Source organism: Mizuhopecten yessoensis, unplaced genomic scaffold (assembly GCF_002113885.1).
Source record: "Mizuhopecten yessoensis strain PY_sf001 unplaced genomic scaffold, ASM211388v2 scaffold7473, whole genome shotgun sequence".
Taxonomy (NCBI): domain Eukaryota; kingdom Metazoa; phylum Mollusca; class Bivalvia; order Pectinida; family Pectinidae; genus Mizuhopecten; species Mizuhopecten yessoensis.
The window spans coordinates 1,044,849-1,105,796 of NW_018407065.1; the positions used below are offsets into that span (position 1 = coordinate 1,044,849).

Consider the following 60,948-nt stretch of genomic DNA (forward strand, 5'->3'; position numbering starts at 1 on the left):
AAAGTGTTTTGACAGTTACCTAAGGATACGTATACTTATCTGTCCCGCCACTTGTATGGTAAGGGCAATGTCAATTACAACAATTAGAGCCTATTTAACGATCTATTTATAGACACATAAAACCCACGTACCCGTCTGATTTAAAAACCTGTATTTACCTATTAACTTGTTTATCGTGTAGTGTATCCTACCTTGAAAAACAAAACGAACGGTCAACATTGTGTGACGATTGATCAGAAGTTGTGGCTCATGACGTCACACAGACGACTATTGTCGTCTTGCTTAAGACATGAATGATTACGTTCGTGAACCCGTGACGTTGCTGTTTTGCACGTGGCATTATTGACTTTACGGACGTAAATACGTAAACACATTCACAACATCAACATGTGGTTAGTAAAGTTAGGCATGTTCCAATAATCGACAAGGAGGCCAGGGAATTCATGTAAAGCGGTAAATCAAGGTCATATATATATGCTGATAGACAATTATAGTTTAGTAAAAAGATTATAACCTAGCCTTACAAAAACTCACACCCAAAACCATCACAAAATCCATTGACTTTAGGGTATGATTGATTGACATATTGAGGGTGTTACTTACATTGGTATATTATGTACCCTTTAGCATTGTTTACTTTCAATACACAGGTATTACTAACCCATTTATACTACGTATCCGCTGCATCATTTACACTTAATACACATCTAAACGAAGTTATCTTTTATTCTGTTTACACTGAAATACCCTGGTACTCGCAACACTAGTATTACTTAGTGTAACAAACGGACAGGTTGTATCACTTTGACATCTGATAACCTGGACCTATCCACTTTTACGGTCCACCGTTTTATTTATATCTGGTTGAGAACACGTAGTTAAGTGGTTAAGAGAAAATGCTCTACTAAAATAAAATAAATCGTCGGTTGAAGTTTGTTTTAATTAAAACGTGGAAATAATATCAGCACCTGTCGGAGATTGATATTGTACAGTATGTTATTAGAGTATTTTGCGGTATATTTGTTAACTGAAAAAAAATATAAATTTGCAAATCTATTGAGAAATGGCATAAAAATAAATAGCACATCGAAGTAAATATACGAAAAATTCATCGACATAGACCAAACACTTCAGCCTCTCAAAACGTAACATTCTGGCGTCTCAATTTAACGTTGTATAAGATGGTTGTTTAAAAGAATTTTAGTGATATACCGTTTTAGACGGTATATAGAATGTTTTCAACAAACCTACTTATGAAATGTTGAAGTTAAACATTAGAATGTTACGTTTTTAGAGACTGAAGTGGTTGGTCTAGTCACGATGCTGACCATTGCTGAATAGACCAGGTATTCAGTGTCAATATGACTGTTAATGTTGTGATCAGATCCTTACAACAGGCGTTGGTATTACCCATACAAGTTTATCCGCAAGTTAAATGCATGTCATAGGAAGCCGGAATACCCGAAGAATATCGGTATGGTCGGGCAAACGACACCATTCCTATCAACGTCTGATCGGGGAATCAAATCCCGTTCGTCTGAATTAAGGGAAGTGCTAGCCACTGTATCATCAAGCATGCAATAGTTTAATGAAAAAAAATGAAAAATATAAACAAAGGAAAAATTTACACGCGGGCTCTTGGAAATGTACAATAACAATAATAAGATCTTGACCCAAGTGTTCCGGACGGGAATGTGTCTACTGGTTCTTAATCAAGTAATGGCATGTCCTCAAAGCGAGAGTCGGGGCAGTGATAACGAAATAACAAGGCACTAAATATCAACACACACAAGGATATAGCTTATTTCCCAATGGGATCGTGATGGCGACCATAAAGCTTGCCCGTAAATCACTGGTCAGGAGACGTTCTTGGTCATTTTTTATAATATGTTCAACTCACAAACTATGACCGATGCGAGCCTCATAGAGTGTTGCACTAAAAGCCGACAAGTAATATACTACAGGAAAAATAGCGAAAATCCCTCTTGACGTTGAAGTGTTTACAAATCCGATTTAGAATTTCAGCTTTTATTTGCTACTATTAAAGAGCTACATGTTTATAGATTGATGGCATTCAGAATGCGCTGACGTGCATCAATATTTACCTTGAAGATAAGAAGACCGCTAGGTGGTGCTGGAGTACGGGGATGTTATCTCTTTGTATGCATCTATTTTAATGTTTACCTGGAACGTGTAGGAAGCGAGAAACAAAAGGCAACAGTTCGTCTCCTTTATATGGTAAGGATACAACGGATACCAGCTCTGCTAAAAAGATTTAATGGCGTCATACACCCCCGCCATAACAATCACGCGGGGGAGGGGGCGATTAGTACGCATGTTGAGAAGGATCAAAAAATCGTTTTCTATCAAACATCATAGACAAAAGGATATTAAAATTGTTAGCGAAAACTGAGTGAAAAAGCGGCATTACACGTAAATACGATAACGGAGGAAGTTATCCAACGTTAATGAATGAGGGTAAAGAACTTGGAAACGAGGCCAAATATAGCCGTCTGAACAGAGGATGGTACGTGTCTCTGCGTAAGCCGTGTCACTTTTGCCGAATTCCACACGCTATAGATCATTCCAAGTTACGGATATGACACTAGTATGCTAAATATAAGAACTTTAAAAATAAGATTAAATTATAAGATTTTAGAAAGTTTAACCACATATTCATTTAGTGCGGACTTAACCTGTTTTTTAACATCTTGGTTTTATCGACTCCCGGATCCTTTCAGCTACATTGTTATACCATAGAAACGGTCGACATTCCAAGCCCAATTATCCTCTTGGTTATCTCAAATTGCAGCCGCATTTTGAAGGTTTGTTGTAGCCAACTTTATTTCTCAATGCTTCAGTTGTTAAAGTTTAAAACATTTCTCCTTTGGCTGTATACCTTTATTTCCATTGATTTGTCTCAACACCGTTCGTAACTTAAGTATGTGTCCCAGCCGGTCCGTGTTCCCAATAGGTTCCGTACTACCGTATATATATAGCGGACACATCATGTCACGTTCTCGGCTAACACTCAAATATAAGAAATAATGTACTTGTGTACAATAACATCAAAGTTTACTTTTTTCGTCTGAGAGTTATTTAGATATTGCAACACAAAAGATCGCTTTTCATGATCCTTTGTTCATTATGCATCCCCATGAAAAGAAACCGAACAACCGACACGGAAATGGACAAGAATCAACCAAAATAAAGGTTGTCGCGTCTCCATTACATATTGCTCAAGATATTCCTCCTTTGTTATGCGTATATAAATTTTCGTACTTTTCTGTTAAATTGTGAAATTATTAAATTAATCCTAAATGAAATACAACTGTTCATTTGGCGCAGGAAATGAAGATCATAAAGGTTATTTTTTCTTTAATTACAAAAGGAAATCTGTAGTTTTGTTGTATAGCAAATCTGTCTATTCATTACGTTGGGTAGTGAGCGGTTGGTCAACCACTCAAACCTAATAACGGCCGATCAAACGTTCGTAACAAAAACGTCATCAGTACATTTAAATGATCAAAGCATGACTTGACAGGGCTTTTCGTTCTCTTTAAACTTTCTAGCGTGACACTTTGACGCACAGAGTTATAATTAACAAATAGCCTGTTCTGGTGATACTCTCAAGTCAGCAAACCTTTTTGTACTTGTAGAAGTCACTGAGGTGTAGTGTACTAATAGATTTGAAGGACTGCATAATAGAGTTGAAAAATCACCAAAACAGACGATATGATCAGTAATACAGACGATTTAAAGTCAGTAGTATTGGAGTTATATGGTCAGTATAAATGCAGTGGTACAGTCAGTAATACAGACGATATATAGTCAGTAGTATTGGAGTTGTATGGTCAGTATAACTGCATTGGTACAGTCAGTAATACAGACGATATATAGTCAGTAGTATTGGAGTTATATGGTCAGTATAACTGCAGTGGTACAGTCAGTAATACAGACGATATATATAGTCAGTAGTATTGGAGTTGTATGGTCAGTATAACTGCAGTGGTACAGTCAGTAATACAGACTATCTATAGTCAGTAGTATTGGAGTTGTATGCTAGTCACGACTTTATCATTGTAGGACTACATACGATATGTTCTATTATAAATATTTGATAAGGTTAAATAAATACGTCCAGTCTTATTGTATATACGTCACAGAAGCCGATTGAAGCCTATATAGAAAACAATGTATATTAAAGCAACCCTGATGGTTCCGATTATCCATTACCAAGAAAACTTATTTGAAAATACTAGCAGATTTTTTAACCAATAAACATGTGCCTAACCTTGTTTTGTTTTAGGAAAGTCGAAAACAAAGGGCAGTTTAATACAACCAAAACAACTAATGAGGGAGGTTTGTGGGGTGGAGGAGGATAAAACAAAGCTACAAACAACACGGTACTGTGTTTATCATAACGGATGGGATGTTAAACATGGCCGCACCATCAAGTTTCTCCCACAGTGAGTGGGCCGGCCGCCATTGTACCCGCTCGTGTCAGACCCGGCCATAAAGTCAGCATTCTTCACGATCACATGATTTTATGTCTATCTGGCATGAAAGTCGATGTTTGTGGTTCAAACGCAAAAATAATAAATCGAATTAATTTGCATTGATGAGTAAACTGTAGAGTGACTCAACGTTACGGTAGCCGAGTCGAGCGGGCGAGGCTCGTGTTGGTTAGTTATACTGGCGCTTCGTCCAGATGCTAAAGAGTACATTGAATTTAAAAATAAAATTAAAAAGGTAAGCTTTTCAGACATTGAATACGGTCAGAGAACATTATACAGTATGCCATATCATGCAACTTCGTCATGAAGTTAATTTTTGAAATAGGAAATTATTCAAATAAGTGACTTTTTATAATTTATAGTTTAGAAGAAAAGTAGCTATCCAAATAAAGACAAAACTAGATGTTTTCAAGTACGCAGTTTTGTAACCATTTTTCTTCTTCTTATTAACTTGTCAGTGCAAACTTCACAGAGATTGTATGAGAATCTTAACTTTGCAACGTCAGTAATTAAACCAAATCGGGAAACAAACATGGCCGCCAAGCCGTCTAATTGGTTCACGAATCAAGTCTGTCAGTTGAGTTCTATTAGGTGGATTCTAGTAGCATCTTTTGCGACATATCATTTTCGACTGCATGGGTAGTATGTGGTAACATTTATTACGATTGGATAGAATTCTATATGATATTCATCGAAAGTATAATGTCGGAATAAATGATTAGTGTTACGGCGAGACATTTCAGGTAAATTTAACTGACGATTATCATAATGATATATAAATCGATGAATTAATAAATGACTTTTGCTTCTTAAATAACGCTAGAACATCCGGGTCACCAAAATAAGTGTGATGTTTCTATAACCTTCTACAAATAAACCACCACTTTTCCTGGGGGAGCCCCAAACCGCCATAATGGGAAGGGAAACCCCCTTCCCCTCCCCCATAGTCGCGTCACAGCAGGTCGGCAAGTCGGGTATCGGTAAAATTTTACATTGTACTCCTCATATTTCTACTTTATCCTCGCAGCCCCTTTCCAGCCTCAATATAAACAGGCTCGTTGAAACGGAGGTAAAACGCCACGTGACAGCACCCTTACGTGTTTGTCATGTTAACACGTGACCTTTCACGGCAAATTGACCTGCGTGGGCAGTTTGTATTTTATTGACAAACAATGAACATGTGCATGTTCTTACTCATACCGCCTTTCTGGGTCATATCAAAGTTGGCCCGCCGACGTAAACAATGTTGCAGCAGTGTCGAGATTGTGTTTTTTCATGTCGGGTATCGCCCGATTGATTTTGCGTCACATTTATTGATTATTTCATTGATTTATCTGTTGTTTTAAAGGTTACGGAATTCACGAAGAAAAAAACTGTTTACCCGTAAGATGTGACGAAATTATGAAGTCACCTGCCGATAAAATTACTACAAGATAAATAGATTAGGGTTTTTGTTCATTGGTGTGGTGGTGTGTAAATACCAATGTTGATTGATTACCCCGCTCATGTCCGGAGCTAGCATTGCGACAGGAATACGGAATTTCTGAAGCATAATGTACTTTATGAAATATGGACCTTTTATGAGGAAATAAATTCCTCTTTACAGGGTATTAGATGTTTTTGCCCAAGCCTATCTTTTTAAAGCTTCGATTGGTCGTAAACTGGCGATGATCTTGGTGTTTGTTTTGTGTTGTGATTGTTTCTATCTAGTCAACTAATTTATAACCAGCCAGCCACCGATTTTAAGGACGTTCTGTATTGTTTAAGTTAAGGAATCATCGGTATCTTTGTTTAGCTCCAGAAATGGTTTCCAAGGGGGAAACTTAAGTAGATCGCCCCACCACTTAGTATTGTATACAGACGTTGAAACTTCATTTTTCTACACATTTATGTTGCAGAAAAAATATTTACAAACTTACATACTTTGTATGCTGTCCCTGACTATGTAATAGATAGCACTATAAAGTCGGTACCAGATATACACTACACGCATGCATCTTGCACATGGGGGAGACCGTCCTAAAATGACCATAGCTATTGGTAGGAGGTTAAACAATACTAAACCAAACCAAACCAAACCGCGCTATCACAAGGAGTCAAACACACCAAAATACCATGTCTCCGGCACACATACACACATGGAGGCACGTCCTTGAATGACATTGGCTCTTGATATGACGTTAACTCTTTTACAACTAACCAAGCAACCAACCTTGAACGTAGAGGTCAATGTCACTTATTGTCTAGATATTTATAGCACCCTACGCCAGCAAGCTCCAGGCTATATATATAGAACTCTTTGGGTATTGTTTCTTCAAAAAATTCTATTTGAGTGTTGCAAAAGATTTTGCCCCTTTGCCCTTTAATATATGTCATTTATTTTTCTTAACTAATGGGCATTAATCATGACACTAGATCTTTTGATTCTTCAGAAAATAATTGTTTTAGCGATTTGACCCTTTTGACCTTGAATATCAGTCAAGGTCACCTTTTTCACTTTTTGTAACACTCTTAGTAAGTTATATGCCACATATAATCTAGGTATTCCAGAGAAAAGTCGTTCGGGTGTTTTATAAGTCAACGTCATTTCTTTCCCCAAACTTCGTAACATTCCATGCAAGCAAGCTACTTGGCATTTATAATGACTCTAAGCAACTTGGCCAGTCAGAAAAAGACGTCCGTCAGTGTTTTTAAAAATTGTTAAATAATGCAAATTCTGTTGTAAAATGTATCCTAGTTGTCCCGTTTTTAAACAGATTTTGTTTTCCTAAGCAAACTTTGTAGTACATTGACCAAATATGCTACGTAATGAATATCATCCGGCTGATGGTTCTTAACAAGATATTTATAAGATACCCCAAATTCAAAACTTTTTCGCCCCAAAAGAGTCGAGCACCTTCTTCCTTTTAAATACGAATCATCGTCACCGAGCAATTTTTCCTACGAAATCTGGTCGTAAATGGCCTTGTTGCTCTAGAGAAGAAGAAGTTAGCGGAAAGTTCACGGACGGACGACGGACGACAGACGGCAACGAATAGCAATTCTTTAAAACTTGGCCTTTTGGGTCAGGTGAGCTAAAAAGGCGCAAATGCTATTTTTAAACTGGTTCTGAAGCACGTTGCAAATATATGCTGAAATATTCGAATACAACTTTTGTGTTGCCATTCAATGGCAATGGGGTACGTGATTTCGTCACTGTTTTGTTATCTTTGTGGTGGCTAAAGTGTGTGTACCTGGAGGTTTTATCCGGACTTACACACATTCAATACTTCCTATATGAGTCATTGGCCATTTCTTATGTATTAACTAAACAACTTATTGTTATCATTTACTCATCTCTTCATAGTTATCATGTATCAACTTACAACTAAGATACTATTAATAACTTATTTTTTATGTGAATCGTATGAACACAACTCAACAAATAGAAGTAAGTACAACAGAGACAGGACTGATACCTGTATAAGACCTGGAGCACGTGATGATTTCAATGTTTTGTTATCTTTGTGGTGGCTAAGGTTTGTTTACCTGGACGTCTTACCCCGTCTTACACACAGTTTGGTCATACCAACACTTCCTGTGTGCTCCAACGGTCATTTATGCACGTACTCGTTTGTCTTCAGGTCTCGTGCACTAACATCTACAGATATCATGCATTTACTAAATACCTTCACTTATCATACATAAACCGAGTATCTATTAACTACGTATCTGCACGTTTCCTTCATTAACTCAATATCTACAGTTCATGTGCATTTGCTCAATATGTACAGATAACGTGCATTCACATAATATCTACACTTAACGTACAATTAAATATCTACAGTTCGCGTGCATTAAACCTCAATATATTCAGTTTGCATGCATTAACTCTACTTCCTTGGCTCACATCTATTTACTTAAAACCTACAGTTCACGTGCGTAAACACAATACCTACAGTTCACGTGCGCAAACACAACACATACAGTTCACGTGCATAAATACAACACCTACAGTTCACGTGCATAAACACAACACCTACAGTTCACGTGCATAAACACAACACCTACAGGTCTCTTACATAAACACAATACCTACAGTTCACGTGCGTAAACACAATACCTACAGTTCACGTACGTAAACCAATACCTACAGTTCACGTACGTAAACCAATACCTACAGTTCAAGTGCATAAACACAATACCTTCAGTTCACGTGCATAAACACAATACCTACAGTTCACGTGCATGAACACAACACCTACAGTTCACGTGCGTAAACACAATACCTGCAGTTCAAGTGCATAAACACAATACCCACAGTTCGCGTGCGTAAACACAACACCTACAGTTCACGTACATAAACACAACCCCTACAGGTCTCTTGCATAAACACAACACCTACAGTTCACGTACATAAACACAACACCTACAGGTCTCTTGCATAAACACAATACCTACAGTTCATGTGCATAAACACAATACCTACAGTTCGCGTGCATAAACACAATACCTACAGTGCACGTGCATAAACACAATACGTACAGTTCACGTGCATAAACACAACACTTATAGTTCACGTGCGTAAACACAATACCTGCAGTTCAAGTGCATAAACACAATACCTTCAGTTCACGTGCATAAACACAATACCTACAGTTCATGTGCATAAACACAATACCTACAGTTCAGGTGCATAAACACAATACGTACAGTTCCCGTGCATAAACACAACACCTACAGTTCAAGTGCATAAACACAATCCCTTCAGTTCACGTGCATAAACACAACACTTATAGTTCACGTGCGTAAACACAATACCTACAGTTCACGTGCTTAAACACAACACCTACAGTTCACGTGCATAAACACAATACCTACAGTTCACGTACGTAAACCAATACCTACAGTTCACGTGCGTAAACACAATACCTACAGTTCAAGTGCATAAACACAATACCCACAGTTCACGTGCGTAAACACAACACCTACAGTTCACGTGCATAAACACAACACCTACAGTTCACGTGCATAAACACAATACCTACAGTTCACGTGCTTAAACACAACACCTACAGTTCACGTACATAAACACAACACCTACAGGTCTCTTGCATAAACACAACACCTACAGTTCACGTGCATAAACACAACACTTATAGTTCACGTGCATAAACACAATACCTATAGTTCACGTGCATAAACACAACACCTACAGTTCACATGCATAAACACAATACCTACAGTTCACGTGCTTAAACACAACACCTACAGTTCAAGTGCATAAACACAATACCTACAGTTCACGTAACACCTACAGGTCCCACAGGCTTTTTTGCATAAACACAACACATACAGTTCACGTGCATAAACACAATACCTACATGTCACGTGCATAAACACAATACCTACAGTTCACGTGCATAAACACAACACCTACAGGTCTCTTGCATAAACACAATACCTACAGTTCACGTGCATAAACACAACACATACAGGTCTCTTGCATAAACTCATCTAGTTTAAGCTACGTACGATAACTTGACATGGCAGGCATTAGCTTAAGATCTAATGGTCTTATTCATTACCTCATCATCTACACTCTACATTTACAAATGAGTATGCACTTACTCCATAACACTTATCACGCATTTACTCAATAACTACAGTTCACGTGCATTTCATCAATATTTACTGTTCTCAAGCATCGGGTCACGTGCATTAACATCTGCAAGTAACGAGGATTTATTTCATAACTATATTTCACGTGCATTGACTCAAAAATAACTCAATATTTACATTTCACATGCAATACGTACCTATATTTAGCTCACGTGTATTAACTTGAAATATATATTCAGTTATCGTGGATTAACTCAATGTTAATAGTTCACGTGCATAAACAAGGGCTGTCACAATATATCGGAGAACAGGTATATCGCAATACACGGGTATATTGTATCGCACCACAATACAGAAATGAAATATTGCTGTATCGCAATATTTTGTTAAAAGCTAATTTTTATTTATCTCATTCTGCTTCGTAATTTAACCTTGCAAATTACTACAAATTCTAACAGATATGCCAATAAGCATAAAACAGGCTTTTAATAGTGGTGGGAGTTAGTTCAAATTTTGTAATCAATGGTTGGTTTGACAAAAATCTTAAATCCATGTGATCCATATTATATATGATTAAGTTTGATAACATTCTGACAACTTATCATTAAATCGAACACATCTTTCCTATGACAATATATCGGGTTACATCTCGCAATATATTCATTCTGTATTGCAATATATCGTGATACATTCTTGGCGTATTGTGACACCCCTAGCATTAACTCATATTTTTTTTAGATCACTTGCATTTACTCAATATCTACAGGTGTCATACATTCACAAACAGCACGTTGCTCATCAATGATGATAAAAAGAGTCAGACAGGTTCGGTTTGGTTTTATTTTGTTTAACGTCACAATTAACAGCTACGGTCATTGAAGGACGTGCATCCATGTGTGAAATAGAAAGAAATAGAAAGATTTCAAATATTGAAATGGATACAGCAGATTTATTTTGGTCGCTTTTGTGTACCCCGGTGGAGGTTCACTCATTAGTCGCCTCTTACGATATATGCAGTTGGTAACGGCAAGTGTATTCTTTTCTCCATCACCGACCTGCAGGAGTGGAGTGAGAAATACAGCAAAGATCCATTTCTGAAGCGATGCAATGGCGACAGTAGATCATACCAGTGTTCATGAATATTCTTGTGCAGTTACAACTGTAGTACAATGTTTATTGTCTTAAATCTATAAAAGGTTGGACACAATTGTTACAACATTGTCAAGGCCCTCTCCAATCAACCAACCTAAGGTAATGGATAAAAGGAACAATGGATTGAAAACACAACGTTTTAAATTTTCTTAAGATAAAATTGTGTTGCTGGACTTGATGTAAGCATTGTTTACCCACTGTAGATGCCTGTCTCAAGAAAGCAGACGTTCAGTGTCAATATTGCGATTAAAATAGTGCATGTTATTGATATAATACTGTAGTGATATAATAGTTTTCTTTATATATGATTAATTCGACAAATTGTCATTTTCACATACAAGACTGTCCACGTTGTTAACCCAGAAAAGATTAAAATTTCAATAACAGTTAATTTGTCTTCATTTTGTGAGAATATAACCATTATGCATAAAAAGGATTTATTTTATTTTTAGTACGGTGTATTTAGATAAAGAGATAAACATTAGTTCTTTTGAAGTATGTGTCGCTATTCGATTTGTTTTCTGTGTGATTGACCTCCGAGTGCCTCGTTATGTCAACCAAGCCAGGTTCCTACCAAAGGACGCGGGTGTTTTATGTAACTGTGGTATTCGGTTTGTAAACACGGGGAGATGTCTGACTCATCCCCTTTACAAACCACAGCCAACCTTACCACAGGGCATGCTTTGCACTCACATCAAGGTGTCCCGCCATTTTCCCTGCATGCACATTTTTCGGTCCTCCTTACTCGATTGTTGACGCCAAATGTGTGTATGAATGCATTAACAATTAATGACACTAGATAGCGTCTGTTGATTAGAAGAGTACACATTGATATAAGTAACGTTTGACACATTCGTAGCACCAGTTCAAAGTAGTGCCGTCCCCGTTTACACGTCACCTCGTGCATCTCTGATCTGTAGACCGTATCACAACCCAAGGGACTATTTCCTCACGTGGAGGCGACAACGTGACCGAGATTTAATAGCAATTACTAACATCGATATGTGGTTTCGTTCTAAAAATCAAGCATCAAAGGTAAGTCACAACCTTCACCTTTGGAGGTATGGTCGACACATTCACCACCAGGCCATTGACCTGTACTTCAATGGAGAGGCCAAGGCCAGTGTTACAAAGGTCAAAGGTCAAATAATCGCAATGCTGGTTACATATTGTGAAAGTTTTGAACCACCGAACACATCGTGGACACGACGGCACATATTGCATACCACACACAATTATCCTACCAAGGTCAAGGTCACAGCAAGAGGTCAAAGGTCAAAGTAATATTTGTCCAGACTGTAACACTTGTAAAGGTAACCAACAGTTGTTGTATTTTCGTTATTTGAAGTTATTCATATTTGAACTGTCTTGATGCGATGAAGAGAAGTTTGGATTCTCAAAACGGTGAAAGGACTCTTAAAGTTGTCTCCACTGTTGTGTATTTAACTTATGCATAATTTTATCATCTTAAAACAAGTTCAGTCATATAGTATTTTTTGAAAAGGTTAGGTCAGATACACGGAAAATGTTGAAAATTTTAAGAATTCTGTGTTACGCTTTTCCTGTGGATGTTCTTATTGTGGTTTGTCGACTGTGAGGGAACAATTGTTATCCGAAAGCTAATTTAATGAAACAGGAATTCATTATAGGCTTAACATACTAAAAAACACAAGTAACGAAACGAAATATTACCTGTGTGTGTGAACTCTTGGCCATACTTAATGTAATTTAGAGGATATTCAACACTACACGTACCACCAAGTTCTCTCGTTAGGATGTTGTCTCGCCTCTCGTCTTTCATGTTGGAAGCTTCAGTTATTTTTTTCCATTTTTTTCTGACATTTGTTTGATTTAGTGTTGTAATCGGGATTCTCGGAGTATCCGTTAGGATTGCTATTTACAGCGGTATGAAGCGGTATAAAGACGTACGGGACAATGTCTAGAAAATTGATGTTTAAACATAATTAACATCAACGCAACATACAGCTTTCTGCACGCGCTTGCAACTTCCGGTGATGTATTCCCTCAACCGGTTAATCTATAACACGTGCTATGCATCGAAATCTAGATTAGTGTTTTTGCATCATATCGAGATTTATGGGACTACACATGTACCTATACAAACAGTAGATATAGTCAATTGAGCAATAACTGACAAGATCTTGTTTACATGCTTATGAGCCGTAAGTGATACAATTTAATTATTTTCCTTCTAACAGGTGTGTTTCACGTGAACAGACTAAAACTAAAAAACAAACAAGGCATGCTTGTTGGTATATTACAAACCGATCTTGTGTCTTTCTTATTCGTAGCAATTTATTCACGGCCAATTTTTATAAATGATTAAACAAATTAATCTCATTTTGATTATATAAACTGTTTTTCCTCATCAATCCAGTTTGCCACTTCATATTTGTTGAATGTTTTGTTTATGAAAACCAATCAATCTTACTTATTAACAACTACCTATAAATCTACTGCGTAAAATGAAACATGAGGAATTTGTTTCTGACTGACCTACACACAAATCGATTGTTGACCGAAATGTTTTGACTTTTTGACCAAAATTTGGACAACAATAAATTGAGGAGTGAGTATGGTTGGACGTTCGACATTGGGTGATTTGTAATAGCGACAGGTGTCACGGAGTTTAACAGTCTAAGTGTTCGTGACAAACCTCTATATACCCCCAACTCTACGACGGGCGGTGAGAGGAGGGGCCCTTACATCCTGTGTTCCGCTCCAGATTGGTACTATACATGATATAGCAATGTATTTCATGATCAGAGATTTCCAGGCCTATCCCTCGGAGAGAAAAAAACACACCAGGCAACACACCTACGCATCGTGCCTGCCCCCTTCAAACACCCTTTTATGCTTAAAACACCCATTTCACCATTCCGTATTCAGGTCCTTATGTTGGTTCTTTCTGTTATATTTTACCATTACACGATAATACCATAACATACTTCCATAACCAGTGTTGTAACAATCAAGATCGGTGACATCACAAACTCATTGGTGACAACACAAACTCATCGGTTACATCACAAACTCATCGGTGACATCACAAACTCATCACAAACTCGTCGGTGACATCACAAACTCATCGATGACATCAAAAACACAATTGCACCATATGGAGAATGCATGCAGATCAGATGATGATCCCGAGGCCAGGTTCAGCTGACATGTATTTAATCTAATGAATTATATTGCGTAACATTATTATAGTAATGTATACCATTCGTATGCAACGATATATCTTTCATTAAAATTCAATTAATGTAAAAGTCTATCGAAATTCATTCATGAAAAGACAGAAATGAATTATCTTATCATTTATAATGGTGTGACACCCAGCATTTCTTGGATAATATGCGTTTGTAAGCAGGATTCATACCAACGTTAATGTCCAGACTATGTATTTCAGTCCTCATCTTAACGAAACAATAACAACAAAGAACTTTTTTGGACCAAGATTATATGAAAAAAAACAGTTTTAGCAAATATAAGAACAGCCCATGTGTATGTGTACAACGATGTCGTTCTATACGATAAGCGACAATCGGAAAACTGACGGGAATTTCCACCAAAGCTTGCATTTCATGCCACGACATGATTACTCCTAACGATATGATGGAAATATTTAGTTACGGCTTTCACAACAATAATATTAGCCTGGAGACTTTTTTACAGACTGTACAACGGTAACAAAATATGTTCGTTATTAACGGCGTTATCTTATTATTGACGTGTTCACTATCATGACGTCATTTTTATCTGGGTTTAACGTCCTTATATAATGGACGAATGCCAAGAGCAAGGGTTATATATAATGGACGGATGCCCAGAGCAAGGGTTATATATAATGGACGGGTGCCCAGAGCAAGGGTTATATATAATGGACGGATGCCCAGAGCAAGGGTTATATATAATGGACGGATGCCCAGAGCAAGGGTTATATATAATGGACGGATGCCCAGAGCAAGGGTTATATATAATGGACGGATGCCCAGAGCAAGGGTTATATATAATGGACGGATGCCCAGAGCAAGGGTTATATATAATGGACGGATGCCCAGAGCAAGGGTTATATATAATGGACGGATGCCCAGAGCAAGGGTTATATATAATGGACGGATGCCCAGAGCAAGGGTTATATATAATGGACGGATGCCCAGAGCAAGGGTTATATATAATGGACGGATGCCCAGAGCAAGGGTTATATATAATGGACGGATGCCCAGAGCAAGGGTTATATATAATGGACGGATGCCCAGAGCAAGGGTTATATATAATGGACGGATGCCCAGAGCAAGGGTTATATATAATGGACGGGTGCCCAGAGCAAGGGTTATATATAATGGACGGATGCCCAGAGCAAGGGTTATATATAATGGACGGGTGCCCAGAGCAAGGGTTATATATAATGGACGGATGCCCAGAGCAAGGGTTATATATAATGGACGGGTGCCCAGAGCAAGGGTTATATATAATGGACGAATGCCCAGAGCAAGGGTTATATATAATGGACGGATGCCCAGAGCAAGGGTTATATATAATGGACGGGTGCCCAGAGCAAGGGTTATATATAATGGACGGATGCCCAGAGCAAGGGTTATATATAATGGACGGGTGCCCAGAGCAAGGGTTATATGTAATGGACGGATGCCCAGAGCAAGGGTTATATATAATGGACGGATGCCCAGAGCAAGGGTTATATATAATGGACGGATGCCCAGAGCAAGGGTTATATATAATGGACGGATGCCCAGAGCAAGGGTTATATATAATGGACGGATGCCCAGAGCAAGGGTTATATATAATGGACGGATGCCCAGAGCAAGGGTTATATATAATGGACGGATGCCCAGAGCAAGGGTTATATATAATGGACGGATGCCCAGAGCAAGGGTTATATATAATGGACGGATGCCCAGAGCAAGGGTTATATATAATGGACGGATGCCCAGAGCAAGGGTTATATATAATGGACGGATGCCCAGAGCAAGGGTTATATATAATGGACGGATGCCCAGAGCAAGGGTTATATATAATGGACGGATGCCCAGAGCAAGGGTTATATATAATGGACGGATGCCCAGAGCAAGGGTTATATATAATGGACGGATGCCCAGAGCAAGGGTTATATATAATGGACGGATGCCCAGAGCAAGGGTTATATATAATGGACGGATGCCCAGAGCAAGGGTTATATATAATGGACGGATGCCCAGAGCAAGGGTTATATATAATGGACGGATGCCCAGAGCAAGGGTTATATATAATGGACGGATGCCCAGAGCAAGGGTTATATATAATGGACGGATGCCCAGAGCAAGGGTTATATATAATGGACGGATGCCCAGAGCAAGGGTTATATATAATGGACGGATGCCCAGAGCAAGGGTTATATATAATGGACGGATGCCCAGAGCAAGGGTTATATATAATGGACGGATGCCCAGAGCAAGGGTTATATATAATGGACGGATGCCCAGAGCAAGGGTTATATATAATGGACGGATGCCCAGAGCAAGGGTTATATATAATGGACGGATGCCCAGAGCAAGGGTTATATATAATGGACGGATGCCCAGAGCAAGGGTTATATATAATGGACGGATGCCCAGAGCAAGGGTTATATATAATGGACGGATGCCCAGAGCAAGGGTTATATATAATGGACGGATGCCCAGAGCAAGGGTTATATATAATGGACGGATGCCCAGAGCAAGGGTTATATATAATGGACGGATGCCCAGAGCAAGGGTTATATATAATGGACGGATGCCCAGAGCAAGGGTTATATATAATGGACGGATGCCCAGAGCAAGGGTTATATATAATGGACGGATGCCCAGAGCAAGGGTTATATATAATGGACGGATGCCCAGAGCAAGGGTTATATATAATGGACGGATGCCCAGAGCAAGGGTTATATATAATGGACGGATGCCCAGAGCAAGGGTTATATATAATGGACGGATGCCCAGAGCAAGGGTTATATATAATGGACGGATGCCCAGAGCAAGGGTTATATATAATGGACGGATGCCCAGAGCAAGGGTTATATATAATGGACGGATGCCCAGAGCAAGGGTTATATATAATGGACGGATGCCCAGAGCAAGGGTTATATATAATGGACGGATGCCCAGAGCAAGGGCTATATATAATGGACGGATGCCCAGAGCAAGGGTTATATATAATGGACGGATGCCCAGAGCAAGGGTTATATATAACGGACGGGTGCCCAGAGCAAGGGTTATATATAATTGACGGATGCCCAGAGCAAGGACTATATATAATGGACGGGTGCCCAGAGCAAGGGTTATATATAATGGACGGGTGCCCAGAGCAGGGGTGGGTTCCACATTAGTCTCCTTATACGGTATGTGGTAGGATACAGTATATTTATCCTTTCTCTTAACTTACAATTGTTGTTATGACGTCATGATTATAGCGCGTGATACCACTGACCCCTTCCTAGAAGATGTCTGTTATTGAATTGGAAAGAATGTGACCTTTGATAAATGAATTATATTTTCTGACATATAAAGATATCCATGAAGGACTGGGCCTGAACCATTTATGGTGATGTACCAGTAAACGTTTATGGAATTGTAAACAATGTTTGTCAGGTAAGTTTTGTGAATGTATTAAGGCCTATACAGAAATAGAACAGTGTTGGAAGAATCAGTGGAAAAATCGCACATTAATATCTGTCAATACCAAACTGGCACTACTACTACATTACAATGCCATTACCGATCACTAGTCCGGGCCCAGTATGCATTGGGCTGTCCTCAAATGGTATGACAAATTCCACCGAATCACTGAAAACACTTCAATGCTTAAATGAATCAATTAAGTACAGGGAAAATATTAAAATTGACAAAATGCAAGTAAATTATATTAAAAATAATCAAATTCACAAAAGAATACAAGGCATTTTGCACTGAAATTTCACTGTATCAGCTCTTCATTATTGTTCCTTTTCACCGCGAATCAAATATTTGTACTTCAATAGAAATGGTCCAACCCATGTTAACGTTTATGTTGGACAAAGCGAATGTTAAATGATATCGATCAAATACGTAACTTTTTAGGAATCTAAGTTACCAAAATACCAGTTTTTTCCGCGTTCCCCGTCCCGGATTTCAATCTGTCTATACAACGATACACGTAATACAAATGTATATCCACTCCGGTAATGAAACAATTGTTTTGTTAGGTAGTTACTAAATACCTGGGTGTCTCCTAGAACAGATTACACTTCAGTAAAAATATCTACGATCTATGTTCTACCTTGGGTGACAAACATCTCGGTATAAAATAACGGTTACCTACTTTTATCCATAGTTTATCAACATTAACGAGACATCGGGGAATTAGATATAAATTAGACCAAAAATGACCTACAATACTTCGCGAACCTTCGGACCGGTTTCCCGCCATTAGTCTCGTCGTATACCTGGGTAACTAGCCTCACCGTGGGGTCGCCGACAGTCACACAATAGAAATACTTTGTCCTGGAACACGACTCGAACTCCAGACGCCATTTGGAGGAGGATTTTTACGGAGTCGTACTTACAGTGCCTTGATTCCTTGTAATCGTCACTCTAATGATTACTCCAGACGTTTCACATGACAAGTGTTTGATGGTTATTTAATGAGTGAAAGAGAGCAGTCACTCGACAAGAATACTGTCCCTCAGATAATCATGTCAGTGGTCACGTGACGAAAACGTTACTGGTCACGTTGTCACTCAGATAAGCATGTCAGTGGTCACGTGACGAGGGTACTGGTCACGCTGTCCCTCAGATAATCATGTCTGTGGTCACGTGACAAGAACGTGTATTGCCTTGGTGTCCCTCAGATATATATAACAGTTATTAATTTTACAACAACTATGAAATAAATTATTACAACTTATATTAATCACTCTTGTTGGCCCGGATGTTAGTGCGCTGTGGGTCTTAATGTTGGAGGAAACCGGAGTAAGCCCACGTGGTCGGGCAGGTGAACCCATACCTTTTCACGTCCGATCGGGGAATCGAACCCCAGTCGCCTTGGTGAAAGGCGAGTGCATTATCTACTGCGCCACTCGACCTCCCTCGGGTAATCATGTCAGTGGTCACGTGACGAGAACGTTACTAATCACATTGTCCCTCAGAAAATCACACAATTTTTTTTTTATAAAAGCGCGCGCTAATCTTGTCATCTATTTGCTAACTGATTCCATTACAATCATTATCTTTACAGTCATGATTACAGGATGATTACAATATTGTGACAGCATGTCAACACAGGTTAATAAAGGGAAAAAAACACACTTTTTTATTAATAAGATCTAAATATTCCATGGCAATTTGTAACCGTTAGCAATCCTGTCAGCAACATGAATTCGAAACTCAATATGAAAACAAAATTGACAAAGGCCAAACTTTAAACATTATGTTTTTTATAATATTTCACGGTGATACCTAACAATCTGGAGATCTGCTGTGAGACTGTAGAGGCGGGACAGTAAGTCTGGCGTCTCTAGTTGTTACCCTCCTCGTTATGTGTCCGGTAACGACAGCCACGCTACACCTGATCAGGTTTGACTGATCTATCCGTTCATAATTTAATTAAGTCCTCCAAACACTGTCAATAGGGTTCCTGTGACCGACAGGCCACTCAAATATCTCTAGGTCAGGGGTTAATGCAGGAAGCATGCCCCGTTAAATGCGTCGAACAAACATGTCTTCATTATGTTGGTCAAATAATCCATCTTAATTATTATGTTTTTTCAATTTCTGAACCAGTCGTATTAGCCGCTGTCTGGCCGGGCTGTATGGCGGCGTAACGCAGGAGTAACAGGAGAAACCGCCAACTGACACGGCGTTTAAAGAACGAACATTTTTGATTTACGGAGTGTCAGCGTCAGTAGAGGAGTAATTGGTCACGTGATCAGCTGTTTACAGACTTGGTCACATTATTCTCTCTGATACATGGGTACACATCTACCTCCATTTACACCCCTTCCATTCAACATAGACCCTTTCTTTTAACAGTTCATGGCGAGCTCTAGATCTGTCCGCCTTTCAGTTGGTCGCGTAAACAAAAGTCAATATTTTGTATGAGTCCCTGTGTGTCATATAAATTAACTCACATCTTTGATTAACTCTCCGTGCGCTGACAATTTACAAATGTTGGCATTTCTAAAATGACATTGGAAAAAATATTTTTAATAATAATTGAATAAAATTGGATTTTCTGCCCCCTACCCCTACCCCCCTGCCCGGAGTTGTCCTGGTTCGGAACTAGGCTTTATTTACTCAGAACTTAATTTAAAAAATATCGTATTCGGTTCTAGGTAAATGTACATTATAACTAATTCAAAGTGGGAATAAATGTTGATTAGTATCGCCGCTCAAGACCGAAAACAAAACAGCCCCTATGGCTCATAGGGGCCGCGGTGGCCAAGCGGTTAAGGCTATCAGTAGCCCTCCCAACACTGGGTCGCGGGTTCGAGACCTACGCGGGGCAGTCGCCAGGTACTGGCCGTAGGTCGGGGTTTTTTCTCCGGGAACTCTGGCTTTCCTCCACTACCAAAACCCTAATAGGACGTAAAACAAGCAAACAAATCATGGCCTGTTTAATGATAAATGTAGGTTACCGACTTAAAACATATTTTGACTTGATTATGTTCTGGTCAATATAGTTCACTATATTGTGTTGTTAATTCTCTACATTTTATCAACTTTTGTTTTAACTGCGCCATAGGTATTCTATCAGAAAAAAACCCTTTTTTGAAACAGAATCAATATTAAATATTTATTCGGAAAACAAGTCTTCTATTACAACCAGAAAGCTCGGTACGATGTAATGATGAATGTTATTACCACGTGGGATGTTTTGACCTTTATAACTTTAACGTTATCAGCGGAAAATGTTGAAGAGCTCTGAGAGTGAATACATTGGAGTGTGTATGAAAGACTCTATCAGTTTGTCTTTTATTGATAGACTTCGGTTTGAACCCTCTATATTGACCTAATAGCCACATGACCTAACTCGCACGGACCCATACCACGTTCTGTGTTTCAGAACTGTGAGTAATGTTGTACATGTATAATGTATTTACGACAGAGGTACGAAAGCTTGACGCTCTGGGGATAGTCTTATTAAACTTTAACGACATCGTACATCTGACAAACACCACATACGTTGGATGACTAAGCCACTTGACTCAGTATATCCCTATAAGGTAGGGGTGTACACATTGATTGACATCTCCTACCTATATGGATTATCTATACTCTGATTAACGACTTTTTTTTATCAGAGGTTAGTGTGACCTACACAGGTCAGTAAGGCGATGACCTAACGCCGGGGATGAGCAATGGTGGTGACGAGGTACTGCTACAGACGTCGTCCATACTGATGGCCTAACTACTCGTATAGGTCGTAATGGTTACTCATCAAGCATGGATATGTTATTTATATCGATCTATATTCAAATACATTTCCCAAAGATTCTGCAATTCTATACACAGATACATAAACACCTGATGTATAACTTTACATAAACAAATGATGCATATACATGTACATAAACACCTGATGTATACACCTGTAAATAAACACCTGATGTATACGCACAGATACATAAACACCTGATGTATCCACACAGATACATAAACACCTGATGCATACACACAGATACATAAACACCTGTTGTATACACACAGATACATAAACACCTGCTGTATACACCTTTACATAAACACCTGATGTATACACACGGATACATAAACACCTGATGTATACACCCAGATACATAAACACCTGATGTATACACACAGATACATAAACACCTGATGTATACACACAGATACATAAACACATATTGTATACACACGAATACATAAACACATGATGCATATACATGTACATAAACACCTGATGTATACACCTGTACATAATCACCTGATGTATACACCTGTAAATAAACACCTGATGTATACACACAGATACATAAACACCTGATGTATACACACAGATACATAAACACCTGATGTATACACCTGTACAAAAACACCTGATGTATACACCTGTAAATAAACACCTGGTGTATATACCTGTAAATAAACACCTGATGTATATACATCTCCAAAGGTCAAGTGGTCATACCGTTTATAAAGGGTATATCCGAAACCATCCAGAGGATATATCACGGTCATCGCATAGCAACAGTCATGAAGCCCCACAAGACGCTTCGCAATATCCTAGTACACCCTAAGGATAAAACAACTAACTAAAACGTCGCAGAATGCTTATACAAAATCGGATGCAAAAACTGCGACGCGTCGTATATTGGAGAGTCTGGAAGGCGATTTGGGATCTGCCTTGGTGAACAGCGGAAATATTCACCAGATCTGAAAGAAAACAGTCGGAATCCCAGATAAATAAATCTGCAATCACAGACCATGCCACGCATACAAATCATGTGATTGACTGGGATAACTCCAAAGTTTTTGACAGAGAGAGCAATCTGTTCAAGCAGGTAAAGGAAGCCATCTGGATACGCCGCAGTGGGTCAGTTCTAAATCGAGACGAGGGGGCTCAAAGACTCGCACATCTATGACCAAGTGTTAACAAAGCATAGCTGAATTGAGTCATTTCGGTACATATATAACAACTATTTATTGTACATACGTTTCCAGCGTAGCCGAAATCGACGTCGATGTTATGGACAACTCGTACACATTTTACACCTTTTTGTGCATACGCTTCATTGGTCATTTGTCTGATGAAAGTGACAGTGTACATGTCGTACTAGTCATCGAAACGTCACATAGGAAATTGTATTGGTTGTGTAAAAAGAACTCATAATCCATACTTACCAACCTGAAGAAAATATTTAGAAACATAAACACCTGATTTATACACAGAAACATTAACACCTGAGGTATACACCTGTAAATAAACACCTGATTTATACACAGAAACATAAACACCTGATGTATACACCTGTAAATAAACACCTGATGTATACACCTGTTAATAAACACCTTAAGTATACACCTGTACATAAACACCTGCTGAATATAACTGTACATAAACACCTGATGTATATACCTGTATATAAACACCTGATGTATACACCTGTAAATAAACACCTGATGTATATCCCTGTATATAAACACCTGATGAATACACCTGTAAATAACCACCTGATGTATACACGTGTAAATAAACACCTGAGGTATACACACAGATACATAATCACCTGATGTATACCCCTGTAAAAAAACACCTTATGTATACACCTGTACATAGACACCTGCTGAATATAACTGTACATATACACCTGATGTATATCCCTGTATATAAACACCTGATGAATACACCTGTAAATAAACCCCTGATGTATATACCTGTACATAAACCCCTGATGTATACACCTGCAAATAAACACCTGATTTATACACAGAAACATAAACACCTGATGTATACACACAGATACATAAACACCTGATGTATACCTTTACATAAACACCTGATGTATACACCTGTACATAAACACCTGTTGTATACCTTTACATAAACACATGAGTATACACCTGTGCATAAACACCTGATGTATATACCTGTACATAAACACCTGATGTATACACCTGTAAATAAACACCTGATTTATACACAGAAACATACACACCTGATGTAAATACCTTTACATAAACACCTGATGAATACACCTGTAAATAAACACCTGATGTATACACACAGATACATAAACACCTGATGTATACCTGTACATAAACACCTGATGTATACACCTGTACATAAACACCTGTTGTATACCTTTACATGAACACATGAGTATACACCTGTGCATAAACACCTGATGTATATACCTGTACATAAACACCTGATGTATACACCTGTACATAAACACCTGCTGTATACCTTTACATAAACACATGAGTATACACCTGTGCATAAACACCTGATGTATATACCTGTACATAAACACCTGATGTATACACCTGTAAATAAACACCTGATTTATACACAGAAACATACACACCTGATGTAAATACCTTTACATAAACACCTGATGAATACACCTGTAAATAAACACCTGATGTATACACCTGTACATAAACACCTGTTGTATACCTTTACATAAACACATGAGTATACACCTGTGCATAAACACCTGATGTATATACCTGTACATAAACACCTGATGTATACACCTGTAAATAAACACCTGATTTATACACAGAAACATACACACCTGATGTAAATACCTTTACATAAACACCTGATGAATACACCTGTAAATAAACACCTGATGTATACACCTGTAAATAAACACCTGATGTATATACCTGTGCATATACAGGAATATTTGACTGTATTGATACACATGAACAGCTGATTTATTTCATATTAATAAAATTGATTAGAAAAATAAAGCAACGGAAAAATTGCTTAAAACATACAAATGGCTTCCTCTGATTTTTTTAATAAAAACAAAACAAACAAATGCATAGAGCGATATAAACATCCTAGGCCTTCTTTTCCATACCTAGCAAAATCAGAAACAGACTCCGTTTTATACTTTTGAATCGTTGCGGATGACATTTTTAGCTTGAGAACTGTTATACAATTAAGTGTGGAAACATTTCATCAATAAGCAGGAAATTTTATGTTCTTCAATTTCACAAAACTTTTAAAACCTGCAGGAAAATGTCGTTTATGAACTTGTATTACAAAATACTCGTTGAGAATTTAATCAAACCAAAACAAACTTCATCGTCGAACCCTTGAAACTAGTCGAGCATGAAAAAGGTAAGTATTGCGGTTAGATTTGTTTAGTTCCTCAATCCAAATAACAGTAGTAAAACGATTAATTGTGAGGAGCATTTGACATCTGAGATACACCTTTAGACCAGAGACATATACTCCAAACGGAGTTTTGTCCGACTCTTCATATGTATCACTGACAATCGTCCACCCGCTCGAGGTCTCTGGTCGGACAGGCTATCACAGTGGACACAGGCGTGATTTGTTTGCAATATGCGATGAATATGAAGAAAAAAGTAAAAAAATAAAATAAAACTTCAGTTGAAAAAATCCTTCGATTGTGATATCTATGAACACATAAACACCTAACGTTATTACCGTATACAACTCTTTTGACTGACACACATTTGGATTTGTGATTTTGAAATTAAATTAAAAAATATACTTAACATTTGAAGTTTTACATTACGTAAACAAGATAAGTGTATAAAAGTTGATGTTTACATTTCCGTGGCTGTCTGTTTTGTTATCTTATCTAGGTTAATCCCTTATTGATAACATTTAAATAGACTTTTTAAAACCCGTGATTCAATTTGCCAACCTATGGTTTCTACAGTTGTAAATCCTCAGACAGCCTCAACGACAACAACCAGTCCCCACTGCCTGGTATCCCTACCAAGACTTGTTCACGTGTCAAGATTAAACGATTTGTATTGAATTGTGAACTGCAATTGAATCACATTATACGTTTAAATGTGTTTGGCAGGCTTAAAGAGTGCGAAGGTCGTCATTTAAATTCTGAATTTTGTCGATTCTGCAAGACGACAAACGGTCACGATCTGTTTTGAACAAAACACGATATCTAATTCATAGTCCTGCCAAGGACAGACTATAAAGGGGCCTGTTCAGCTTACGTTCACAACACTGCATTACCAATTCATTGGTTTTTACCAGGTTATACATACCAATATATTCTATTTTTTCTTTAATATTGAAACAAGATTATTCTTGACATACAGAAAAATATGGGTGTTTCTACGCGAACTTGCAACAGGACTCCCGAATTCACGTCACATATTATTGATGTTCAAAGTAAACTGAAACTATCTGCATGATCTAGGAGATCGTATAGACAGCACCTATGATCGGTGTTACACGTAATCTACTAACAAGCGTTATTCATTTTCTGAAAGCAAATTTTCATAAAAAGGTTACAGTTTCGATATTAACGTCCAAAACACCTCACTGGCACAAGGACAGTCATCAAAATAATAGTCCTTCACTCTCATAGAGTTCCTCGCTATATACAAAACGTCTGCCACTATCACATGCTATCATATCATCAATTGCAGTAGTCGCCTACCCGCCAAACAACAGCTTTCTGCGGGTACTCTGCGAAAGCGGCTATATTTGCGGGTATTTTGCGCCTGGTTCGAAGTGAAGCGGTTGTTTTTGCGGGTACGCTGTGCCTGGTGCCATTGAAATCGATTTACCTCAAGACACGTAACAACGACAAAACATACATGAAACGACGTCTTCCATGGCGCGTTTTTGCGTGTAGGATACTACAAAGTCACGTGGCTTCCGCACGTTGATCATGGAGTCCCTTATTGTTAAAGAATACATGAATCAAAAAGTACATCATTTAACCCCACTTTTGTTTATTTTGGGATTAAAGAAAGATTTTACGATCTCCAATGTCGACTTTCTGTATGTTTTTCAACAGTCAGAATATCTGACTCAAAGTTCACTTCCTGCATGTTTATTAGTAAATACAATGTATCTATTTTATCTCAGCCTGAAATTATGGAGCCATCTTTTTATTTACACTTGAAGGAAAAAATTAATACGTGAGAGCAGTTCTGCTACACAATGTAAAATAGTTTTCATGTAAGAACATAAATCCCCCCCCACCCCTACCAAGATTATAAATTCCATATCCCTATACATTCGACAGACTCTGTTAATAATATTTTTAAATTACTTTTAAATAAACTGAAGTGAGCCCCACAAGTATAATCTTGTCCACCCTGGTATATAGTAGATTTCTACCAACTGAAAAATACAACAAAAAACAGATGACCACTTCTTGTATCTTTTATTGGCGACGCTGTGTCCCAAGGGAGGTAACTTGTGAATTTCTACACAGCACCTACTAACGTTATCACATTAAATTACTGATAAATTGTTCATCTAAAAATAATTAAAAATCACAAGATGATGTTGAAGATACATATACGATATAAAATGTTTTGCTCAAGCTTTGCATACTGAATACAAGGTTATTTTCTGTGGCTGTATTATTTTGGTGGTACAATGAATCAATAAATTACACATGACTGTCAACATTTTAAGTAAACTTCAGTCTACACTTATGTTTCTGAAAACGGACAATTGTAAACTGTATATTCAACACAGCACAAGCTTACAAAATAACGCTGTATGCAATCAAAGTTGTATACATTGTACACAATAAAAAATGTTTACATTGTATACATCGTAGACATTGTACACAATCAAAATTGTATACATTGTACACAATCAAAGTTGCATACATTGTACACAATCAAAGTTGTATTCATTGTACACAATCAAAGCTGTATACATTGTACACAGTCAAAGTTGTATACATCGTACACAATCAAAGTCGTATACATTGTACACAATCAAAGTTGTATACAATGTACACAATCAAAGTTGTATACATTGCACACAATCAAAGTTGTATACATTGTACTCAATCAAAGTTGTATACATTGTACACAATAAAAAATGTTTACGTTGTATACATCGTAGACATTGTACACAATCAAAATTGTATACATTGTACACAATCAAAGATGTATACATTGTACACAATCAAAGTTGCATACATTGTACACAATCAAAGTTGTATACATTGTACACAATCAAAGTTGTATACATTGTACACATAATCAAAGTTGTAAACATTGTACACAATCAAAGTTGTATACATTGTACACAATCAAAGTTGTATACATTGTACACAATCAAAGTTGTATACATTGTACACAATCAAAGTTGTATACATTGTACACAATCAAAGTTGTATACATTGTACACAATCAAAGTTGTATACATTGTACACAATCAAAGTTGTATACATTGTACACAATCAAAGTTGTATACATTGTACACAATCAAAGTTGTATACATTGTACACAATCAAAGTTGTATACATTGTACACAATCAAAGTTGTATACATTGTACACAATCAAAGTTGTATACATTGTACACAATCAAAGTTGTATACATTGTACACAATCAAAGTTGTATACATTGTACACAATCAAAGTTGTATACATTGTACACAATCAAAGTTGTATACATTGTACACAATCAAAGTTGTATACATTGTACACAATCAAAGTTGTATACATTGTACACAATCAAAGTTGTATACATTGTACACAATCAAAGTTGTATACATTGTACACAATCAAAGTTGTATACATTGTACACAATCAAAGTTGTATACATTGTACACAATCAAAGTTGTATACATTGTACACAATCAAAGTTGTATACATTGTACACAATCAAAGTTGTATACATTGTACACAATCAAAGTTGTATACATTGTACACAATCAAAGTTGTATACATTGTACACAATCAAAGTTGTATACATTGTACACAATCAAAGTTGTATACATTGTACACAATCAAAGTTGTATACATTGTACACAATCAAAGTTGTATACATTGTACACAATCAAAGTTGTATACATTGTACACAATCAAAGTTGTATACATTGTACACAATCAAAGTTGTATACATTGTACACAATCAAAGTTGTATACATTGTACACAATCAAAGTTGTATACATTGTACACAATCAAAGTTGTATACATTGTACACAATCAAAGTTGTATACATTGTACACAATCAAAGTTGTATACATTGTACACAATCAAAGTTGTATACATTGTACACAATCAAAGTTGTATACATTGTACACAATCAAAGTTGTATACATTGTACACAATCAAAGTTGTATACATTGTACACAATCAAAGTTGTATACATTGTACACAATCAAAGTTGTATACATTGTACACAATCAAAGTTGTATACATTGTACACAATCAAAGTTGTATACATTGTACACAATCAAAGTTGTATACATTGTACACAATCAAAGTTGTATACATTGTACACAATCAAAGTTGTATACATTGTACACAATCAAAGTTGTATACATTGTACACAATCAAAGTTGTATACATTGTACACAATCAAAGTTGTATACATTGTACACAATCAAAGTTGTATACATTGTACACAATCAAAGTTGTATACATTGTACACAATCAAAGTTGTATACATTGTACACAATCAAAGTTGTATACATTGTACACAATCAAAGTTGTATACATTGTACACAATCAAAGTTGTATACATTGTACACAATCAAAGTTGTATACATTGTACACAATCAAAGTTGTATACATTGTACACAATCAAAGTTGTATACATTGTACACAATCAAAGTTGTATACATTGTACACAATCAAAGTTGTATACATTGTACACAATCAAAGTTGTATACATTGTACACAATCAAAGTTGTATACATTGTACACAATCAAAGTTGTATACATTGTACACAATCAAAGTTGTATACATTGTACACAATCAAAGTTGTATACATTGTACACAATCAAAGTTGTATACATTGTACACAATCAAAGTTGTATACATTGTACACAATCAAAGTTGTATACATTGTACACAATCAAAGTTGTATACATTGTACACAATCAAAGTTTTATACATTGTACAATAAAAGTTGTATACATTGTACACAATCAAAGTTATATACATTGTACACAATCAAAGTTGTTTACATTGTACACAATCAAAGTTGTATACATTGTACACAATCAAAGTTGTATACATTGTACACAATTAAAGTTGTTTGTATCCATAATATAAATATGATTCTGAAAATTGAGACAGTTATAAGATTTATTTATATTTTTCAAGGGCATCACCAAAGAAAAACATCACCTCTTTAAAATACAGAGGAATGTCATTATATTGGACACTTTACATTTTGACAACCACTAAACATACTGGAATGCATGTAAAATGTTTTATGCAGTTGTACCTCAGCTAGAAATTCGGTTTTACAGGCTGGATTGGAGCAGTAGCAGTGTTTCATTCTATCAGTATTTAGCCTTAGTGGTACAACAATGTACCTCAGTTTTAATTACAGCCAGTTCAAAACGAAGATGTTACATTCTATTACAGTACATATCTGTCTCAACACTATCCTTAATCTACATGGCTATAGATCATACAGTAGATCACTTCCCAGATCATAGCCATCACACAAACTTCATTAGCACCAACATCAAAACCCTGACATATAATAGCTTCAAAAAAATAAAAATGAAAAAATAAGAAACTCATTCAAATTAGAAAATACATTCCTCTGGATTTGTGTCAGGAAAGTAAGCTATCCTAAACAAAAACTCCGGTCCTGTGCCTGTATTGATGAAACCATTCCCATATTCAAGCATGGATTCTACGCTCAAACCAACTTTCTTGTTATTCACTAAAATAATGTGACATTGTCAAAAAGTCAAGTGTTATCAATGTAGATGATACCCAGCTTTTTTTTTTTTTTTTTTTACAAATCCTCAACAAAATAGGATTTTTTAATAATTCTGGCAAGGAATCTGACTGAGCATGAGAATGATGGCCCTAGATCTGTAAGATTCCATCTGTCACTAACAGAGATACAACAAAGGATCTACTGCCTCTAATAACTTTTTGTCAGGCTGACCAAGCCAATAATGATATAGTAATCTCTATTGATTCTGTTTGAACAGACATAAATGTTTCTGATCTTTCATCAGGTTGTTTCCCAAATTACAACCACAAACTTCTCACAGAAAATTGATCAAATTTCACTTTCATATACTGGTACAATGTTTTGAAGGAAATATTTCCTCCAAACACATTATCTTTTTTATGTCTGATAATAATTTTAAATCACACACGAATGATTTACAATACATTTACAACAGCTAATGACATGTTCTGCTATCTAACAGTATGTCTTATATATAAAACAGCATATTTTGTAATTTCAGACACTGAATTAATCTATAATATTCATTCCTGTAATTAAATTCTACTTAAAGTTTGCCCTTTTTTTAAACTAAATACCTGATGACAGTTTGCTTTTGTAATATTTTCAGGGCTCTATTTATTTTGTTTGTTGAGGATTATAAACTCAAGGGGAGATAAATCAAAAAGATTACTTCAACTTCATGAACTCTGTTTACATCAACACATGACCTTTACTAATAATGGAGCCCAGTACAATCACCAACACAATCATATTGTCCAAGGATACAATGTTCTAAATATTCATATGTTATTCTCAGGACATTGAACTAAGGTCAAGCGTCTGCCTTCAGTTGTCGTTCACTCAGCATCACCTTCTCCCCTGGTTTAAACGCTGGCATTCCTAGGTAAGGACAGCTGGCACAACGGAAAGCATCTCCAAGGTAACACTGAAAAGTAAACGGCAAATCAATGTCATTAGATTCTGAAAAATGTATTTAAATTTTAAAGGATGTAAGCTGCCTTTTTGTCTCCTTCCCAAAAAGAGTTCCAAACTTAACCTGGATGATTTTATAAAGGATTACACATTTAACAGTACTCAGGAATGCATGCTTTGATAAAACTATGGTAATCTGAATTATCTTATGAGATAAAATGAATTTTGAGAGAAATAATGTAAATCACAGGTAAAACGTGAAAGGCATCATAAAACCTGAATTTGAACAGGAAACCGCAAGTACAATGTACAAAGTAACTAAAATTTGTGAGAAATATAACAGGAAATCACAGGTAAAATGTGTGAAGTAGTATAAAACCTGTCAGAAATCTAACAGGAAATCACAAGTAAAATGTGTGAAGTACTAAACTAGTATAAAACGTGTCAGAAACCTAACAGGAAATCACAGGTAAAAAGTGTAAAGTATTAAAGTAGTATAAAACGTGTCAGAAACCTAACAGGAAATCACAGGTAAATTGTGTAAGGTAGGATAAAACTTGTCAGAACTCTAACAGAAAATCACAAGTAAATGTGTGAAGTAGTATAAATCCTGTCAGAAATATAACAGGAAATCACAGGTAAAAAGTGTAAAGTATTAAAGTAGTATAAAACCTGTTAGAAATCTAACAGGAAATCACAGGAAAAATGTGTAAAGTACTAAAGAAGAATAAAACGTGTCAGAAATCTAACAGGAAATCATAGGTAAACTGTGTTAAGTACTAAAGTAGTATAAAACCTGTCAGAGATCTAACAGGAAATCACAGGTCAAATGTGTGAAGTACTAAAGTAGTATAAAACCTGTCAGAATTATAACAGGAAATCACAGGTAAATTGTGTAAGGTAGGATAAAACTTGTCAGAACTCTAACAGAAAATCGCAGGTAAATGTGTGAAGTAGTATAAATCCTGTCAGAAATATAACAGGAAATCACGGGTAAAATGTGTAAAGTATTAAAGTAGTATAAAACCTGTTAGAAATCTAACAGGAAATCACAGGAAAAATGTGTAAAGTACTAAAGTAGTATAAAACCTGTCAGAGATCTAACAGGAAATCACAGGTAAATTGTGTAAGGTAGGGTAAAACTTGTCAGAACTCTAACAGAAAATCACAAGTAAATGTGTGAAGTAGTATAAAACGTGTCAAAAATCTAACAGGAAATCACAGGTCACATGTGTGAAGTATTAAAGTAGTATAAAACCTGTCAGAATTATAACAGGAAATCACAGGTAAAAAGTGTAAAGTATTAAAGTAGTATAAAACGTGTCAGAAATCTAACAGAAAATCACAGGTAAATGTGTGAAGTAGTATAAAACGTGTCAAAAATCTAACAGGAAATCACAGGTAAAATGTGTGAAGTAGTATAAAACCTGTCAGAAATATAACAGGAAATCACAGGTAAAATGTGTAAAGTATTAAAGTAGTATAAAACCTGTCAGAAATCTAACAGGAAATCATAGGTAAACTGTGTGAAGTAGTATAAAACCTGTCAGAAATCTAACAGGAAATCACAGGTAAATTGTGTAAGGTAGGATAAAACTTGTCAGAACTCTAACAGGAAATCACAGGTAAAATGTGTAAAGGATTAAAGTAGTATAAAACCTGTCAGAAATCTAACAGGAAATCATAGGTAAACTGTGTTAAGTACTAAAGTAGTATAAAACCTGTCAGAAATCTAACAGGAAATCACAGGTAAATTGTGTAAGGTAGGATAAAACTTGTCAGAACTCTAACAGAAAATCACAGGTAAATGTGTGAAGTAGTATAAAACGTGTCAAAAATCTAACAGGAAATCATAGGTAAACTGTGTGAAGTAGTATAAAACCTGTCAGAAATCTAACAGGAAATCACAGGTAAAATGTGTAAGGTAGGATAAAACTTGTCAGAACTCTAACAGAAAATCACAGGTAAAATGTGTTAGGTAGGATAAAACTTGTCAGAACTCTAACAGGAAATCACAGGTAAAATGTGTAAAGTAGTATAAAACGTGTCAGAAATCTAACAGGAAATCACAGGTAAAATGTGTTAGGTAGGATAAAACTTGTCAGAACTCTAACAGAAAATCACAGGTAAAATGTGTAAGGTAGGATATAACATGAACTCCAACAGGAAATCAAAGATAGAAAATGTAAGGAAGCAGATTTTACTATGAAGGCCATTTTGCCAGGTTTCACAATTTGATTTGGGATCATGCATCATATTAAAATGAATCAATATATATTCACCATAGAGAATAATACATGCCTTTATCCATATCAAACCCAGTCTCAAAAAGACATGTTTTATTCTGTTTATTTCATATTAACTTATATAATACGGATAGATCTACTATCTTATGATCTATTTTAACGAAAAAACCCATAAAAGGGGTGTGATGCGAGTTTTGCGGGCTGATACAGATTTTGGGGTGTGATACGTCGAGGGCTGATACAGATTTTGGGGTGTGATACATCGAGGGCTGATACGGGTTAGAGCAATTGTGTCGTATTGCATTTACAAAAACCACATATTTATTTGTCAGTATGTAATAAAGTGTTTTATCACTATCTTTGTTATAATATTTTGCTTTTTTATGATGTAATTCATTCATGATTTTATACCTTTTCATTATGTACTTGCTGTTTAGGTTTTGTCTTTAGTATTCTGTGACATAGAATACACAAAGTGATATTGGTAGAAAAGTTGGGATGCAAAAGGTTATTACACTTTTCTCAATTCCTCAATATTTCTCAATTTCACCCAGAATTTACTGGAGACAAAATTTCTGATTTCCATCCTTGTTTGAATAAGTATTTACAATCAAATAATTTCTATACCTTGACTAAAATGGTTGGTTCCATTTTAGCTACAACAAGTAATTTATGAACTCACGCTTCCACAGGCGGAGGTGGCTGTTTTAGGTTTCGGTGCCTCGCCCGCCAGTTCCTCTGCCAGACCACAGGAGCAGTTCTTACATGCCTTCTTCTTAGCTTTTCCCCCACAGTCAGCTGGTTAAATGAAATAATGATTTATCAGCAATACATGTACTACAAATCAAATGAAATTCACAAGAGTTAGTTGAGGAGCACCAAAACAAATATACAATGTATTGCAATTACTGAGAGTTTTTAATTATCTTGCTAAATGAATTCTTAGGAGTAACTTTCTTTCTTTTGTGAGGTTTTGAAGTGATAACTAAAGTTGGGGATGAGGTAACTGACTCAAGCTATTTATGAAAACTATCATCCTGCTCAGTTCAGTTAAAATAACATATGGACAATTATCATATATATTTATCCAGATCAATGGATGTAGATTTCATCTTACCTGGTTTAAACACATTGATGTATGCTCAGTTTGACATAAAGTAACAAGACTGGAAATTTCATACTTTTAGGTTAAACCTACCTACCTACACCTACAGTTGTTGACAACATCAAACAAATGTATCTCCTTCATACAAACTTACTTAACTGCACCCACATGTACAATCTTGAGTTCAATGGTTTCATTATGAGATAATAACTCAGGTTTCCAGGAACAATTCTTGAATTTGAGTGTAAGACAGTATAGTGTAGATAATCATATTTTATATATTTATTTCCATATGTCCCTACTGTTATAAGACTGACCATAAACTTGGACATTAAATATCTTTACCTTTCAGAGAAGCTGGGTCTGGCTTCTTCAAATCATCTGCGTCCAACAAGTCATCATCATTTACCATCTCCATATCCTCATCCACCATGTCCATACTCGACAGTGTCCACACCTTTGCTACATTTTCATCCACTTTATGTTCAACTGTTGGGATAAATTGATTGATAACACATGTATACGTGTTTGTAGTACAGAGGTTAAACTTAAAAAGTAGCGGTCATGTTGAGATGAAAATATATAACATTATGTCCCATTTCATAACTCAGAGTACACACTTTTCACTGGATTACACACATTTACAAATTATGAGAGAAAATGCTCTTTCATAAGTACAGTACATGAATGTTTGGGTGAAAGCTAAGGAAATTTCTCTCTTACAGTTAATGAACTGGAGAAGTTTCACTGAGTATAATCACAGACAGAATGTGTGGAGTTCACCTCTCATCCACGTACATTAACAAGCTCATTAATACTGTACAGGGGTATAATCCGTAGCTAGATTATCTTTCCCTTTGTCAACATTAATTGGTTTCTTTCAATTACTTCAGTTAATTACAACACATTTGGTTATTTAATGCAATCCCTATCTATACCTTTACCTTTCTTTTTTCCAAAAGAAATTTTAAGTTGTGAAGAGGAACCAACTTCATATCCAGGCTTGAAACATGTACAGTGTGTTATTGTGATGTTACTTTCAGGTAACTGTAAATTTGACTGCAGGCTCTGTTTGTCTTCATTCGTCAACTCTAAAGTCACTGGCTGAGAAACAAAAACATTAACATATTCACAAACGTTTAAGCAAGAGAGATAAATGACAGTCATTTGAAACAACAATCAGTTAAATTTCATTTTCTATATGAAACTAGATGGCAATCATGAGCCTGATTGCAAACACTTAATATAAAGGCTTACATATTCATCTAAACTGCAATGGTTATTGAAAGAAGATATGCATACCTACTTTTGAAGACCGAGTCTATTTGCTCTACATAAAATTACACTGTGAGAAATCTGATCTGTACAGAGTTTTGGAAATAGAAAATAAGTTGGTTGAGTTATTACTTACCTCTGATATATTAACGAAGCCAGACAGTTTTAAGGCAGAACATAGCTTTTCAGTTGTTCGAACTTTAGAATCTGTTATTTCAGAGGAAACAGTTGGTTCAAAGATAAAAAATGTTCCTTTTGGCTTGAGGATGCGGCAGATCTCTCCCAGACTATTGGTGTCGTGTAGAGCACTGGATGGCTGTAGTAGTCCTGACACCACAACATCAAACACAGAATCAGGGTGAGACGCTGGAACAGACAATACTTACATATATCAGATGACACTTCGTGGTGGGAAGGTGAAATTTGTGAAAAACATCATTATGGCTACTTAGTCCATGGTACGTAATAACAGAAACAGACATTTGTTTGATGAGCTAACAAGTCTTCAATAACATTACAATTGATTCAGCTGATAAGATTTACTTAATAATTTTTCAGAACCAAGATTGAGTCCAGATCCAAATCTATCTTCGGTATATAGTTTACTTGACTCAAATATTTAAAATATGGGGTTGAAGATTTTCCTTTATTTAATTTAAATTCAAGTTATAAAAAATTTCATTTTTTCACTTAAAGCACTAATGCTAAGGATAAGTGACCCAAAACACAAAATGCATTAGAATGGCCATCACAAAATTTACCAGGGTAAGTGACTTTACACTATCACCAACATACTTCACGAAGACGGCTCACTCTAAGAAAATACATACGACATGAGGACAGCCTAATATAGAGAGCTCTGACTTATACTTTGTATATGTACCTAGATATTTATATAACATATACTTTACCATATCATGCTATTTGACTTACATATTGCCAATCTTTCAATATGCTCTGGTTGTACTTTGCCAGCATCTCCTACAAGTGTATTAAGTGATTCAATAACATTTTTGAAACTTGAAGGTGGCTGGCTTCCTGACCACAAAATCAGTACTTTCTGTCCATTTTTCACTTCAATCTTGTCCAGTGTCATGTTGCCTGGGAAAAAAACAAGACGAAAAGAAGAATTTCATTTAAATGCAACTTGAAACACATGTACTGGTATAATGCTGAAATAAAACAAGGTACATTTAGTTATTCTGCTGGATAAAATCATAACCTTAACTGTCTTTCAAGATCAATGGTAAATCGACTTCAGCAACTTCTAGAAATTTAGTGAGTAATGTTGAATATTGTTTCGAAGTGTGTTTTCAGGAATTATGGCATTATGGCCACAGCCCTATTTCATCCAAACTTGATGTTATTTTGAACTTTTCTATTAAAGACTAATCAGGATATTCATAAAGTAATCACTAATTGACCAAATAAAAATAATAAACTGCATTGCTTCTTCATAGCTTGTAAAAGAGAAATTAAACTCTGCATGAACAGAGACGTATAACGCCACTCTGTAGCATATAAGTCTCTGGCTAACCTAGGTATTGTATGAACTTTAGATAAAAATGTCATTTTGTAGCATTCAGCAAGGCTACAAAAGAGATTGACATGTCAGCAAAGCTGCTGGACAACATTTTTTTTTATGAAAATGACCTACAACCAGGATCGAGGTAACGGATTCTGCATACTTGAATTTATTCAATTATTATTACAGAGAATGTATATCAATTGTTAATGACAATAATTTTGTCATTCAGAATATTCTGTTCACACACAATGTCCTTACATTTTGCACTATTTCCACTCAATAATTTTCCAACAGCACCCAAATGTACATTTTTAACTGCACATTTAAATGTAAGCGATTTGGTAATATGTCATCTTCTGAGAGAGAGAAAAGGGATATTAACATGATTTACATCAAATAACATTTAACCTTTTTGTCATTTTTTTTTTACAAATATTTCGTTTGACAATGTATCTTTGGATAAAATATCAACTGTCTTCTTGATTAAAGTGGCAAGCGTAGCCCCTTCCCCGCTTTGGTTAATAGTTATTACTTCTATTACAATTGAAATAAATATGTCGTATTGATTGATTTAAACAATTTTTTTCTTTGCATCTAATATACAAAAGGGATTGGGCACAAGTTGTCCAACTTATGTAAAGCCTTTTCCCAATAACATAATAAAATATGTATACTACACCATCTTAAGAATATCCAATAGTGTTTAAAAAATAAACTGTAGGTAATGTTTCTGACTTTGTATCTTTTTTGGTTTTTAAGTCATAGAATCAATCACAACTGATGAAAAGCAGGTGGTACTAGATATTTATCTGTAATTGTAAACCTGTTTTGCCTATGCAATGGCTTCTTAAGGACAGAATATAGAATACTTCTACACCTGAAGTACTAAAAAGCTGGGTACATACATACACAGCTATGTACATTGCTTTATTGTTACATCAGTAAAATGAATATAAATTTTAAGAAGATTAGCTTTCATTGTAATATATATGATATAAATGTATGTTGAAACGTCATCAATAGATTTAGATAGATTACTTTGTACCGCCATACACCACAATGTTTTGAGAACAGTCGTTCAAATACCCCTTTGTTGGCTCCTGATAACACTGCCACGCTCCATCAAAGAAATTTACCTATTTCGTTGATTTCACAGTTGACTCATCCCTGGGGGTCAGTCTTAGATGTTGCAATTACATATAGTATGTGTTTCTAATCAATTTATTAATTTTACATCTGAATACAATTTACCATATTACCTCTATCGGTTATTTATTCATTCACTCATATCATATGGCTTCTCAAAAAAAGGAAACAGGTTGTGAAGATATTCAATTCATTTTACAATTAAACGTCGAACTGTGGATGATAAATTGGACCAACAAATCGAAATTGATTTGATGATGTCGATGGGACATCGCCATTGTGCTCATCCTGCGAATACTGTATTGTTTTGCCACGTGACTGTGACGTACCGCATCTGGCTTTCACAGATAAAGGTGCGGATGCAGATTTCAGCGATCGCCGTGTTACAACAAGTCCAAGTGGACTTGATCTCGATCTCGATTTATGTTTGACTAATAAAATTGAGACAGTTTATTAAAATGATCAGATGCTTGCAACCCACTCAGGTATTATTGGACAATGACATTCTTGATGTAAAAAAATCCCGACGAGGCAGACTCTTTACGATATCCGCCTGGGTTGTAAGGCAGAGAAACAGGATATTGAGACAGTTCTTTATTTAGTCGAACACTTACACTTGACTGCAAGTCTGACATACAGAAATGATGGCATTTGCAGTAAAGAAATGTGAATATTGACACCGCTATGCAGACATTACTTGACGATTATAAGTAATCTGTAAATACAGGTACGTAAAACTGACACTCTCGCCGCGGTACTCGTAAAGTGTATATCTTGCATGTGACTCACTGATCGTAATACCAGATCTAAATCAATATTTCTGTACTAATTATTCTTTCAAAAACGGTGGGTACATTAAAAAATGCATATATACATGTATATTTGAGTTTTCATTGGTAAGTGTTGAATATGTGCCCCAAAACAAACTAGTGTTCATCCACCTGTCATTTAACAGGTTGGGCACAACAGCGCATATGGGTAATAATCCTGCATTTGGGTAACATCTTTGTATGTTATGGTATAGTCAATAGTACGTGAAAGTACGTTATACTATTAAGTAGAGAAGAAGATACATCTATACAAGCCCCGGCTTACCATTGATGTCAACTGAGCGAAACTGAGCGAAATAGTATCCTATATAAAAAATCAAAAATTTGTACTTCCAGGGTTCTCCCCAGGCCATTTAGCTGATACGGCTCCGTATCAGCTTCAGTTTGAAATCCTCCCTGCCGTATCAGCTTAATTGACCCGTATCACCTTAGACTGTGAACCGTATCACCTTGTTATTTGTACTGAAGGTGGTCTTTTTACGCAAGAAATTGACACTGATTAAATCACACGGCTGACCCAAGTCCAGCAATGACCCCACTGGTCATGATCAGTTGCACGATAGGCGTATTGCCACAGGGGGGCTGTAATTAGTGGGGAGGGGGACCGGACGACAAGCCCACAGGTGTCCGGCAAGCGTGCTCACTGGAGCCTAAAGCAATTACCACCGGATCCTTTTAGCATGGTCAACAGGTGATTAATTGAGGTACCTACTGTTGGATTAACAAAACAAACACTTATTACATCTATTATAAATTAATTTACTCACATATGATTGCATTTGACAACGCTGAAATAGCGTGTGTATTGAGTTAGTGATGGTCGCCATCTTGGATTGTGTAAAGTACAAACCGGAAAGGGAAATGAAAATCCGGATTTGTTGTTTTTAATGAAGAAGAGCTCAAATAAAAATGCTGTTTTAATCTTTGATCACATTTACTGACAGCAGTATTTAATACAGTTTTGGAGGAAATAAAAACAATGTACATTTTATTTAAACATTTTCTCTTACAATAATAAGAACTATGATATAAACGTTTTCATGTGAGTGTTTCCCCCTATAGCACAAACAGCTTTTAAATATTTCTTCTTTAAATTATTTTTAATGGGGATTAAGTAAAGGATACAAATGTAAAGATAAGAGACAAATGTCACAAATGTCATATCTATTATTCAATGTACAAAACTCATACACCTTTCTATAAATTGTTTTTTTTTTTAGAATATTAAAAACAATAATATTGCTGGAAATTCAGACATAAAAAACACTTATTTATTTCCTTGGTTTTAATGTTCACCAAAAGAAGTTTGGTTAATAAAAGTAACCTTTTAAACATAATATTACCCCCCCTCCCCCCGCCTTAGGTTTGATAAGGTATAATAAGGTATTATATTAGCGTGTCCGTCTTGAATTTTCGTTGCAGATGAAACATATCAGCTTAAAAAAATTCTGGGGAGTACCCTGTTCACTATCTTAATTAAAAATCGCTATTTATATGGTTATTATAAACAAATTTTGGTTGAACGTTTTTTCGTGTTTTGACATTTTCGTGATTTTAGATGTCCACACATTTCTAAGGCTTCAAAGGTCATGAAATACTTTCAAAACCGAAAACTGTTCAACCAAAAGTTGTTTGTAATAACCAATAGATATGGCGATTTTCAATAACGTAAGTGAAGTACGAAATTTTGATTTTTTTTTATATAGGATACGGGATAGTGAAAGTAGATTCGAAGTGCATTCAACCATAACATACAAAGATGTTACCCAAATGCAGGATTATTACCCATATGCGCCGTTGTGCCCAACCTGTTTAACAGGGAGAACTCGTTGTACCGCCAAAATGTCTTTGAACAGAAGGTGGCGGTATATCGGGGTTATACTGTATGTTCAATTGTCTCTTAGTAATGTGTGCAGTTCTAGGTTCGCCCTAGGTTATTTCGCGGTAGGCTGTTTTTCCGTAAAACAAAAATATTAGGGCGAAACATTGTTTGGTATTTTCTTTCAATTTTAGTAGTTTTAAGTCACAAATTAAGTCTTCTTAGTATTTACAACTTATCATTAAAATCAATTTCATAAAAAATGTGTTTGTCTTATTTTTAAGCGAGAGCTGTGAAAATACTATTTTTCTAGTAACGTTAACGTTTCTCGCGAGTAGAAAAAGACTGAAAAAGGGGAACGGTCAACGGGTTGTGTCAATACTATTTCAGTCGTTGTTCCGGTATATCATATTGATGAATAAAGTGCCTATTATGTTTCATCACAATAAAAGTTAAATTGTGAATCATGACATTACATACCGGCAAAGACTTCTGGCAGGGTTCTGGCAACTTCTGTTTTACGTTGTACACAATTTTTCTATGTCATAAAAACGTTTGTAAATTCGAACTCACACTTTAACAGATAAAACATTAACAAGACGCCGAGTTTAAACCGGAACTGTTGAACTATTGACTGTGGAAAATATTTCTTTTCTTAATTTTCATTAAATAAAGCAAAATATCTCAGTAAATAACTTATTTTTAATAAATACAAAGTTTACAGGAAGAACAGGCGTATTTACAACTTAACCATTTCCATAAATTCGCCAATCAAAATTGTTCTAGATCCGTTCGCCTGTTACGGTGGTTTTGATTGGTCAAATTTTAAAGTGCGGCAAGATCAAATTCGGACTCTGAACACCCTGAAAGTCACTGTTATTTTTCATTTTTTTCGAATCTATGTGATAGCAATTGCATAACATGGGGAGCGTAGAAAGGGACAATGAGTGGGAATATGTCGCACCACAATTTGTAGATTTTACAACAAATCCACTGGAAGATGCAGATAATCCAGATGACTGGTTCGGTAAGTGCGCGGCGGCACAAACGGAATATTTTTAGTTTTTCGCTGGACTTTCATGACTTTTCTCAAATGTTATCAACTAACCGCTGTTAAAAAACTAACTAAAGGAAAGGGAGGCTGATCTTTGTATTTTTCAAATCGACAGTAACTAAAATCGAGTCAGATTCGCTTCAGCAATATATTGAAGTGTACTGTACCGAATCGAGTTAGCTCCAGCTAAAGACGGGAGGGTAAGAGGGTCATCCCTTCTTCTTTGGGTTATCAGTAGTTCTTCAATGATCTGAAGATTATTTACTTTCTTTCGGACAAGTTTGTTGAATTTGGTTCTAGAATAATAATAATGTTTATTCAATGTTTGTACAATCAAACAAACATACACAATTTACAAACTAGATTATATCACAGCAGTAGTCACAGTTATAATTAGTTAAATTACACTGTTGGAATTTTTACCTTGGATAATATAACAGTTTAAACATAACTTATTTCCAACGGGGTCCATAAAAGAGCATGTCAGTTTGGTTGAGACAGCCAGATATTTAATAAATCTATCAAAATATGCCGCTATGCTGGTACAACTATAAGGGTGGGTAGGTGTTTCAGTATGGACGTGCAAATATAGAAGCAATTTCGGTGTGACGAATCACCGAAACGGACCGAATCGGACCGAAACGGACCGAAACTAAACCGAAACGGAGTCGAAACTAAACCGAAACGGAGTCGAAATGGAAACCATAAGCTATTTTAAGGGAATTCAATACAGTTTAGATTGTGTGTGAACAAAACGGACCCCGATCGGAACCGAAACGAAATTGTAAATGTGGTTTTTTTTGGTAAATTTGAGCTGTGTTTCTTTATTTGTCGTGTAGGCCTATATATTGTGTATATTATATATGCCAAATACATACAATAATGCATGTATCTATGTTATATAAATACAAGCACATGACTAGATCTTCATACATTAGAAAGGCAATTATATCATAATGCAGTGACGAGACATCGCATTTTTTTATACGTTACGTTAATTTCCCCCTTTTATTAATTTTTTCTCCGTTGGATTTCTTGGCTCATTTTGATATTATTTTCAATTTATTAAACGCTTAAAATATTGATAAAGTTGTCCATTTAAATGAGCAATCCATACTTATCACAGCATAAAAAATACTTGTGGCGGTATAGACACACTGTTAAATTTTGTGTAAATGGTTCTAAGATTTATAAATGGATAANGATGGCTCATTTAAATGGACAACTTTATCAATATTTTAAGCGTTAAATAAATTGAAAATATAATCAAAATGAGCCAAGAACTTCAACGGAGAAAAAATAAATAAAAGAGGGAATTTAACGTAACGTTTCAAGACAAGTGATGTCTCGTCACTCCATTCAATATAATTGCCTTTCTTATAATTGGGTATCTAGTCATGTGCTTGTATTTATATAACATAGATACATGCCATTATTGTATGTATTTGGCTTATATAATATACACAATATATGCACGACAAATAAAGATTTACCAAAAAAAAACCATTAACACTTCCTTTGCGGTTCCGATCGGGGTCAGTTTTGTTCAAAAACAATCTAAACTGTATTGAAGTCCCTTTAAATAGCTTATGGTTTCCATTTCGACTCCGTTTCGGTTTAGTTTCGGTCCGTTTCGGTTCCGTTTCGGTTCCGTTTCGGTCCGTTTCGGTGATTCGTCGCACCCCTTAAATTGCCTTCATTTTAATGAAGATAGATCTGTCCAAGACTGGAACAACCTCCCACGAGACCTGTGACCCCAACTGTAACTTTGGAAACCTTTAAAAGTGGTCTCCTCTCTACACAGTTAGCTCTGTACATGTTCTTGCATTCTTTTCCTGTACATTAGCACACTCCAAACATCAACATGATTTTCAATATGATGAATTAGGTCGATTAACAAGTAAGAGTAGAAATTGGCAAGAGAAAATGAGATACAAAGGGAAGTTTTCAAAACGTCTCTATACCAAATCCACTGTGAACTGTATGAAACGGATGTACCCTTCATGTTCATTCCCATCCTTTCAGCTGTCAAACATTTTTCATGAGATAATATGGTTGTCAAACAGTTATCTCGCACACACAGATATATATATATATGAGCCATTGTGTTTGGACAATTGTTTTACCATTCCAATAAGTGTGATGTGCTCACAAAAGTGGCTGAAAACTGAAGCGAAGCATATTATAGTCCTCTTGTCTCCATATTTTTCAACCATTTTTAGTTCTCAGTTTCTCTTTTTACAGTGTTGATGGATCGTTATAAAACAATAAAAAAAAACCTAACAAGCAAAAACTGCTTGCCTGGAATGAAAAACTCATCATATGAAGTAGGGTTTAAAAACTTAATCTTCCTGCATTATCCTATAGGAACATGTGTTCTGACATGGTGAGAGTTACATAAGAATTATCAGTTGGGTATATATGATCAGGAAAATTGCACGGTGATAAAATTAAGGTCAGAGGTGGGCACTTAACATGGGGAGAGAGGAAATTTCACGATTTTTTCCCACCAAGAGTAAATTCAACATCTAGAAGAATCCCTTTTACTGTCAAGTGCAAGAGGTGCACATATTATATATATTATATCTGCCCCAAATGTCAACCTTTTCATAAATAGTATAGGTTTATAGATATTGGGTAACATCCCCTAGGAGTCCAACTATGGACCTCTGGTGGCTAGTCTTAATGCTTTACCTTATGAGCTAAAGATCTAGGGAAAGTTTCTCTAACAGAGTTTGTAGGAAGCAGCTGGTATGTTACCAGGGTGACATACTCTCCCTCCAGGTGTCATAAGTGATTCTTGTGAAAGTATCATTAGGTATATATATTTGTCATGTTTTCTTGGGTTTAATTTAAATCCTCTGTATATTTCTGCTGCAGATGCTCCCTCTATTGGCGGGATAGAGGAGGAATATTTGGAAGAAGATGAAGACTATAATGTCTGTAATGGCATTGATGTAATCGAAGATGCTGATCAAGTAATAGAAAAAGCTGCTACCCCTACAACAGAAACCAGAAGGCTGACCAGATCCTTTGCTTCTACACCTGTCAATGATAAAGGACTGCCTGATGCATCTGGTAATTTTAGCTTTGCTATATCATTTTTACCACGTGGAAAGAGACTCTGAATTTTAAGAATATGTCGTTATTTAAATTGCAGAATGACATTTTCCTGATGTTGCTATGTTTCTGGCATGAGGAGGCCAAATAAAAAAAAATCTTGTATTTCCGCTAACCTAGATTTTTGTGCCTAACCTGAAGTTTTTACTTGCATTAAAGTCAGAACTCCTGCTCTATATAAACATAGTAAAAATATTTTCCAAAAGAAAGAAAATTGCCTGCCTACCTACCTACCATATTTTTTCTGAGGATGATGGCTGAAACACAAGTAATTTCTTTTTGTCCTGATGACTGCCCATTTTATGCAGTAAATTTTTATTGTACAGTATTTGTAACTTGTAACTTTTGAATTCATTACATGCATGGTTATCCAGGGATCAGTAGGTATGCCTGTGCGAACACTGCATTTCAATATTACTCTTTCAGATGCTAAGAAGACACCAGCAAGACAAAGTACACCTGCTAGGTCCACACCAAGAAGAACACCAGCCAGTAGTAAAGTAGCTACGAGCCCTGAACTTTCTGCCAGTGACGGTACTGAAACAAAAGGTATAAAATACAGATGAAGTCAGCTTTACATGATTTGTACATTTAGGACATATTCTGGTTGAAGATCACTACGTACTACATGTATTATTATTAATTGACATCAACATTTCCCCCGTAACTGCTTTTTAGGTGTCATCACTATCACTCACTCCACACATATATTATATTTTCGATTTATTTTCTGTGTGAAATAATAACATGCGGCTCGAGTCTAGAACTGAAATGAACTTTTGAATGTCTGATAGCCAAATTTTCAAATGGAGAAATAGTATTCAGACTTCAGTATGGCAAAACCTCACCTGCACCATTTCTCCTCAAAAATGAACAAATGTACCATTTTCAGTTACAAAATAAAAATACAGAAGCTCTGTTTGATAATGAAGTGTATTTTACATGACTTACAATCTATATGACGTGCAAATTCTTGCATCCTTGCAGCGCCTTCAAATCTGAAATACTGATATCAATTTTTAGCTTACCTGGTCCAAAGGATCTGTGAGCTTTTGCCATGGCACAGCGTCCTCCGCCTGTCATCCAACTTTTCCTTTAAAACGCTACTTTTCCTGAATGGCTCAGTGGACTATGACTAAATTTGGTCCAGAGCATCCTTGAGCAATTATGTATAAACAGAGTGTTTGGCCCCCCTGGGGGCAGAATGGTGGGTCCCAATAGGGGAAATGTGGTTAAATCTTTAAAATCATTTTCCTTCAGTACAACTGGGTGGAATTTTCAACACAAGTTTGTGGAGAGAAATCTTGGGCAAAAGGAACTCGATTTGTATGAAGATAGAGTATGTGCCCCCCCCCCCCCCCCCCCCCCCCCCCCCNTGTACTAGCTTTGCTTTAATTCTATTCAAAACGTCGTATGTTTTAGTGTCATACAAGGCATTCTGACAGTAACATTAATTCTGTATTTCATAAATCAGATGGACCTGTAGTTACCACAAATATATGCACTGATCTGGCCCAGTGGAGGACAAAAAGCAAGAAGGAACCACCAAAGACTGCAAAGAACAACACCAAATCTCAACCAGCCAGAGTTAAGAAACCGCCAACTAAAGGGTAGGCAAATGCTTTATCAGTACATTAAACAATTTGGCTTCCAGCTCTTAATTCTTAAACAGAAACGCATTTGTATACGCCTGTCGAAAGACATTATGCGAGCAAGTGGCCATGGGTGGGCTTCATAGGAAGGTTGATAACCATTATCTGACTGTAATTTACCGGGTTTTGCCCCCAACATCAGTGGAGTGGGTGTAACCACAATTGTCTTACCATAATTAATACACTCATCCCCTTGGTTTCATTAATGCAATACCACATGCATTCAATGATGTTTTATTTTACTCATTGATCTATCGGGTATGTTGAATTATTTCTCCTTTAACATCAGTTACAAACACTAGATATTTCAGCAATACAAACAACTGCTCATTCATCGTGTGACAGGCGTAGTATGTACCACTTTGTGGTTACCTTGTAAACATAGATTTGACAGCTATTTGTCAAAATTAAAGAAATGTTTTGTGGTACAAAAGACTTAACTCAAGTGTGTGTGTCGTACATATTATCAGCTTTGTTGTTCACTATTTTTTGTTACAACTTTTGCAGTTTTTATTCTAGTCATACATACATTTATATATAGGACAGGACTAAATAGACCTAGTCTGATGATTGACCCCTCAAATTGTTTAAAATGGAAAGCAAATATTAAGTCACAGTAATAAACTACCAAAGTCCACCTTCTATTAAAATAAGGTTGTTTCATGCAAATGGTTTGAGTCTTACAAATAGTTGAAAGTAACTGCTAATTCGCCGAATTGTCTTGTTGTTTTTGTTTTTCTCCAATATCTGTATTATTGTCTGAAGACATACTATTTTATACCTTCTTGATAGATAAACTTGACATACATATGTGTACTTTTGGTTGTTGCAGGATTGCTCCTTCATATTTAGCTAGTATTGCTAATTTATAAATGTTTAACTAGTACTTCAGACAGTTCCACAAGTTTCTTTACATTTCAGACCTGACAGTGAAAAGTCTGTCCAAAACCCAGAGCAGAGGGGGAGATCAACTACACTGAAGCGATCAAGTTCTTTTAGGCGATCCGCAGAGACCACTAATCTCTCCAGTTCACTGGATGGAAAGTCACACACCAGTTTGAAAAGAACAAATTCCATGACGAGATCTACCAGTCAAAAACTTAATAATGTGTCAAGTTCATCTTCAGACACTGGTAAAAACATGAAACGTAATCATTCACGCGGGCTGTCAGCAGGGCGCGCCACCTCCTCAGACAGACAAACACGCCCGAGGTTGAACTCAAATAGCTCTGATACAAAGGAGGACAGTTCAGCTCCAGCTTCCAAGATGCCAAAGCTTACCATCCCCAACACACCAACCTTCATGAAGTAAGTGCAGATCTAATAAAAACACAATATGCCATTTTGTAATTTTAAGAACCCATTTTTAGCGTTTTTGTTAATGCTTTCTAGAAACAGGGGGAGACAATAAGGATAGCCTGCTAGTCTGAGACAAGTGAAATATCCAGGTTGGACTAGTGTTTCTAAAAACTGCTAGCCTGATTGACTAGTCAAAATTTGATATTACTTACAACCCTCCCCCCCAAAAACCCCCCATCCCAGGGTCATTTCTGAACGTAATGAATAATATTACACAAAAATTGTCATAAAGGGTTTGAAGAACTGACACTTACATCTTTTTCATGATTAGTAAAAGTGTTGTTAGCTGGACAGTGTTTATACTGAAAATGAGATTGACATTGTAACTGAACTAATCATAAGTGAAAGTGAAACATGGGTCAGTACAGGATATAAAGCAAAGATACATGTACAGTTGATAATATAGGTTGTGACAATGACCCAGTTAAATGTGATCAAGAACCCAGTGCATTCCTCTCAATCCAGGGTTACCTTCAGATATGTTGGAGAACATTCCCGTTACCCAAGCTGACTTGATTATTTAAACACTTGCATGTTGAACATTCAGTGACTAAGTCAGTGGTCCTTGGCTAACAGCATGTACTTATATAGAATTTGGGCTTATGCATTGTACAACAGTGTTCCATGAGTAAAAACTGTCAAAACAACAACACCTTTTCCCATTTAACATAGACAAATTTATGACTTTCCAAAGTTAAGGACAGGGTAGACTATACAAAGGTCGGGTAAGAGAATAACTTTGTTTCAGGGTTCCAAGGTCAAGGCCAAAGTCACCATAACTATTCCGGAAAATCATTGACCAATTCAGTGTCATCCATCTAGGATATTGTGTTTTGGGGGATTCATCAAACTTAATACAAAGGTCAATAGGGAAAAACTTCAGATCAATCTATGTTTGTGTTTTAAGGATGTACACCTCTGAGAAGTCAAAAATTTCCTGTATTAAACTTTTTTTCTTATATGGATTTTTGGAAAAAGGAGTTAATGGCATAGTAGAAAATGCAAAAAAAACTGTGTCGGTGTGTTCGTTTTTGTGCTATGATCGGTCAAAGATACCAATTTAACAAAACCCATGATTTTAGGTGAATTTTTGGGTTTGACCATTTGCAGAACAAATTCATATAATTTCTTCCAAGTGTGTTATCAGATATGTATGAATGTTTGTTGAATTGATGAAAATATTGTTTTCTTTTAAATTGTGGAAGGAAAATTTCCTAATCTTATTCTTTTAACTCAGAAAGCCGATTTTAGTTACCCCTACCCCCTATTTTTTAATGAAAAAATACTCATCAAGATTAAACCCTTGATATAAAAAGTTCTGGTAATAAACTTTTTTTAACATTAAATGAATTAAATAAAAATGTGTTTCTCTTTCTAAAACATCTACAAAAATGGGGGGTCAGTGTTTTTCTTTTTTTGTCCCATTATCATTTGTGTATTTTTTTTACCTTTTTCGGAGTCAAAAATCAAAAGTGCTTCAGTTACATTAAATACGTAAATTTTTTATAAATAATGTATAATTTTCCAGTTTTTTGCATACTAATTTTATCATATTGAACATTATAAAGTTGTACAGCAAAATTGACCCTGCTACAATTAAAAATGGCAACACAATGACAATTTAAGTGATCAATCTAGTGTCAAAAAGGTGAAATTTTGGCCTTTTTTGAAGCGCAAGAAATACACATTTTCAAAATGGCCGCCAAATTGGTAATTTTTTTAAATTCTTGTAAAATAAGTTCTACAAACAACAGGCATCTAGTTTTTTGTCATATTTCTCAGATGCGTGTTTGCTAATAAACCTATCATAATTTGTTAAATATTACAAAAATCCATTACACCAGATCAAAACGAGACTTGAATGTGATTGAAACCTCAGACGAGTACATCCTTAAGGTGCCAAGGTTTTTATAGAAGAGTGTCAAATTATAAAACAACATTTTCTTTTTTCCCTCTTTTACAAGTGTTATCATTAAATGTAATCATTGATAAAATCTATTTATCTTGTCTTTTAATTGAAGGAGGAAGCCTGGTCCAAAAACAAATGCAGAACAATACAAGAAAGCTGAAGAGAGAGAAATGGAAACAATTGCTATGATGAGAAAAGAGTTGGTTAAAAAACGTAAACTAGCCCAAGAGTCATACAAGAAAGCTATGACTGGCTCAGCCTGCCAACCTGTTCATGCTCATAAATTGCCAACGATGCCGCAGGGTTTCCAGTTCCAGACTGACAGTCGTATTAAGTCTCATGGGATGGAGACCCGCAGTGAGAGTAGAGAGAGGGACTTCGTGGAAACCCTTCGTTCCAGCACTGCAACTAAGACGTCTGTTAGTACTTGTTCCTGTCGTTTGTGTACTGGTATCTGAGAAACTTTTCAACAACATTGATAAGTAATAACGGAAGTCTCATTTTTTTTTTCAGATATCAATTATAAATGTGTAAAAAATATATTTTTATATCATAGTTCATGATTATAGTTATGGTCAAAGAGCTATGTGTTGTTTATAGTTGCTCACATTGTCACAGTATTGATTGATGGATTAATTGAAATTAATCTTAAGCCCAAACAGGTAGCAAACCAAAAGGGCCCAACCATCCCTAAACCATTCAAACTGACCGACTGTAAGAAGCATAAGATGGGCAGTATGGATGACCTGTCTAAGGCTGATACCTTCCAGAGTATGGCTGAAAAGGTGAAGGCCTTCCACAGGCAGACACCAGAACGCTTCAAATCCAGGGGTCGTATGTGCAGTGCCAACAAAGGTAGGACAAAATCTAGCTCCTGGGGTATTATTGGCAGTGCCGACAGAGGTAGGAAAAAATCTAGATCCTGGGGGATTATTGGCAGTGCCGACAGAAGTAGGATAAAATCTAGCTCCCGGGGTATTATTGGCAGTGCCGCCAGAGGTAGGATAAAATCTAGCTACTGGGGTATTATTGGCAGTGACGACAGAGGTAGGATAAAATCTACCTCCTGGGGTATTATTGGCAGGGCAGACAGAGGTAGGATAAAATCTAGCTCCTGGGGTATTATTGGCAGTGCCGACAGAGGTAGGATAGAATCTAGCTCCTGCGGTATTATTGGCAGTGCCTGTAGATGTATGACTAAAACTAATTGGCATTTTCAATTAAGACTTTGCAATAGAGCACCCCTTCAGACAACATTTTTGTCAGGAGACAAAAGCCTGTTTAAAAAAATAATTAGTGGAATATTCTCGGTTTCCTATATTTTTCCATGCATATGTTGTCCACTTAGTCTTGTGCAAAATATCAAAATATTCACCCTCCTTGTGAACTATAACAGTTTTTCATCAAATTAGCATAGGTATCCTCAATTTAGTTTTTTTATCCTCCCCAAAATACTTTCTGTTACTTTAGAAATGAAGAATTACGGTAATAAGTCAAAAGAATAAAAGTGCATTTTTGAATTACAGAAACCATATTTTGCTAATGCTCATAAACAGACACTGTAGACAGGTTTTAACTTACTTCTTTTGAATGACTGTATTATAGCAGGGCACAGGCTAACCAGCCATCCATTCGTCCTGACCAGGTGAAAATTGAAAAGGAAGAGTGGAAATTACAACCACACTAAGGACTTGTCCCGATGCATAGTGAAAAATAATATAAATCTACACTATTTCTATCACTTAAACATTGTGATGAATACTAAATGGATCTCTTTTACTAAGTTACTTTGGTTACACAGAGAGAGCATATTTCTACACTTCATAATGCTCTGTAACTAACTGATATGAATCATGGAACAGAAGTTGTGAAAATGTGTCTTTTTCGCAAAGGGTATCAACAATAATAATACGACATGTTTGATGGAGGTAATCAAACATGCATGTTGCTACTTTCGATACGTAGGAAGTTTATGCATGATAAATACAAGCGGGAGTTTTCAGAAAAAAATGAGGGCTACGATATGTCAGTTAGAATTTTTGAATAATTTATGCACGCTTGTTTTGTGTATGGGATGTCATCACAAGTTGTAATAATAATAATTTGAGGTTGTTGTATACCCCTTTATCACAACCTAGTTCATAGGTCGTCTCAAAGCGGTTCACAAATTATTATTCGTGGTTATAGGGCCTTTGCAACCAGCCATTACCTTTTTCAATTCCTGCGAGAGCATACAGCCGGAGCTGCCATTTCGGCGCTAACCGCTAGCATTCAACAATTCTAGCACTGCCTAAACCACATACTCATTTACAGCTGAGTAGACTGGAACAAGCGGAGTAAAGTATCTTGCTCAAAGATATAACACAGTGCCGTGCCGTGACTCGTAACATGCAACCCTTCGGTCACAAGCCCGGCATCCTACCACTAGACTAGCTACCGTGCCTCCATTCATAAGTTGTATTGATGGTAAATAAAGATTTATAGGAAATGCACAATCTGTAAATATAACTGAACAAAAAAGATAGCAAATAGAGCATGAAATAGGGCATGGCAAATTGACCATCATTTTATTAATAAATTTCTCATAAAAACATGACATGGTCGTTATAAAAAGCGACACAAGTAGTAAATTAAAATGCCTTCAAATCGCCCTGCATCTGTGGTCCGTGGTCCTTGGTCTGTCCTTAAACAATTCTTCATATCGCTATTTCTCAGGAAGTACCAGAGGGGTCTTTCTCAAATTTGATATGCAGGTTTTCCTTGCTCCCTCGTTGTGCAGGTTAAATTTTGAGACTGATCAGATAAATAAAAAGGCCGACAGGCAGCCATCTTGGTTTTTGACAGTGAAGGTTTGTTATGGCTATTACTCAGGAAGTACTGGCCATGGAGAGATCTCTTGTTCATAATCTCAGGTGCACAATAACATTTCCTGAGTGGAATTTTTCTTACACTAGGCACAGTGCCTAGTTGTTTAAAATATTAAACCTGAACCCTGAATTGGCACTGTAAAGTTTTCACCTTTGGACTAACCAATGCAGAAACCAGATTTTGTTTTTGTTTTTTGAGTGTGTCTATTTATAATTTTCTTTTGTGACAAAACAAACTACCAGTTTTTTAAGGGAATATATTTTTAATCAAATCCATTGAATTTGATTCCTTATCAGGTGAAGGTGTCCGAGGAAGATCAAGATCACCAAACAAGGTATTGACTGTTCCAAAAACTCCACAGTTTGAGACTCGAGGCAGAACCCGGTCTTATCACATACCAACTCACCAAGAAAGGGAGGAAGAGGAAGTTCAGGAAATGGTCAAGTACGTTTCAATGAATATAAGAGTCATTGAGGACCGTTTCAAAAACTATAACGGATAGGAGAGAAGGGGGAAGTGCTTCAAGCAAAAATGAGATCCCCTTTGGGATCATTGTGCAAACATTGAACCATCTTGAAAGGTTCTATGTATTATTTGCTCACCTGGAGGACAATAGTGAGCTTATATTATGCCGTGGCGCAGCGTCCGTCGTCAACTTTTTCTTTAAAACCTATCTCCTCCTTAACGCCAAAGAGGATTTCAACCAAATTTAGTCTGAAGCATCACTAGGGGAGGGCAATCATACTTAAATAAATGGGGTTGTTTCGACCCCTGAGGCCATGGGGGCGCGCTCTGAAGGGGAACTTAGCTAAATTTGCTTTAAAACGCATCTCCTCCTAAACGCCAGAGAGAATTTCAACCAAATTTAGTCTGAAGCATCAGTAGGGGGAGGGCAATCATTTCCTAAATAAATGAGACTGGTTCGACACCTGGGGCTAGAAAGACCGGGCCCCAAACAGGAAAATTATCTAATATTTTGCTTTGAGACGCTGATACTGCTAATTGCTTGAGTGGATTGTACAAAATTTGGTCAAAAGCATTATTGAGGAAGAACAAACATTTCTTAAATGAATCAGGTTGATTTGACCCATGCGGTCCTAAGAAATGGTACAGCCAGATTATATTCTATGGCGTAGTTTTCATAAATTGTTAAAAATTGGTTTCTAGGTTTATGAAAGCTTATAGTTGAATGAAAATTAAAGTATTGTCTAATTACACCCTGTAATATGACATATTACTTATTTCAAAATCTGTTAACATGACAACTCAATGGAGGGCCCTGATTAGTTGAAAGTCAGATATTGTGGTCCCAGTTGGGTTAGAACATAGATCGTATCTGGTTTTGAGGAAATTTCATAGAAAGATGTACTAATGCATTCAGTTGCAATGACTTAAATATAAAACCAGGTGAGCGATACAGGTCCAATGGACCTCTTGTTGAATTTTTCTCTTCTTTTATTTGTATGATTGCATTTTTGAGTCATGTTAAAGTAAATGCACCTTGTGCAATTTTTTTAACTTTTGATATTTTTGCAAATGCATTGGAGCATTCTCTTGTCTATATTTTAATATGGTTGAGTCTTTTGAACTGATTGCGGTTCTCTTAGCCTGTCCTGCTGAAGTCTTTAAGTAAACAAGCTTCGTCTGATTTTAATTTAGTTTTGTCAAATGATGACCTGGTATTCTGGCCCTAATTTCAATTACAATAGTTGTTGATAGGTCACCAAACTTAAACAAACCACGAATTGTGGTTTTGATAATATATTTAGGCCAATGAGTTTTATAAAAGAAAATTCTAAGGAATGATTTTGTCATTTAAAATAACAATTGATTCATTCTGTTGACTAGGAATCAATTCAAAGCTCATCCTGTGAATGAGAGGATTTTGACCAACCCTAACACCGGTGTGAGGAAGGTGCCATCCAAACCTATAACAACGCCAGAGGAGTTCCACCTTACTGCCCCAGACAGGCGGGCACAGGACAGTTCTACTGAGGAAGAGAAATTTGAGTTCCACGCCAAACCATTGCCTATAAAGATACTGGAAGGCCCAGTGGTAAGAGCGTACAAAAGATTTTACAATGATAAGTGGATTCAGTTTTGCTCTGTTAATTTTTATGAATTTATCATTGCATTATACAAATAAAATTAACGCCTTAGGTCAAACTTGGAATATCCCGCCCTTGACACATTGCATTCTGTTGGCAGTCTTAAGCTTATATAAATCGGAGTGTTTGACCAGATGTATCAAACCGCATTGAGTTAAATAACCATCATAACTTTGATGGGTTCAATTGGACAAGACTCTATATATATGTGAATCCTGTAAATTTCATTCTACTTAGCTTCATTAAATTTTAAATTACCTTGTTGAAATGTGTTATCCTGAATCTGGAGTTGCAGTGTGCTACATTCTGCCTCATTGTTCGACTGTGCAGTCTATCCATGCTGTAATGGATTTTTACTTACAGACATAAAGTTAATTATCCAAAGTCAGTTTTCTCTTGTCACTCCATGCCAGTTTCCCTCACACATGAGAACCTTTGTATGCTTCCATCCAAGCAAACTAGAGTTATTTATTTGTTCATACACACAGTATCTCGATGAGCACACCAACAAAGCATGTCTTGACTTAACCCACTTCTAGCTAGGATTCTGCAAAGCTAGCTGACTATCTGTATCTGTTATTTATGATAATGTTACACATTCAAAATTCATAAGTTTTCATGATTGTGTACAACAGGGAGTAAAACCAGCGAAACAAGTGGCCCCAACAGTTCCTAAATCACCTGCATTTGCTTTGAAGAATCGAGTACGGATGCCTGCTGAAATGGAGGATTTTAAGGTACCAACTCTTTGATTATAAAATCACATTTTATTTGTGTGTAAAAGAAAGAAAAAAATAGTTAACACTGTCAGACTTACTATTCACATGTTTCCTGGTTAAGATTTGTTGAATAGAACATGTTATTATTTAATTTCTGCAGATATAAAAGACAGTTTTGTACATCAGTCTACATTTATCAGTTCTAGATCTGCCACCAGATTTTTACAGACCTATGAATCTGTACTTATATTCTGTTCTGCAGTCATGTTTAAAGACAAAATCATATGTTTTGTGTGTGATCAGGTGTTCTATGTTGATTTTTCGTTTCAGAATGAATCCCAGGTGAAGGTCACGGCTAACCCAGTACCTCATGCTGGAGTGCCATTCCAGCCAAAGCTAGGTCACAAGTGCACTGTTCCAGAGCCTTTTACCTTTGAGGAAAGGGATCAAGATGTCAGGGCAAAGAAGGAAGAAAAAATCAAGGAAATTTTGGAAGAAGAGAAAAGAGTAAAAAAAATATTCTGATGTTTTCTTTTGTAACTTCAGTGAATATTTGTGCTATTATGACATTTGGGCAAATGCCTATCAAATTTTAAGCGTTGTAAATTCAGCGCAAAATTACTTTAATTTGAGGAATTTAGTACACGTAAAAATTGTCCAGATGAATTCACTCATTTCAAATATAATATTCTTCCAATTCAGGCTAGGGAATTCCAGGCTCAGAATTGTCCGAGCCCGACCTCCGACACACTGCCTCAAAAACAACCAAAACCAGCCACTCAGCCACAACCCTTCAACTTTGACATAGACAATCGAGGAGCCAAGCGAGCAGAGGAGTGGAGTCGTAAGGTACAAGTACATCACTTTGTCCTTGTGTTGATTGTTACACCACTTTGTCCTTGTGTTGATTGTTACACCACTCTGTCCTTGTGTTCATTGTGACATTACTTTGTCCTTGTGTTCATTGTGACATTACTTTGTCCTTGTGTTCATTGTGACATTACTTTGTCCTTGTGTTCATTGTTACACCACTTTGTCCTTGTGTTCATTGTGACATTACTTTGTCCTTGTGTTCATTGTGACATTACTTTGTCCTTGTGTTCATTGTGACATTACTTTGTCCTCCTGTTCATTGTGACATTACTTTGTCCTTGTGTATATTGTGACATTACTTTGTCCTTTTGGTTACTGTTATTTCTTTTTGTCCTTGTATTCATCTTTTTATACTTTAAGATTAAGTGACATGTATTTTAAAATTAGGTTTTAGTTACAGTAACGACTACAATATATGAATTTAAGGTTTACACATTTACATTGCTATTAAATGTTCTCCTCTCACCTTTACAAGTGTGTAAAAAAGGATAATGACATATTTTACAGATAGGGCTGATGATAACTGCTATACAATAATCATGGTTGTAAGGTTACTAGGCTTATGGTTTACAGATTGAGGAGGAGCTACGACAGCAGAGACAACAGGCCACGTTCAAGGCGACCAACAGTGATGTTCTCATTAAGAAGCCATTTGTACCAGCAAAGTCACTCAAACCACTAACAGGTGATCACAGAACTATATAGTCAAATGTACTTGATTAGAATGGAACTCTGCAACATTTTGCTGAACTAGTGTGTTGATTTTCTCCTGAACAATGACTGGTCACAATTTCTTAGAATAAAATTAAGCTAAGACTGAAGTGTTACCTGAACTTGGTCTTTGCTTTATACTTTTATTATTGCAAATTATATAAATAAATTTTTAAGAAAAAAAACCCCAATATTCCAAAACCTTGCTCCAACTTCATTTTTTACAGAAACTTAAAATTTCTTAGTCATTGTATGAACTTAAGACTTGCAAATTATGTTGCAATAAAGAATTATGGGGCTATATATAATCCATGTACAATGTATATCTCAGATTTGAAATAATTTCATTATTAACTGAACACAATTCACCATCCTCAACACATTTGGTCAGCTGACCATTTGCCTATGGAAATATGCTATTGAAAAGTGGAACAAGAAATTGATTACATTGTAATATACTCTACTTATTAGAAGTGCAATGAACAAAGAAGTCTTAGCAAGTATTATATAATTATATACATTGCAATGGAAGAATTGAAATGGTAATTGTCAATGCTATTGACATTGATTGTCAGACAGTGAAAGTGACTTATGTCAGGTGTGTGTCTGTCTATATTGACCATATCTCCAGTGTTGAGATATCTATTATTTTGTATGTTTTATCAGACGAGAATGTAGCCAAACATCAGTTTCTGTTTATCACTCGGGGTGCAATCTCGCGTCAAGTTTCTGATTCACATGTCATATCTTCTGTCTACATGAAAGTTAATTTCCTTGTTAATTCTGCTTTACAGATGTAAATGACTTTGAACTAAACACAGACAAGAGATCCAAATCACGGGAAGTGTATGAACAAAGGAGGAAAGCCCACGAGGCTGAGGCAGAAGCTTTGAAACGCCAAAGGGAAAAACATCAGGAGGAACAAGAAAAACTGGCCATTGCAAAACTAAGAGCAGAAATGGTACCCAAACCTCAACCAGTGAAACGATTTAAGACCGTGGAAGTTTTACCAAGTGAAAGACAACCCACAGTTCCAATGTCACCTAAATTCTCAACAGACAATCGCCTGCGTAGCAATGTTCGTGTGTGATCACCACAATGGTCCTCTTGTAAATTTGTATCAAAGTTTGTGTATATCAGTAAATTTTTATGAAGGAGCAATGATTATTGGAGTTCTGTGAAAGCCATTATGATTGGACTTGGCCTCATCAAATATGATTTCCTTTGAAATGAATGTGGTATAAATTTAAAAAGCAGTTGGAATTTTAATTATAAGTTAGACTCCTTCTAAACAGCTTTATAACAGTAAAGCTTGTTAGTATGAATTAATTTTTTTCAAGAAGGTTTGCTGTTAATGAAGATCTATTGTAAAGAGACAGAAAAAACTCATAGGTTTGCTTACGTAAAAACAAAATTAACAGGGGGGGGGAGGAGCTCCTATTTCAGGAAAAGATAAAAACTGTATGAGACCTGATTAAATTGTTTTTGTACCAACTTCTTTAACAACATCAGTTCTCAGAATACACATTTTCTTCTTTGCAACATCTGTATCTCGATTTTCCTGGTATAGTCGACAACAGCAATAAACAGCATTTACTTATCTTGAATATTTATTTATTACATATAATTTCCCGAGAATGAGTTTAGGACACAAGATAGACAGTAGCTTTGTTGCATGCACCCCTCCTTTATAGCATGTGAAATAGACAGGAAGTGTACCTGCGACAAGACTACTATTTTACCTGCTGTAAAGAAAGTTCTTTTATAGCACGGAAACCAGCATTACCTTTAAATAAAATCATTGTAATTTAGTTTTTAATGAAGAATTTAAGATAACCCAGTCTAAGACAATTCAAGCTAGTGATCATTTCGAGATACATGTAAATGTGAATTGATCATTTCGAGATACAGTACATATAAATGTGAATACATTTGAGCATTTCGAGATACAGTACATTAAAATGTGCACATATTTGATCTTTTCAAGATACAGTACATGTAAATGTGCACATATTTGATCATTTCGAGATATATCGGCATGTAAATTTGCATTGTTTTAATCATTTTTAGAAGCATATTAATGTGTGTCAGTTTCGTACGTTCGAGATAGAAATATTTTCTTTTATAGAAGATTATTAGGCTTGAAAATGTCTACTGCAGTTGCATTCATCCCGTTTCATTACATTGATAGCTGGTATAATGAAGCTGCCTGCTGTGAAAGTGGGCCACAGCGCTAGCTTTGTAACAGAACTACCTGTTTGTCTTTCCTTTATCTTGTGAAAAGACAAATCTGATTTTCGAAAAGTACCTTTCACAATAGTGTTAATAATTATCATAGTTATGGCATGCACTGTTATACTAGGATAACATAACCAGTGACATTATATACAAGGTATGACAGTTAAATTTGAATGAGATGAGTGTGAGTGAATGGAAGTTCGAGATATAAATGTAGTTGTAATATAGTGTTTACAATTTTGCACTGATTTGTATTAACACATAATCATGCCAGCACTTAGGAAATGTTATCATTATTTTAGATTTTGTATCTTATTTTTATGTATCTGATTTCCATATTTCCTTACTTCTACTCTGTTTCCTTGCTATTCTCGTGACTCATTTCTTCATATCGATGGCTATGTGTGACTTCTGTTGAATACAATCGGTACCAAACCAAATCATTAGCTCGACTTGTATAAAGTTTGTACAACATTTATTGTCTATATATAGGTATGAGTACATAACAATACTAAAAAAATAATTAATTCCTATCTCTAGCGTATGCTGCGAGATTGTTATTTTTTTCAGGGTTTGAAGTAAAATAGTTTGATGAAAACACAAACTTTTAAAAGTGATATATATATATGAAGTTTGGATTGTAAGATTAATTAACAACGTTATCAGTGGTAAATGCCAGGTCCCAGGAACATCAGAGTAACATCTATAAACAGAAATTAAAGTCTTTATAATATTAATGTGATATTTCTGTTAAATTTGGATTGAGAGA

At 36.1% G+C, this 60,948-nt stretch overlaps 2 protein-coding genes across 4 annotated transcripts; one reads left to right on the forward strand and one right to left on the reverse strand.

Annotated features, from left to right (window-relative positions):
• Nucleotides 1–30,764: 30,764 nt before the first annotated feature.
• LOC110453629 (anamorsin homolog) lies at nucleotides 30,765–42,155 on the reverse strand. The gene is made up of 7 exons (XM_021502658.1): nucleotides 42,049–42,155; nucleotides 37,179–37,346; nucleotides 36,382–36,611; nucleotides 35,915–36,074; nucleotides 35,316–35,459; nucleotides 34,548–34,663; nucleotides 30,765–31,632 (listed from the first exon to the last, which is right to left on the reverse strand). The coding sequence occupies exons 2-7, from the start codon at nucleotides 37,339–37,341 to the stop codon at nucleotides 31,519–31,521; spliced, it is 927 nt and encodes a 308-aa protein (XP_021358333.1). The 5' UTR covers nucleotides 37,342–37,346; nucleotides 42,049–42,155; the 3' UTR covers nucleotides 30,765–31,518.
• A 243-nt stretch (nucleotides 42,156–42,398) lies between these two features.
• On the forward strand, nucleotides 42,399–60,699 carry LOC110453626 (targeting protein for Xklp2 homolog). Of its 3 annotated transcripts, none has more exons than XM_021502653.1 (14): nucleotides 42,399–42,595; nucleotides 45,503–45,700; nucleotides 46,169–46,291; nucleotides 47,217–47,352; nucleotides 48,316–48,702; nucleotides 50,775–51,081; nucleotides 51,316–51,517; nucleotides 53,827–53,974; nucleotides 55,379–55,586; nucleotides 56,274–56,375; nucleotides 56,688–56,864; nucleotides 57,060–57,206; nucleotides 57,789–57,915; nucleotides 58,736–60,699. In XM_021502653.1, the coding sequence occupies exons 1-14, from the start codon at nucleotides 42,490–42,492 to the stop codon at nucleotides 59,029–59,031; spliced, it is 2,664 nt and encodes an 887-aa protein (XP_021358328.1). In that variant the 5' UTR covers nucleotides 42,399–42,489; the 3' UTR covers nucleotides 59,032–60,699. The 3 variants fall into 3 exon arrangements, with proteins under 3 accessions (XP_021358328.1, XP_021358330.1, XP_021358329.1); XM_021502655.1 differs by having other exon boundaries at nucleotides 57,804–57,915; XM_021502654.1 differs by having other exon boundaries at nucleotides 51,325–51,517.
• Nucleotides 60,700–60,948: the final 249 nt, after the last annotated feature.

Excerpts from the sequence above, each read along its gene's own strand:
- LOC110453629 (XM_021502658.1), bottom strand. The coding sequence starts at position 37,341 with ATGACACTGGACAAGATTGAAGTGAAAAATGGACAGAAAGTACTGATT. Across the intron at positions 35,460-35,914 it reads TTCTTTTGGAAAAAAGAAAG|TTGAACATAAAGTGGATGAA; the intron begins GTAAAGGTATAG and ends TTATCCCAACAG. Across the intron at positions 34,664-35,315 it reads AGACCCAGCTTCTCTGAAAG|CTGACTGTGGGGGAAAAGCT; the intron begins GTAAAGATATTT and ends TCATTTAACCAG.
- LOC110453626 (XM_021502653.1), top strand. The coding sequence starts at position 42,490 with ATGGGGAGCGTAGAAAGGGACAATGAGTGGGAATATGTCGCACCACAA. Across the intron at positions 42,596-45,502 it reads TAATCCAGATGACTGGTTCG|ATGCTCCCTCTATTGGCGGG; the intron begins GTAAGTGCGCGG and ends TTTCTGCTGCAG. Across the intron at positions 48,703-50,774 it reads AACACACCAACCTTCATGAA|GAGGAAGCCTGGTCCAAAAA; the intron begins GTAAGTGCAGAT and ends TTTTAATTGAAG.